The 72,089-nt window shown below is 33.3% G+C and overlaps 2 protein-coding genes across 2 annotated transcripts; both read left to right on the forward strand.

The window, feature by feature from the left end:
• Positions 1-15,301: 15,301 nt before the first annotated feature.
• LOC111637923 (nose resistant to fluoxetine protein 6-like) lies at positions 15,302-39,840 on the forward strand. Its single transcript, XM_023383533.1, has 11 exons — positions 15,302-15,548; positions 21,806-22,056; positions 22,157-22,280; positions 22,977-23,064; positions 26,364-26,458; positions 26,672-26,845; positions 33,659-33,752; positions 33,901-33,987; positions 34,047-34,209; positions 35,324-35,406; positions 39,768-39,840. The coding sequence occupies exons 1-11, from the start codon at positions 15,302-15,304 to the stop codon at positions 39,838-39,840; spliced, it is 1,479 nt and encodes a 492-aa protein (XP_023239301.1).
• Positions 39,841-40,955: 1,115 nt separating this feature from the next.
• On the forward strand, positions 40,956-46,902 carry LOC111637924. Its single transcript, XM_023383534.1, has 4 exons — positions 40,956-41,089; positions 41,175-41,298; positions 46,476-46,662; positions 46,844-46,902. Exons 1-4 carry the CDS (start codon positions 41,007-41,009, stop codon positions 46,900-46,902), a joined length of 453 nt encoding a protein of 150 aa, XP_023239302.1. The 5' UTR covers positions 40,956-41,006.
• Positions 46,903-72,089: the final 25,187 nt, after the last annotated feature.

The following is a 72,089-nucleotide window of genomic DNA, read 5'->3' on the forward strand; positions in this document are numbered from 1 at the left end:
AAGCTTGAGTTCTCGGGTTCGATTCTCGCGTAAAATTTTTTTTTAATTCATAAATACTTATAATGTATTTATTTATTTACTCATTCATTTATTTCTTATTATTTATTTATTTTAATTTAATTTCTACTATTCCAAGTCTAATATTTTTATACTTTTGTTGACAATAACGGCGCATTCTTGACACCTATGTGTCAACTTTCCCATCTAATTGTTATCACTAACGGTGACCGATCTAATTCTCACTAGGAGCGTTTTTTCTATCGGAGTTCTTTTTCACTCACTCTTTAACAGTTCGTTTCTAAATTTCGACACGAATAGACGTATTTGTGTAGTAAAACTTATTTTGAAAAATTATTTTATAATCAAAAAATGTCGTCAAGAGAAGCAAGTTCTTCACGTTGTGACGAAAAAACTGTTGATGATAACTCTTTATACAGTGATGTATCAAAGCAGCATAGTGAAGTAAAATACTAAAGTGCAAAACTCAAATATAACCAAGAAAAACGAATATAATTTATTGAAGCAATATTATATAATTACATATCATTGTCAGATGTACATGATCGTGAATGATACTTATGATAAAAACATTCAAAACAAAAATTCTGTCTACACCAAGAACAACAAATAAATGCTGCTTTTTTAAAAGGTATCATCAACACTTTTTCCTCACAACGTGAAGAACTTGCTTCTCTTGACGACATTTTTCGATTATAAAATAATTTTTCAAAATAAGTTTTACTACACAAATACGTCTATTCGTGTCGAAATTTAGAAACGAACTGTTAAAGAGTGAGTGAAAAAGAACTCCGATAGAAAAAACGCTCCTAGTGAGAATTAGATCGGTCACCGTTAGTGATAACAATTAGATGGGAAAGTTGACACATAGGTGTCAAGAATGCGCCGTTATTGTCAACAAAAGTATAAAAATATTAGACTTGGAATAGTAGAAATTAAATTAAAATAAATAAATAATAAGAAATAAATGAATGAGTAAATAAATAAATACATTATAAGTATTTATGAATTAAAAAAAAAATTTTACGCGAGAATCGAACCCGAGAACTCAAGCTTATGAATCAGACTCGTTACCACTCTGCCACAGGACGCTCGAATAGAAATACGTATAATTTATATATAAAGTGCTAACAAAACTTTAAGTTCGATTTTCTCGATTATATTTGAGTATTGCACTTTAGTATTTTACAGGTAGTACACTCACATCGTGTACTACCTCTACACCAAAGATCATCAAAATCCGTTACCCCAAAGCCGTAGGCTCTCCTTGTTAGATCGTGTTATGCAGCTCACGCCAAAGTATGGAGTTTATTTTTTATAAATTAACTAGCTGCAAGGACCCGCTTCGCTGAGTTTTTATTTGTATGTAATATAGTTTTTTTTATAGGCCTAAAAGACTGTTTTCCTAAGTAATCTAGAACCTAGCTGCAAGGACCCGCTTCGTTGCGCAAAAAGTAACGATAGTAAAGATTAAGATAATTACATTATAGCCGATCTTACCCGTTTTCACAGAATGCAAGAATTAGATACTCCGTTTCCAGTCTAATTAGAGAATTTTTACGTCCAGTCAAACGAACTATTTTCCATTTGATCAATTTTCTGAAACGTTTACAATCGTTCTATAATCGAACCAATATGCAATAACAAATTCGAATTTAAAACAGTTCGAACATTTTTAAAATCGAAATAGATAAAAATATTTATAACAGTGTCTGAAATGTAATCAATTTAATACACCTAAGTACCCAATAAAGACTAAATGTAGTTGAAAACAAAAAAATCGCATCTAAAATAGTACAGTAGAAGCCGTTTTTTCCGGTTAAGCCTTAATGCTCTTTTTCACCCCCTCAGAGGAATTTCTAAAAATCGCTTCTTATTGTGCGTTTCCATGATGTACCCTAACTGTATACCAAATTTCACCTCTCTAGGTCCAGCGGTTTGTTCTGGGCGATGATGAATCTCTCAGTGAATGAGTGAGTCATTCAATCAGTCAGGACAAGCAATTTTATATATTTAGATTAGTAAAAAAATAATGGCCGATGATTAGTAAAAATATTATATTACATTTAATTGTAATATAATATAATTTAATATAAAATTATAACGTTTAACAAAAGTAAATACTTCGATTTTGTTATTGTTCTGTCCAGAGACAATCCGTAAAAATCACAAGTACTGAAGCGCTCGTTCTTAAGTTTTCATGGCAATAGCATCAGAGGACTTTTTTTCTACCGTATTTACATTTTATAGCGGTGGCATATCGCCTTTGTACTTGTGATTTAACGACAGAATAATAACGAAGGCGAAGTATTTACTTTTGTTAAACTTTATATTTTTATATTTATCTCTACACACACACATATATATATATTATATTATATTCACTGAATTACTACCGCGATGATATAGCGCGAAATAGATACGCCATTACGTTATTACTGCCACAGGTTGCACATAGCACTTGCCTGCCCGATGCGGAGCACAAAAATCTGCATACTAAAGAAACTCGTTTAAAAAACGATAACTGGAACAATACTATATACAAGAAATCAGAATTTTTATCTCAATATATAAAATTATTTGGACTGACTGAGTCACTGTCTCATCATCGCCCAGAACAAACGGCTGAACCTAAAGTGGTGAAATTTGGTACACGGTTAGAGAACGTCATGGAAACTCACACTAAGAAGAGATTTTTCGAAATTTTTTGCGGAGGGAAAGAGGGACCATTAGGGCTTAACTGGAACAACTGCTTCCATTGTACTATTTTAGATGCGATTTTTTGTTTTTAACCGCGTTTTAGTAGCGTACGTGATTCAAGTGTACAGTACACTAACAAGTGATTTTTCAAAATTTTCCAGCGGTTATTAGTGAGAAACATATTAAATTAAATGTGGTTTCAGAATGACGGTTTCACAATCCACGAAATTGGGAATCGACGTCAATCGGCACAAGGAAATAATCGTCGAGATCGTGTCGGGAATTCCTCTTCTTTTATTAAAACATTTCAAAACATCTACCAGTTCGAGTACGCGAGTCAACAGTTGATGTTTGCCAATTGCATTCCGCTCGTATTGATATTTTTAAATCACATCAAAACATGTCCTACGTCGGATCCAAAAACATATAAATTCCATTTATTTTATCCTTTTGGCACTCCACACACATCTTACTTTTCCGATCTTCCACGATTTCGGTCATCGACTTTCCTGCCTGCGTCCTGGGAAATCAACAGGAAGCACTGGTGAGAGATGGTTTTACGTTTCGCCCGTTTAATTCAACGGCATCCGTTAACATTTTCGTTTTTTTCAGGAAATGGGAAAAAAAAATAATAATACAGTAGAACCTCGAAAACTCGGCACTCGATAACCCGACACTCCGGATAACTCGGTTACACCTTGGCAGGGCAAAAATACCCTTAGATAATTAATTTTCATTACAGACAACTTTATGCCTCATAAAGTATTTTTCTGAGGTCTGTCTTATCAGGTAAATTACTGTACACAGTGTATTCATTAATGTTCATTTTAATGTAGTAAAGGCTTTATGCCTTTATAAAGGACGCACTTTTCCTTTGTTTAAGGGTATTTGGGCAGTTTATTCTCTGTTGTATTCTCAAGCAAACAATACATACAAGTACAGTACAATATTTTCTGAGGAAACACGCATACTTATCCTTTTTTAACCCCATTCCCGATAACCCGGCATTTTCACAAACTCGGCCACCCTTCGGTCCACATTAGGCAGAGTTTTCGAGGCTCTACTTGTAATAATAATCTACGAAACTGGAACGTTTAATTTTATTCTTTCATTCCAGGATTTTAACTTTAATTTTTGTTGACTGCCGGACGATCGAGACGGCCAGGCCTCAAGGTTGGATGGTCGAAGTGGCCAAGGCGTCTGCCTTCCGCTGTAGGGACCCGGAATCAAATTCGGTTGAATAACACCAGGAATTTACTGTGGACGATCTGTTCCAGATTTGTCGGACCCCCATTCTGAAGAGAGCGCTGAAGGAAAAACACGCCATGACGCGACTGTACGTCTTAAAATTACTTAAGATGCAGACCTAGTACCTGGGTCGAGAGTGGCGGAAAAGTAACATGAAGACCATGTCGATAATATATCAGAAAGTCCGTCATTGCCTGAACGACGACTGTGTCTACCGAAACGGTACGCCATTTTACTAAATATATTTAAACGTTACGCGTCGTTAATCTCGGACCGCGCGATTCCTTTAAATTAAGTAGATCTTCACTCACGTCCATGAGATTTTCAAGCGGAAGAGTTCGTCCTTCAAGCCAGCATTAATCGTTTTCACAACAGACGTTACGATTAAAGCGGAGGAAGCTCCGATTCGGATTTCCAACCGGTGGACAATAACTTTCTCAGCATCTTGGGAAGAGAGTTTTAACTGACTGAAGAGTTTAAGCAGCATTACGAATCGTGGGTCAACCGAGAATTTTTCGAACCAAAATCGCTTGCATCAGCTTCTTAATTATAATTATCTATAAATTGTTTATTAAGTAAATTAAATTGGATTCTTGGCTTATATCGATATATATATATAAATACGTAAAGAGAAGGTTTCCGTATATTTAAAACTTCCTTCCTATTATAATTAGAATCGTCCCGCACGTTACATTTATATATATATTAATATAAAAATTCCGATTTCGTGTATATAGTATTGTTCCGAGTAACGTTTTTTTTAAACGAATTCTTTAGTATGCAGATTTTTGCGCCCTGTATCGGTTCGAATGAGTAAGAGTGATTTTTTTGACATTACGTTATTTTGTAATATTGTTTTTAATTTAATGCCCGATGGCCAATGTCTCGTCGCGACCGTAGGAAAAAGTATGTTGTAAAGTTAAGTGTAAACGTCGCGCTTTTAAAATTACTGTATTAGAATTCTTGTTTTAAGTATTAAAATTTTTATACGGTTTGAATGTTTTATATTCGGTAAATCCCAAATTTTTGTAATACAGTAGAACCTCCATTATCCGGATTTTCGATTATCCGGATTGTTCAAAATAAACAAAAATTTTACGAATTTGCTGATTTGCACTTGGCGAATTACGATACTGTTTATGTACGTGATGGAGTGCATAACATTTTTTGTTTCAACAACGTCTCACCCGGCACAGTGGCCGTAAACTCTTAAATATATTTTACGTAGTAATAAAAATATAACTTGACATNGTGCACAGGATAAATATTATAATATTGAGAATTGATTTGTTTATAAAGTAGCAATATAAATAATATATAAAGGTGACGTTCATCGAATTTTTCGTTCCTATTTTAGAATTCATTACTAAAAGTTAGATACAAACATTGTTATTTTTCGACATAATCATCGTGAAGATTGAGGCATTTGTCTTATATATGGATTAAACTTTTCCATTTTCTTGTCATAAAATGTTGCCGTCAGTCAATTGAGATAGCCTTAACAACGTTGTTTTGAAGATCGTCATTAATTCTTTTGTCTCAAACCACTGCCCCGCTAGCCAGGTTTTCAGTTTAAAAAAGAGGTGGACGTCTTCAACGCCTTTAAACAGCCAGCGTATAGCCCAGATTTAGCGCAGAGCGACTTCCACTTCTTTCCTGAACAAGAAAAGTGGATAGGAAGGCGGAGGTTTGAGAGTAATGACGATCTTCAAAACACCGTTAAGATCCATCTCGAGTCATTGGCGGCAACTTTCTATGACAAGAGAATGGAAACGTCCGTCCACAGATATAACAAATTTCTCAAATCTATGTCAAAAAGTAACCGTGTCTGTACTTAACTTTATGTAATAAATTCATTTTGTTATTTACACTTGTCTTTATTTTCGTGGACCATCGGAGTTTGAAAAACAGCTTACGTATAAAAGTATTTCGGTAAATTCCCGGTGCTCCTTTTAGTGTTTAAAGCAGGATACTCCTATGAGCGCTATGCCCCCATAAAATATATTGGTATTTAATTTTGCCAGAGTCGGGGTCGAGTATTTTCTTACCGACTCCGCAGCCCTGGTAGAGAGTATATATTTTTTATATTATACGAGCGCTAAGGTGGCTTTTCTTTTTCTCTAGACTTATTATACCATCAATAAAGAGGAGGACAAAGTTTAGAAAAACTTTTTATTTTTTTGAGTATGCATTTCCGGAAATTACGTCCCTTTTCAACTTTTGTGTTACAGCTATGTAGGAAAATTTACGTACAGATTAGAAAAATGTATACAGTTTAGCATGAATTTATTGTAATGTAACAAAATTGTAAAAGAACATTATAAGACTTACATGGATTATGAGAAACGCAGGATTTGTTACATTAGATAAAATATGGATAGCGATTATTGATTAACATATAAGCTAAAATAATGATTGAATTGGAAATGATTTACAAAGGGGAAACAAACAACATGGATAAAAAAGTTGTGAACTTACAGCGAACATGACGGCATGGTACATAGTGTTGAAAAAGTACCACAGAATACATGACACAGCGCTGAATTAATATTATAAAATTTGGGAACCGTGATTATGATTACGGTAAGAATAAGAGAAAAAACCTTTGCAACAAGCAGTATGATGAAGTGAAGGTAATGCACCATTAAAATAAAAGAGACATAAAAAACTTGTTTTAATTTACAATAGAGTTTTACGCGATGGACTTGTCCACAAAATATAAGTGGGAGAGTTCACAGGGTGCATCAGAAAAGCCTCGTTTGGAGGTGGGGCACAGATATTGAATGGAATGGTCTTAAGAGAGGAATGTCAAGAAAAAGGAGAGTTTCTGAAAAGTTAGAAAAATTAGACAAGTGAAGGAAGAAGTAAAAGTGAGACATATCAGCACCCAGCTGAGTACCGTTTTAAAACGATGCAAAGAGTTAACGATAACCTGACGTATATTAACACATTATTTAACCACTACCGCCACCTTTTTTTCGGCTTATCTTGGTTAAGTATGGATACCAAGTTTCACGTAGGTTTTGACCAATATTATTATTCATCACACTCTCTTTGTTTTTAAGTATCTCAAGATGTTCATACCATCTCCTTTTTGCGTATGTAATTTTTTTTTTTGACAATTTTTACCGTTTCTTTTATGATTTGGCCACCTTCGTTGTTACAATGAACGGCAAAAGCTAAGTTACAATTGTTATTTAATCTCAGAATTTTGTAACATTACAATAAATTCATGCTAACTTGTATACAGTAATACCTCGACTTACGCTACCCCGACTTACGCGAACTCGGAGTTACGCGATTTTCAAATCTCGTCGATTCGTCTTTTGTTTGAGCGCCACGCAACCCTTGCTTACTCACTCCCCCCAAACTATTGTTCAGCTTACATGTTCGGATGTGTCGCGCGGAATCGACACATAGCTACAATTTATTTTGTGTTATTTATTTCTGTGTTTGTTATATCTACGGAGACTTGAGAGACTTTACTATGTCATCCAAACGAAGTAGAACTAATTCTTCTACATCAAACAAGAAAAGAAAAATTTTATCTTTGGAATGTAAAGTTAACATTGGGTATGTTCGTAAAGTCGAACGAGTTAAACGAGAATGACGTCATCGTTATTCGTATTTCGTTAGACTTTTCGAACGTACCCATTATTAAAGACTTCGATACAAAAATGAAAATTTGTGAATTGGCAAAGAAGTTTGATCTACCGGAATTGTCGGTCAGAACAATTATAAAAGGCAAAGAAAAAATTCTCGAAGCTGTGAAAAATGCTCAATCTTTAAATTCGAGCATCATTCGTAAACGTCACAGTATTATCGCTGAAATGGAAACAATGTTAAAATTATGGCGTAATAATCAAGTAAATGTGAAAAATTGTAAAATAATATAGGCCTAATTTGTTATACATATGTATTATCTAAGATTTTATTAAACATTTTCTCCTAAATTATTGTTTTGTTTAGTCTCCGGCCCCAATTAAAAATTATTTGTATGTATTTATATGCGAAATTATACCCCGACTTACGCGAATTCGACTTACGCGGATACCGCTCGGTCCCACCTATCGCGTAAGTTCGGGGTATTACTGTACATTATGCTAACCTGTACGTAAATTTTTCTATAAAGTTGTAACACAAGAGTTAAAAAAAGTCATAATTCTCCGAAATGCATACTGAAAGATATAAAAGTTTTTCTAAACATTCTCCTCCTTTTTATTGCCTCGCGCTCACTTTAGCGCTCGTATAACTCAACACAGAACTAAACAATAAACGTATCGCATAAAGCATATATTTTAAATGAAATAAATTAAGAAATATGATAAAAGTATTGCAGCAGACATTTATTCTGACATCGTCACAATAAATGTCTGCTCGTTAGTTTTATTATTAATCGCTTTAATTTAACAATCCTGTATTAAAATAAAACAGTGATGCTGTTGAACATCCACACATTCCACTTTTTCCACATTTTTACATTTTGAGTAAACTGATAGAAATTTCAAAATTAGATAAATTTTTTTGAATTTTTTAAATACAGTAATACCCCGAACTTACGCGATAGGTGGGACCGAGCGATAACCGCGTAAGTCGAATTCGCGTAAGTCGGGGTATAATTTCGCAATTTATGTAAAATCCAAGTAGGATGTATATAAGCTAATAAATGTTCTCGTTAATCTTATCTCGTCTTTTGATTCGTTCACGGTTACAAGAAATCACCACATAGAGTCTCTGAAGGCTGTAAGCTGAACAATAGTGTGGGGGGAGTGAGTAATCAAGAGTTGCGTGGCGCCCAAACAAAAGACGAATCGACGGAATTTGAAAATCGCGCAACTCCGAGTTCGCGTAAGTCGGGGTAGCGTAAGTCGAAGTATTACTGTATAATTTTTCGTAATTCATTAATACAACTTACTTTTCATTATCATCTGATTTTATTTAAGCATTTAACGTCACGCGCAATGTTTATCAACAACACAAAACGAACGGAAATTCTTGATTAGGTCAATTAACGTTCGATACAGAAGGAAAAAGTTTAATGTTCGACAGGAAATCAACTCGGTAAGTGCTCGTTTTCTATAAAGTAATTTGCTTAAAAATAAATATTTGTCGAGCTCTTTCAAGTTTGTTTGGTCTTAACACAATTATATTTTCGTAGGAGTATTGAATTCAATTTTATAACTGAATATTGCGGACGTGTTTTATCTTTCAATTTAGTAACATTAAAATAAAAGTAGATATAAAAATTTCTTTTGTCTTTTGAACGAAAAAAATCTCATTTTGTCAAAGATAACGAGTCAAGAGTTTGCTTTCTATAAAAAGTATTGAGTTAACTGCTTGAATCTTCTTGATTATACAGTATCTTTCTTAGATAGGATTAAACTGCGGCGTACTGTGGACCTGTTCGAGCTATACTGTCCAGCAACGTCAGACGTCTTCTGCCCAATTTCTACTTTTTGTATTATACATTCGAAAATAATAACCGACGAAAAGTATAACGGTTTCTCGCCTGACAGACTCGCGAATACTATGAAAGAAATGTGTCTGTGAGATAAATAAAACACTGGAATTGCAAGGGAGAGTCTAAAAGTTCGAAGGAATACTATCCAATCAGAATATACCGGTTTGATCGTAGATGTTGACGTCTCCCGCGCTCCGGAAGGTGTTGAACTGTTACCCAAAGAAAAGGAAAAATTCAATCTTTATTCTTAATTTTTTGTCGCTTCTTTTTATGTTTGTTCAGTAAATGTTCGTTGTCCGATCATAAAAATTTTTCGCGAAAGTATTCGTTATCCGATTTGTTCGCTATCCGAACTGTTCGTTAACCAATCACCCACTATTCTTACATTGCCATTTCATTTGGAAATTCAAATTTTTAGTGATTACATTTATTAATTTTTCATATCTTATACTACAGACCAGCGATTCCCAACCTGTGGTACGCGTACCCCTAGGGGTACGAGATAGGTTGTTTAGGGGTACAGAAAAAGGTTAGTTATTATGGCAGAAAAAATAATATATTATATATCACAAACTAATAGTATTAAAAATTATTAGGTAAAATATGTTCCTTGCAACAATCACAACTTTATTATACATTTTTTCATTTACTTTTTTTTCTTTAATTTAATTAAAGTTACAATATGTAAAATTAACAATACGGGTACTCACTAAATTTCTTAAATGAGGGGTACAATCTAGAGATATGACATGTCACGGGGTACGCTAATGAAAAAAGGTTGGGAACCACTGCTATAGACTATCGGAAGGTCTATGGATAAACTTAAGTGATACTTAGCTTCGATAGCTTCGATGGAGAATTACATACTTTAACGTACAGTACATGCATATATGTATTTATACGCTTATAATTCAAAAAGAATGAGCAACAACAAAATGAGCCTACAGTCCTATGACGCATCCATTCATCAGCATTTTCACACTTTTCTGTGCAGGCACACTTTTGTTTCGAACACACTCGTGCCTTTTCAAGCACAATTCCTCACATTCTCTTTTTGACTAAACACATTCCGTTTTTTCAGATACTTATTCATTTGATTAAACCAAATCTTTCTCGGCTTTCCTCAACCACGATTCCCATCCATCTTTTTCATTTATACTTTCTTCAACTGTTAATCACCTTTTGTTCACTCAATGTGGCCAAATCAACATAGAGTCAATTTACTTACTTCTTACTGGCTTCATTTAGCATTCCTCCAACACTTCTTCATTCTCACATAGTCACTTCTTGTTATTCCACGCACTACTCTCAAATAATTCATTACCCAGTAGCGTAGCAAAGTGGGGGCGGGCTTCCCCTGCCGCCCCCACATTTTCGTTTTTGCGGTAAATCGAACGTATTTTTAGAACCATCTAAAAATTCTCTAATTAGTCTGGAAACAAGGGGACCCAATTCTTGCATTCTGTGAAATCGAACATATTTTTAGACCCATCTAAAAATTCTCTAATTAGTCTGGAAACAAGGGGACCCAATTCTTGCATTCTGTGAAAACGGGTAAGATTGACTGTAACGTAATTATCTTTATCTTAGTTATCGTTACTTTTGCCCGGGCACACCTGCTAGTTGTTAATAAAAAAGTATAAAAGTTCAAAATAAAATTCATATTTTATTGGCTCATGACGCTTGTTGGCCCAGAATTAAGACGTATTAATTCCTGTGTAGTTCTACAGAGCCTGTAGATACGGACCTACAGATTCTGATATATGAAAGGTACAAATAATGATACATGGCCAGGTAATTGATAATAAAATGCTTAAAGCACAGGTTAAAGGTGTTGGTAGCATTAGAAAACAGCTGGAGAGTAAGTACAGTAATACCCCGACTTACGCGAACCCGGAGTTACGCGATTTTCAAATCTCGTCGATTCGTCTTTTGTTTGAGCGCCACGCAACCCTTGATTACTCACTCTCCCCATACTATTGTTCAGCTTACATGTTCGGACGTGTCGCGCGGAATCCACACATAGCTACAATTTATTTCTGTGTTTGTTATATCTATGGAGACTCGAGAGACTCTACTATGTCATCCAAAAGAAGTAGAACTAATTCTTCTGCATCAAACTAGAAAAGAAAAACTTTATCTTTGGAATGTAAAGTTAACATTATTAAAGACTTCGATACAAAAATGAAAATTTGTGAATTGGCAAAAAAGTTTGATCTACCGGAATCGACGATCAGAACAATTATAAAAGTTAAAGAATAAATTCTCGAAGCCGTGAAAAATGCTCAATCTTTAAATTCAAACATCATTCGTGAACATCATAGTACTATCGCTGAGATAGAAACAATGTTAAAATTATGGCGTAATAATCGAGTAAATGTGAAAAATCGTAAAATAATATAGACCTAATTTGTTATATATATGTATTACCTAAGATTTTATTAAACATTTTCTTCTAAATTATTGTTTACTTTAGTCTCCGGCCCCAATTAAAAATTATTTGTATGTATTTATATGCGAAATTATACCCCGACTTAGGGCTGTTTCACACTATGACCGACTGGATCGACTGGCCCGACTCCAAGTCGTGTTGCCATGGCAACAGCAGTCTGCCGACCGACTAGTCGTTTCAGTCGGACAGATTTATCCGTGGCTTTATGATATTCGGCGAGCCGATTATGAAGACAACATAAAAAAAATAATTCTTGGACGGAGATTTCCAAGAAACTAAACGTTGTAGGTACGTGATTGACTAATCTAATAATCTAATAATGACGTGATATATCTAAATGCACGATCGCTTACCATGACGGCCATGTTTTCTGTTTAATTTAAAAAACTTACCATGATTGGCTAGTGTATTGATTTATAACACGCGTTCTGATTGGTACTTATGAGTCGGCCACCGACATTTAATCATACTTAGTGTGAATGCTTTTACTACTAGTCAATCCGATTATAAAATCGGTCGGGTGGGACCAGTCGGTCATAGTGTGAAAGAGCCCTTACGCGGTTACCGCTCGGTCCCACATACGTCCTGCGTCCACATTTATTTTCTTTTGACAAAAAACAAAATTCGATAAAAGACGTGGACTTATGTGTTTTGTAAACATTTAGTAGTCAAGGACATCCAGTTGTTTAATTTTCAAATACTATTTCAGTTTATAACTTCTTTTACTTTAAACGAAGGTTGACGTCATTTATGACGAAAACGATAAGAATATTAAATTAAATTCATCGTTGTACTCATCATCATCAATATTGTGCGACAAAAGCATGTGTTAATGTAATGAGACACTTTATTTAATGAGACACCGGATATTTCTAGCCATTTCGTTCGTTTCCTCACGAACCCCTCAACCTTTAGATCATCGATAAATTAATTCTGTTTTTTCCTTTCTTTCGAAAGATTATTTTTTAAACGCCTAATTACTAATTAAATAAAATTTATCACGATTTATGTCAAGTATAAAAACACAGCATCGACTTTTAAAAAAAAAAATGTAAAATTCGTGTATGGCGCCAAATGACATTTTACTAAAATTTTCTCATCGCCTTTAAGTACTAAAATTTAATGACATCAATCCCCTAATACACAAATTTCCCTGTCAACTTTTAGTAATTATTGTTAAAAAGGAACAGTAGCTATTACGCTTTAAAATAAGTGAACAAAATTGTCCCTCATATACATAGGTTATATATAGAAAACATCAATTTAATTTATTGTTTTTTTACTTCTCTATATGCGCTAGGCTCAAAAGTGAATAAATCTTGAGGGTCATTTTATTTGCCGATTCGATACTTTTCCTCTGTACAACTGCTGTAAAAATAAAAACTAATTTATTGACATAGATCAAGTAAAGTTGGTGAAATTTGTAACAGACATAATTGTAGTGCACAGGATAAATATTATAATATTGAGAATTGATTTGTTTATAAAGTAGCAATATAAATAATATATAAAGGTGACGTTCATCGAATTTTTCGTTCCTATATGTAGAGACTAACCAGCCATTTCTGTTATATATATAAACATATATAACAGATTAAAATACTAAGACAAAGGGTAAAATACTAGAAATTGGTATAACGACGAACAACGTACACTACACGCGGATTGCGTAAAAAAAAACCTGTTACAAAAATCTGATAAACTGTTATGAATATAAAATATAAAAATTTCCTTCATGAAAAACAAGAAGTTTTTATGTATCCGACTTCTTGATAAAAATATAAATTACAAACACCTGTTTTGAATTTTTTGCTTTGGAACCTGTTACATCAATTATTATGGAATTGGAAAATCTCAGACACTTTAACATTAAATAAAACTTTATTTGTGAAACTATTTCTTTATTTATTACGTTTCTGTAATTTTTTTATAATATTTATTTTTATATAATTAATATTATTTATTCATTTTCAGTAAAATATTATTTTTAACTTTTTCGGCGTTTATATAGAACAATGGAAAAGAATGAACGTGGATCAGAAAATGACCTCGTCAAGGTTTTTATATTTTCGAACAGACTTTAAGGCATCGAGAAATGAAAAAGGAAAATTTGGTGTTATTTTTTATAAATTATTGTGTGTTGGGGCGAGAGACGTTATTGTTTATCCAATTATAATTTTATAACTCTTGTCTTTTGGTCGAAAATTTGTGAAAATTTGCGTGGTGAAGAGGTCGTCGCCCGTTTCATCATAAATGTAAATCCCTGTGTCTCTCTGTAGGAATACCGAATACCATCTCCAGTCCATAAGTGATTAACTCCTTCGGTTCATCTCCGTCTCGTCCTCCGCCTAAGGATATTTTATACTCCTGTTCCCGATACACTTTTTTCGATCTGTTCCGAACTCTCGCGTATAAAATACTCTAAAAACGGTCGAACGATCATGTCGTATAAGTGGCTCGATCCAGATTCGATGTATTTATAACAACGCGACATTCCATGAAAACTTTTTCTCTGGCGAACTCTCAAATCTATGTCTAATTGTCTTGCTACCGTTAGTGTGTAGATCTGGTACGAAAAATAAACGGGTATTTGGTTGGTTAACCTAGCATGCGAGTGTTTTGCTTCCAACGCTGTCTCACTCGCCTCCATTCTCGCGCTATATGCGACCGCTTGCGTGACCAACTTTCTAACGATTTCGCTGCCGCGGCTTCCGTGTCGCGTGCGGCACGGTTTGTCGGTCGTGACCCGGTGCGGATTAGTATACATCTTGTGACCGGAGAGTCACACGATGTATACTAATTCATTAAATCAAATGCATATTTAACCGGTAATAAAGTCTTTAAATAAGAAGTGAGAAAAAAACAAAGCTTGAAATTTTTTCTGTTAATAAATCGTAGTATTTAAATTTGAATTTCCTTACCAGGCATTAGGCTGACAGTGTAACTCTCGCCATTTAAAGTAAAATTCACAAAATCTGCTTATTTAATTCCAAGATTTTACTATCTGCACAAACAATTTTTAAGAGAAAAAGAGATAGTGTAGTCTATATTTAGTGTAAAATATCTGTCTAAAAGAGCATTTACTCCAGAGAATTATTTCATTGCGCGGTGATTTATTTTTCGCAAATAACTTTTGAAATAATACCGCGTAGGAATACTTTAATTACAAATGTTTCTTTTAATATTTAAACGACGATCGAGTCACTTCAACACCGGGAATAATTATTATGAAAAATAAAGAATTCTTATATAAGTTCCAGGAAAGTAGTTGACATTGATAAGCCAGTTTTTTGTAATTTAATAATACATTTCATAAGCTTTGTCACGAACGTAAACGCGAGGCCACTTACAAGTTGCTCATCGAGACAGACAAAGCTCCGAAAATGAAATACGAAAGGTTTCTAAATTTCTTCTTACTCTTGATGATATTCCCGTGTTACGCCAAACGCAACGATACAAATCCCGAAGACGTCGATGATTTCCGACAAACGTCGATGATGTTAGAAAATGCGGAGATGCGAATCAAAACGGCTTTGAAGTCTGTCTTAAAGCGGAGTCTTCCTTATCTGATGAGAATTTTCGATGAAGTGAACGTATCTTCACCTTGCACGAAGTCTTCCGTTCTCTTCCTGAAAGACTTGATGAAACTAAAAGATTGGCCTCTTCGAAGTAAGTAATCTTTACTGTATGAAATTATTAGAAATTAAGGATTTCGATACACGTGTATTCCTCGTATAATGCGGAGGAAGGTTCCTTAAAAATCCGGTTCGAGAGTCTCAGACCGTTGTAACTTGCGAAAATTTTTTTTCATCCTCTAATGTAAAAATATGTTTAACTCAAAAATTTACTACCTCAAAACCCCCGGGCTCACATTTACTTTAATATTTACCAGATTAAAAGTAGTTCGTTTAATTGAATTAAACAAACCGAATTTAACTTTTATAATATATTACTGTATTTAAAACATTAAATATGTAAAATATTCGTTAACTACATTTCTTTAAATTGTTACCGAAAGTCGGCAGCAAATCGATGACGCCCACGTCGGGTCTAACATCACTGTGTTTTAAAAGGTGTATGCCATTTACGTTTCGTTTTAGGCGGGAGCGGTTGCGTTTGTAAGTGTGAACTTTTACCTCCCGAACATCACAATCTTAAAAGAATAACACCCGTTTATTTATTTACATTTAGATGTAGATATAGGCTACATAGGATAACGCATAGCATTTCCATTACAGCTTGTATATGGCGTTAGAAAATTGATAGGGATTTACATAGCGTAAGGTATTTAATGCATTTTCTATATGGCAGGAAAAGTAAAATCGAAATCGGACCTGAACCGTGAAAGAGAGAAACAGTTTACATTTCTGCACACGACGATAAATACCTTGACAAACTTGACTGCTGAGTCGAAATTGAAGTCGGACTATCGTAGATCACTCGATGAACGGGTGAAGAAATTCAAGTTTGTTGGGTCGGGCCAAGTAGTGTTCTTATCTGGTATAGTTCGAACGTCCGGTACAAAACAGCTAAGCTTCTGCGAACGGCGGCTGAGGAAGGGATCGGCGATGGGTACGCAAACTCGAATATCTTTTTTGAAGGATTGGATCGGCAAACTCTCGTTGTCGTCCTTGATGTTATTCTTTTATATCGAGAAACCTTCCCCTTGAATTTGATGCCCCATTTAGGCAGTGTTAAGTTTTTCGACCACTAGATGAACTTCGGTCGAAAGTTCATGGTGACACACACATTCGGAAGATGTGTCACGTTTTGAAAGGAAGAGAATCCGGAAAAAGATTGAATCACATTCTTTCATTTTTTATTAAGTGTTGGGAAAAATATTTTTTATATTAATATATAATAAGAGAAATTTAAGCGTTATTCTTTAATAAATGTATATATTTTATTCTTGTTAAATAAAATTTCTATCCAGTCCGAGCTCTCACACAATAATTAGATGTACAGTACATGTACCTTAATAATACATAACAGTTTTTAGTAAAATAAATATAGTAAAGTATAAAAAAAATCAAATCATGTTAAAATGTCTCAATGAATAACATAATAACTCACCCGAATACTTACTTCTGAATATTGCAGTAAAATCCGTGTATACCAAAATCTCACGGTTCAAGTATTTTTTTCCGATTTGGCAAGTTTACTTTTTAGACGGGTTTAAAATGGTTTAAATGCTTTTTTATGTTATGAAAAATGGTAAGAGTGTAATCTAGTTTTTTACCCTCCGGGCTGTTATAAATGAAAAGGAAAAGTACTGCGATTTGTCACAAAACGAGCCTGAATTAATATTTTCACATTTTTCGACACAAGGAACCTTGAAGCGTGAAAAGATGGACAAAGAAAAAACAGGATTTCCGTATACAAGAAATCTTCGTTAATTCGAACTCGGATAGTTCGAAGTCGCAATTATTTCGTCTTTTCGATTTCGATATGGATGTGTGTGTGTTGCAGAAATTTGTTCACTCGTTATGAAGCATAAGATTGCTGTTTCTTTTTGTTTGTATTCTTGCTTAAAAAGAATTAATCCTACGTCTTTATAAAGAGGATTATATAAGTTATTAATTAACATCATTCGTGTTAAATTTTAATGATTATAGATCTAAGGGATAGAAGATGAAAGTAGTCACGTCTCGAGAATGTGGGCCTTAATGAAGGTTTAACACGTCATTAGCATATACAATTTTTAAAAAAAATTCCTACTTATTCTCAAAATTCAGCTTTTGGCCATTTTATAATAATAATTTATATTACAGTAGAGCCTCGATTAGCCGATCCCCGATTAACCGACACCTCGGTTAACCGACCGCCCTAGTAGGCAAATTTCAAATGTCCGCTAGTGATGTGGCGCTACAATATTTGGCTATGTCTTGGCTACTTTATATTATTTTTACGTGTTTTAGCTGGCAACACTCATTCGACCATGAAAGGGAACCAGTATTTAAACGAGGCTTAATTTTCTAATTTTTAACGATAAAATAGCGACGATTATTATTTAAAAAAATTTTTGTTAGGCTTAACATCGATGAAAATGAAACGCGAAGTAGGTTAATAGCGATATACTAATATAGGGGATACCGGGGCAACTTCGGCATGCGGGGCAAGTTTGTCAAGCGCTTTTTTTTAAAAACAAATTAAAAGGAGACTTTGGTTATAAGTTAAGCAGTTGAGTTTTATTGGTGGCTTGTTTTGAGTGTAGTGTTTTTATTGTTCTCCAACAAGCGTAGTTGAATTATCAAGCAAATTTTCATTTTCGTTGAATTCCATATAATATTTTTTTTCCATTTATATTGAATTGGCAGGTTTTGTTATAATTCCATGATAACGAAAGTTACTTTTCCTGTTAGAAGGATGTAACTTCAACTTATTCACGTGGCCAGATCGTGGCTTGGCATTCTGTTCTCGGGGTTGTACTTAATGTTTCGAAATCATGACTAGCGGAGTAAGATCGGCAACATAAAGCCACATTAAAAGCAAAGGATAAAAATCAAACAGATAATAAATGAAAACATGTTTGCATTTGTTATTTATGTATATATGTCTTTGAACTTGCATTTCGTTGTAATAATATTAAATGGGTGTTGGATTTGTATTTCTTTGTTTTAATAGTGAATTCCAACTTATACATTGTTAATAACATAATTTTATATACGTGCCTATCTTGCCCCATTACTGTTGCCCCTATACCAGGGGCAACTTTAATAAAAATAATTAAAATAATTACAACTTTACAAAAAGAGAGAAGTTGCCGATCTTGCCCCTATACCCGGGGCAACTTCGTCAATTTCTCTCTTCTTGTAAAGTTGTAATTATTTTAATTATTTTTATTTCCAAACTGATTTTAACCAGTTCTATAGTAAGGTAACATTCCAATAGACAATATGCATAGCTTTTTTTTCAGTTTACAGCAGTATTTATTACACAAAATTTAAGTAAAGCTTAACATGCCGATCTTGCCTCGGTCTCCCCTACTAATTACATGGGATATAATAATATACTACACTAATAATGATTTTTTTATACTTTTCAATTATCCGACCGACCCAGTCTCCAATTGGGTCGGATAACCGAGGCTCTACTGTAAAAGTTGTTTCGATTTACAAATATCGTAACAGTTGGCTCCTCTTACAGTTTTAAAATCCGGCGGGTAAAGTTACCAACTCATATTTTTAAACCTTAATTTATAAAAAAATATCCAATTTATGAAATAATTATGTTCGGAAGTTTGATTCAGATTTTTCTCTATGACAGTTGTTTCCAATTAGTTTTTCCTGCGTACCACTTCAAGAAAGAGCTCAAACTCGCGTACCTTTTATAGCGTAAATTCATATTAATCCATACTGATATTATAAATTCGAAGATAATCTTGTTTGTCTGTCTGTTACCTTTTCACGTCTAAACCACTGATAAGGTTTTAATAAAATCTGGCACAGAAATAGCTTACATGTTGGAGATGGACATAGGCTACATTTTACTGCGAGAAAATTCGATATAATGCGGGCGAAGCTGTGGGTAGACAGCTAGTGATAAAGAGAATAAGTTTTTTTTTTTTTTACATTAACTGTGACCTTTCGGGTCGGCACCTCTTTGGTACTCTGTCAGGATTGACACCACCGTGTTTATCGGAACACGGAAACCGAGACGGCGATTACGTCACACCATCGCGCGAGCGGTCCCGTACGTGGTCAGACGGATTCGTAATGTCGAATCCAGAGACAACATTGGAAGTGACTCAGATACACTTAACAATTAACAAGGGTTTATTTAAAATAAATTGGATAAAGTGTTGTCGCGGAGAGAGAGAGAGTTCGCATACGGTTCGCGTGGTGATAAATACCTTTGGTAATAGATCTTCCGGTCGAGTCGTGTTGAATCGGAGAACTTATTGGCTTTTTCAGGATGTATCCAGGGGTGAAAAATCCAGTCAAAATGTCCCTTTTTGATTTATCCAGGTTCGATCGTGCACTAACACACACACAAAAAAGGTTATCCTATGGGCAACGATTAAATGGGTAACAATTAAATGTACGATGATTAAATGGACGACGACTTCTTTCCTCTCCGAGGACTAAAGCGGCGACTAACTCTTTTCGGCAGTCTCTGGTGATATTCACGGACGATTTCGGCCGTGCAGATGTTAATAGTTCACGAGAAAGCTTCATGTTGCTGTCGAGAAAATGTAACGGGAGACTTTCTCAGGTAGCTAAGAACAACAATTGTTGCGTAATTCGCGAAATGTTAATATTAAAGACTAGGTCTGATATAGGAATTTCTGCTATCTCACATTACCTTTAAAATACAATTCTAATAAAAATGAAAATAACATAAAATTATTTTATTTTATTTTAATATGACAAATGTGCACGATTTTCTTTGCACAAGTTTGTAAAATCTGGTTGCTTTTTGGTGAGCTTCAGTCTCGAGTCATCTTCGAGTTCAAGTTGGTGACTATGTTTAGTTTTCATATTTGTGATGGCCGAAAATCCGATCTCGCAGAGGTATGTCATGCAAAATGGTAGTAAATATTTTATTTCCGCTTTGCTGTCAAGATAAATGTCTTTTATGTCAGCCCAAAAATTACCCAGTGATTGCTTTGCAAAACAACACTTGAGTTTGTTGTTGCATGAAATGTCTATTAATTCCTCTTGGTCAGAGATGGGAAGGTGGTCGGTGGAGTTATTCGCAAAAGGGTTATTTACCCAGTTCGATTCCGGCGATATTTCTGGGAAATAACTGCGTAACTTCGCCAACAAATTTTGCAAGTGGCATTTTATGACCGATTTTACATCTTCATTTAATGACAAAGAAGTTGTTTCCAAAAAAGTTTCAGATTCAGAAACTGGTTATATTTACATTTGTCTATCAAAGATGTCCAGTGGGATATTTTTTTGATAGTTGATTCAACGTATTCCTGCATAGCGAATATGGTTATATCCTGGCCTTGAAGGCCTAAATTCAACTCGTTTAACTTTGTGAAAATATCTGATCAGTAAACTAATTTTTGCAGCTACAAAGAATCAGTCGCCATCTGTTTGTACTCATCATATTTATACTCGACCAAAAATAACTCCATTTCATATCTCGACTCAAATAATCTCGAAACAACTGTTCCTCTGGACAAGTGAAAAAGTTCTGGCGACCCCTAGGGCCATATTAAAACTATATCAGTGATTTTAAAAGTTATGTATTTAATTTTCTTTCTGTTGAGAGAAATTATTGTTGACCAAAATGAGAATTTAAAAAAGATCAACAATAACTTAAGACACGCATATGATACTTCCCTCTCATAAGAACATTGGGTTCGGAGTGCTGTTGACCTTTTTTTTTATTTAGAATGATAGTCTTTAACTCCCACTTTTCTACTTATTACTTTTTTTACGAGTCATCTCAGCACTTTTTCGGCTATCATTTTCTGGCCCCTCCCTGGAGAAACCCATCATTCAGACCTAAATGTCAATCAAAAAACCAACTGTACTGTATAATAAACAGATACAGCTTTATCGCTGAAATTGTAGTTTTCTTAATATAGTATAGGTCCTACAAACACTTGTCTTTTTCTTTTACCCGCGACTCCCCGTGTAAGGCTTCGCGACCCCCCTGGGGGTCGCGACCCACAGGTTGAAAAACACTGAGTTAGAGTGATTAGATTAGCTAGGTGTATACCATAAAATACGTTGATTTTTTCGACATTTTGATTTGTTGATTAAAGAACTAATTTCTGCAAAAATTTCTTTTTTTATTTTTTATTAACCCTCAATATCGAAATAATTGAAATTAGAAATACGGACCGGGATCGAATTATCTAACTGTAAGTCTCCACGAAAAAATGTAATTTTCTATGTTTCCATTTATTTTTTTCAAACATAATATACATAAAGATAACTTTAATTTTATGTTTTTCCTATTTCCAGTGATTGATTCTTTTGGAAAATTATCGGCAGGAATGTTAGAAATGACACAGTGGATGTCGGGAGATTATGATCAGTGTTTGGACATAGAAATTCCTCAAAATAAAAAAGAGATTACCGATAAAGGAAAGGAACAGGTTCGAGGCAAATACTGTGCCGTGACAATTGGAATGCAAGAATCACTGAAACGTATTGCAAAGTCGATTCATAAGTTGGAAAATAATTCATTGATTAAACTTGTAAAAGAGATTATTGTAAGTATTAAAGTTCAAAGAAAAATTGCGATGGATTAGTATAGTTTAGTGTAATTTGTCAGTGAAATTTATTTATACAACGAATAATTAATTTTTCAAGAAACCAATAAAGCTTGAAGACTTATTTAATATAGACGTTGCCAAAATGAAGATGGGAATACGTTTGGATGTGTGCATTCCGAGTACATGTAGTAATAATGACTTAAAAAACGTTGGGAATTGGAGTAAGTCGTTTGATATTTTGTAATTATATGAAATTCTCTTGTAAATCCGAACACGTCTTAATCAACAGTACGTTGGAACTTAATTCATTCTATTATATTTAGCCGAAAGAATACTAAATCAATCTAACAAAGCATAATAGCTTTGTAAAATTAATACAGTACTTATAAACAGTATGTATTTTAACGTCGATATAAATATGTAATTCAGTATAAAAATTTTTTAAAATTACTACTCAGTAATTTGTAAACTCTTTACCATAAATAGTTCGGATTAGCAAGAGTTAGTTGTATAATATAAAAAAGGAGATTATTTTTATGCTATTTTTTATAAGAAAATAGTAACCGTAATGCGTGGAGTGCCCATCAATGGCAGATTTTGTTAATAACTCGTAAAGAATATTTCAGATGTGTTTAAAGAAAAAAGTTCCAATTGAAATTCCTCCCTTTATAGCAAGGCATCATATTAAAAGATCGTCGTTCTTTATTTAAAATCCTTTCCTCTCTCTCAGTTAAATTTGATTTCGCAAGAATTTAAACTTTATCCTTCGGACATCCAAGAGAGGAAAGAAATGATTTGAACGGAATTTTATCTGATAAATTGAAAATAAGATAAGCGATAAATTAAACCGTTATTTTTAACAATTAATTTTTGTAATTGTTTAAATATTCAATTACGTTTTTTTATTTTATTTTCAGTATTCGGGACACCGGTAGACTTTAAAGTCGAATTTTGTAAAATCAAAGATGAACGTATTAAATATAGTAACGGACAATTGATATCGTTGTAAGTATATTTTTATTAAACTAATTATATTAAATTAGCAGGTAAGCCCGTCGTTGCTCTGGCAAAAAGTAACGATAGCGAAGGTTAAGGTCATTACGTTATAGCCAATCTTACCCGTTTTCACAAAATGCAAGAATTAGGTCCCGCTGTTTCCAAATTAATTAGAAAACTTTCAGATGGGTCTAAAAATATGTTCTATTTTTCCCAAAAACGCAAAAGATCGCATCTGCACCTATAAATCTTGCACGTCGCTTTCTCTTAACACTTCCATTGTTACTTAACACTTTAATTGTTGAAGCCCTAATCCTGTCTCTTTCCCCCGGGAAAATTTCGAAAAATCCCTTCGTAGTGTACATTTTCATGACATACCCTAACTGTGTACCAAATTTAAACTTTCAAATCCTAACCGTTTGAGCTGTGCGCTTATTATTATTATATTGGGTTTAGTGGGTTACTCGGTTCACACTGGGGCTGTGTACTATGCTGGATCAGAGTCAAGGCATAGCAACAAAAACAAAAATTAAGTAAGTGTGTCAGTGTCTGTATTCAGGAATTTTTTAACAATGTGACATGTATTCAATATAGTGGCCTCCTGTAGTGTGATGTATGTATTTATATTTAATTGTAATTTAATGTATTTAATTGTATTTCTATTTAATTGTAATTGTAATATTGTATTTCTATTTAATCTTTCTTTCTTCTTTTTCGATGGTGTTTATATGGAGATTTTAGCTCAATGTAGGCTCTTTCTCCGAGTAGAATTGTGTATGTGTATGATCGCTAGGCGACCGATTAGCCGGCTGTATCGAACAGCCATACGTACGCGCGGGAAATAAATGCCTTCCGGGAGGACTTTTATGGGGAACTGGCCTCCTATTCAGTCGTTATAGGCAAGGAGAAAACCCGGAAAACTCCAAGCAGCCAGCCTGTCCGACCGTGGCGCGATCCCACGACGAACCTCCCAGTCTTTAGGGTCTGGTCACCACTACGATGAGCGGCAACGGAGACCACTCGCCCACTGGTGGGGGGCATTTCTATTTAATTGTAATGTCCTAGGCTTTTGTGTAGTGTGTGTGGTATCACACCTGTACAGGAGAGAATGACAGGTACAATAAGCACTCTATCCATCCTCCACAGATGCCTTATTTCCTGGGCAAGTTTCGTGTACTTGCTGATTTTTTCACTGCATGTGTTCTGTACATTGTGAGTGTTTGAAATTGCTATGTCTATAATGTATGTGATTTTATTGTGTTTGTCAATGAGTGTGATGTCTGGTCAGTTGTGGTAAATTGTTTTATTTTTGATTATAGCTCTGTTGTAGTACATTTTGTGCGTGTTGTTTTCCAATACTGTTTCTGGTATATATTTGTAGTATGGTTCGTGGTTGTCTACCAATTTGTGTTTCTTTGCAAGGTCTTGGTGTATCATATTTGCTACTTGATTGTGTCTATATAAGTAATCTGCGCCAAGAGCTTGCAACCGGAAATGATGTGTTGTATAGTTTCTGGCATGATGTGACATTTTCTGTATGTGTCATTTCTGAGTGTTGTGTTTTTGAGTATGTATTTTCTGTAGTTTTTAGTATTTATGAACTGATCCTGCATGGCAATCATGAATCCTTCAGTCTCACTAAAGAGGCATCCCCGATCTAACGAGCTGTTTGACACAGTTTTGTCAACAAAATCCTGGGCCAGGTAATAAGGATGCCTGCCATGGAGTGCCTTTTGATCCCATGTTTGCTTGATAGTGTCTATGCTTTTTATATGTTGTGTCATGTCTGTATTATGTGAGTGTAAGTTTAATGGTGTGCTATTTGAGTCTACTAGAGTTAGTGCTTTATGCAATTGTTATGTTTCTTGTTTCCTGTAAAAAAACTCTATTATTATTATTATTATTATTATTATTATTATTATTGTCAACCCGTTTCGATTATATATATAAAGAAAAATTGAAAGTATGAAAATATATTTAAATTACAAAAAAAAATGGCAAATTGACGATGCAATATAAAACGTGAATAAATTATAATCTTTTCGTGAAAAACGCAATAATAAATTGACTAAAACATTTTAATTAATTAATCAATAATCTTACGACGAAAACAAGTTTAACAAAGAAAATAGTCAATCAAATTTATTTTATTCTGAGCCACATTAAATGATATTAGAGAGGTTACGGCCGTCGTATTCAGCCAAAAACGTGAACGGCAGACCGTCGAGCGCCATAATCTGGCAATTCTGGACGGTTGACAATGGCATTCGCTACGTCTAGCGTGGCAAGTAGACGATCGGCTTAAACTTGTTCATTTTTTTTTGTGTTTGGGGTTAAAATTATGACCTATTTTATTAAAATAAAATTTACTTAAACATTTACGAATAATATTGTAAATAAATAGACGATTTTAATCCAGAAATTATTTAATTATTCTATTTTCTTTCAAGTGATGAGAAGTGCGTATAGAATTTACATACATATATATATTATCTTTATAATAGTTTATCTTAAGGTAGGTTTGTTTTACCACGGCATGTTCTACTATCAACAGCGTAATACGATTGTAAGTTTCCTAAAAATTAATTTTCCGAGCAGCTTTCGGATTTACATAAGCCACTACTTCCCTAGACAAAAGTATGAAGTAGTCCTATCGTCCGATGGTACGGTAAGAGACACCACGCTAAGGCTAATTAAAAGTAATTACTTAGTGTTATTGAACATCCTATAGATACTTTAAAATAGTTTAATTTGTTTATTTACCCTTGCTGGTAACATTAGTTTTCCGCCATTTTTACAGCAAATTTCCGGTGAGTGAATGGGCGACGTTCAGTGAGTCACATGATATTGTGAACGTCCGCCACAACGATTTTTTCTTGGAGTTAAAACGTAAACTGTGTACTTCTGCTTGCCGTGTAAATGTAACGTTTAAACTTGCGCCGCAACCTCGCTATTAAAGAGAAATTGATTTTCTATTTGAATGCACACTGTTTATCTTGATTTCTGTATTTTAAAAATTCTGTTTTAAATCATAAAGTGCGAGTCAATTATGAAATCCTACCTTTCCTCATCCTTCCAAGCTTTTAATTAAGTGAGAAGTCTTCATTAAGCAAGTATTTAAGACATTTATCAATTATGCAATTTTAATATAGCTCTTGAGTTATTATGATTTTGATATGACAGAAATTATATTTATATTCTTACATTCAAACAGATGTGATTACAATAATAGTTACTTAATTGATTGTTAAATGATGCAAATTATATTTAAGTAAATTGATGTGAAAATATAAATTTCCTTAATTTAGAGTTGTTCTCGGCATGTTTATTGCATGGGTAGCATTGGCAACACTAACAGAAATATTAATGAGACTTCATATTATTCCTATCAAAGCGAGTAAAGGTAAGTTTCTAAAATTATAAAATCGAACTTTTAACATAATTAAGGATTAGAATTTATCTATTATTATTCTAAAGTTAAGGAAAATGATCTTGAATGCTCTTATTTTCGAATATATTATGAATAGTTTAAAAAACTAATTTTAAAACACTGTAAATATATTTTTATTAGTTAACTGCACTTAAAGAATAATTTATTAATGTTCGTTATTTTTAGGTAAATTTTTTGAGTATATTCTCGGAGCTTCTCCTTATAAATCTCTACATAAATTATATTCGATGAATCTCGACGAAAGTACAAAGTCGATGTGCGGTGTAAAATTTCTTCTCGTAAATATTGTGGTGTTGGGACACGTATGCCTGATAGCATTGTTTTTCCCCTCAATAGGAGGTATTGTTTCTTTTAATTTAAGATATTATTTACGGGAGATCGGAGCAACTTCGGCATGCGGGGCAAGTTTGTCAAGCGCTTTTTTTTTAAAAACAAATTAAAAAGAGACTTTGGTTATAGGTTAGGCAGTTGAGTTTTATTGGTGGCTTGTTGAGTGTAGTGTTTTTATTGTTCTCCAACAAGCGTAGTTGAATTATCAAGCAAATTTTCATTTTCGTNCTTCGCTGGGTTTTTATTTGTATGTAATATAGTTTTTTTTATATATATAAAAGACTGTTTTTCTAAGTAATCTAGAATCTAGCTGCAAAAACCCGCTTCGCTGGGCAAAAAGTAACGATAGTGAAGGTTAAGATAAGTACATTATAGCCAATCTTACCCGTTTTCACAGAATTCAAGAATTAGATACTCCGTTTCCAGAGTAATTAGAGACCTGGTCCCGATTCTATTTCTGAACGTCTCCTGTTCACGTTCAGTCAAACGAACTATTTTCAACGTTTCTGGAACGTCTACAATCGTTCTATAATCGAATTTTATGTTCGAATTAAATTCGAACATAAAATTCTATTAAGGCCTATTGTTCGAATTAAATTCGTACAAATTCGAACAAATTCGAACAAAACATTCGAAATAGAAAACCACTTTCAGCCCCATATCTCCCGCACCCTTATAGCTATCGAGACGCAACCCCATAGTGCACGAATTGAGACTTGGGGCTACTACCACATACAAACGCCATTCACGTGCGATGTGTAGTTTTGGGGGAAAAGTGAAATATAGGGACATACACGTCTATTTTTATATATGTATATAGAGATTTATAAATATTTTTTGCTACAGTGTATGCAAAAGCCACCGTAACACAATTTTAATTGTTCTATTGTTCTATAGTTGTGTTTATTTTTATTTTTATTATTGTTTTTTTTGTTTATTTTTATTGTTTTGATGATTTTTATTTTATACATGTTTGTATCTTTTGTTGTTTTTTGGACCCTTGAAAAAGGCCAATAGCCATAGAGTCATTTGGTTAAATAAATAAATGAACATTGTTCAGATAACTTTGAAATTAATGTGTTATATTCATATATTTTGTAAATTCTTATCTCACACCTTATTAATTTATTGACAATTTGCTGCGCATCATACATTTAGATGCACAACAATCACCGAAGAGATTTCTTTATCAAGTTTCAGAAATTTAAGATAATATTTTACTGAATGTTACTCATTTTAGTTACTTTCAATCACTCTGTGTAACACAGAGTGATTGAATATTAACCGTCACCATTTGTCTATATTTATTTCAATTTTCATTTTTTAAAGAATTATTCCATTAAACTCTACAAAAATGAAAACGAAATTTAATGTGAAGATTATAAAATGCTAATAAAAGCAGCTGGGAGGAGATAATATTTAAAAATTATATTTTAAATTATTTACTATTTTAATAGGCAAAACGTAAATAAGAATAGAAATAAGTTTTCTAAGCCATTATGAATGCGAATAACGAGTAAAAGTTTTAGTTTATATGCCCGTACTCGAGAGATGACCCTAGATCTCTGTATATTTTTCATGTTTTTACACTGCACGGAAGAGTTAAATTGAGAAAAATCTCACATGAAGATATCTGTATTAGGCATACAAAAATAGTTTGCACATATTTGCGGATCAATTTTATATATAAAAGTGTTGGAGGTAGAAAGAAGCAATTGACAAATTAGTCAAACAGATTCTTTTTAATCTGTCAAAAATAAGATATTAGCAATTTGTTTTCGATGAAGTTATACTAACGCTAATGCTTTATATGCTCCTTGCCGAATTACTTTGACAGGGTGGTAAAAACAATAGAATTCAATGTTCGACATCGTTGTATAGATAATACGTGACAACTCCTCAGTTGTAGTTTTAGTATGACATTGTAAGATCTGCTTTTAATTGCAGTGAAGTATTCCTTTAAAGGATTAAACTGCAATGAGTACGGTGGTAAGAATTTGTAATTTATGGACTGCTCAGTCGAGTATCACGTAACGATGTCAGAGTGATGAAATTTTAAGTTATCCGTTATTAAAAATAAGCTGGGAAATACGTTCTTCTTATCGTAATAATAATCACTTAGAAAGAACAGAAATAATTTCGAGTTGTACGAACCTTCCACGGCCTTCTGTTTCACAATTCCGGTTAAAACCAGAATAGCTACAGGACTTATATTTCTCCCAGTATTCGATACACGGGAAAATAAATACAGGAGGAATAGAAAGTATTCCATATAAAGTACAAAAGCGATGGTCGCATTTGCGCCTTCCTAATACCCATGATGTCGGTGGGTGTGCACATTTATTTCTACTTTATCTAAAGTATACAGTAATGTACAGAAATGCTGAATTTAGAATATGGGCTATTACCCTTTCGTAACACACTCTCTTATTTAGTAGTCTTGCATCTACTTTTTCCAGTCTTTTCTGGGTGACGTTTGCAATCTTCACGAATCTGTAAATCGAAATTTTGTTTTCTATATTATATGCTTACAGTTTAGACTCTTCTAATTGTCGAAAAAAATATATTTATAAAAAGCACTTTTACTTCTTTGTAACAAATGATGATGGACATAATTAGGTCTTTATTTTTATTCATTAAAAACATAATTTTAGTCTTAGTAAAACTTTTTCTATAATTACTACTGTTTGATGGGAATCTTCAGATGACAAGGACATAAAGCGCTATATTATAGTCTCACTCATTCATTGTTCTTCGAGTTGTATCATCTTTTATTTAACTTGTTTTTTTATTTTTTATTTTTATTTCTCAAGAGACACTGTGGCCAGGTTGGCCTTTTACAGGCATCTTACAGTAAATCAACAAAACAAAAAAAAAAGTAAACAAAAACGGGACGCGAGCTGAGAAAGAAAATGAATTAATTAATTAAGAACAAATATCAATAAGTCTTAAGTTTTATTCCGTTTATTTACACCTTTTGTGAAGATTTCATAACTCGATATGTTACGTAAATCGTTGCACAGACTATTCCAATAGAAGATTAATTGAAAGATCAATGCAGATCTCCCCATCTCTAGTTTGACAATTGGAAGACTATATTCACGAATTATACGAGTATCTCTTGTTGATCCGCGACATTCACCTATACCAATTCCGAGGAAGCCGTTTTCTTTTTTCCCTTTATATATTTGAAGCCCTCCAATAGAATCTGTTTCTTGTAAATTTCACTAATCTCGTCAATATTATCGGTGCGGTAGAGTTCGGATACCGATTCCATGAAGTTAAAATTATAAATTGAACGCGTGTAACGATTTTGTGCCATACGAAGTTTATTAACGGCGTATAGAGATGCGGTTCACCATACAGCGATACCGTATCTTTTTCTAGATTCGATGCGAGTGTGGTACGGCCGTTTCGAGAGTGATGTGCTTAAAAAAGCTTGAATTTTTTTATTTATCCCAGTATACTTTGCGGTGGACCCGAAATTGAACCTCGAGGAACGCGCTTATTTGGCCCGAAAGAGTTGGAGATAATCTGTCCAATTTTCACAAAGTAAATTCTGTTTGACAAGTATCATTTTAACCAGCTTAGAGGACCTCTTAGACTAACAGTTTCCAATCTTTGATTCAAAAGTTCATGATTTAAGCTATCACTACAATTCACTACATTTGGTTGCAATCTAGTTTTGAATTCCTTTCTTTCGTTATTAATGGATTTAATTCTATAGGCATTCAATAGATCTAACTGATTAAAATTATCGTCGACAAACGAAAAAATTTTATATGCTATTTCTGTTAAATTCTCATTCTGAAGTCTCAGCACGCAAACAACCTCCAAGCTCGAGTTGTTTAGATCCTGCTCCAACATGCAGAATTTTTCTTTTCAAGAATTTAATTCTGCCTTCGTACTTTTATTCTCTTCCTTTAGTTCTGTCATTGTTTCGATAGCAGTTACATAGTTTTTCTCTGAAACATTAATTCTCTCTACCATTTAGTCAAACTTATTTGTTAAGAATTCTATCGATTTCTGGATTTCTATGTTTGTTTCTTTTATGTTACTCAACTCCGACTGAATTAGTTTCGCTTCTTGTAAAATTATTTCAGAATTTTTGGTAGTTATACTTAAAGGCGACGTTGGAGTGAAAGTTAGATTATCTGGTGTTCTATCCACGTTCTTATTATAATTATGTGAAGTCATAATAATCCGCTCACACTCACCCAGTTCTCTGTAGTCTTCCAGTTCCCGTGTCCAATTTGCGTTGTTTTTAATGGTTTTCACTAATCTGCAATCTTCACATTTCCAAGTTTTTTTGTAAGACTCGCTGAACTTCTGAAAGTTTGCTGCCTGGATCCCAAAGCAATAGAAGTGAGCAAATTTAGAGCAATTGGAACACGTTAATAAGTCACTTTCCGAAACTTTGTGCTTGCAAAAAGAACAAGCGCTCAAACGACGATTTGCCATAGCTCCACGCCTCCCACTCTCGCACGCAACTTGGCAACTAAAAATATTAAATATCTCGAATCTTCTGTTACACGAAACTTTATACATTTCGCAGTAAAAAATAGAATAATTGTTCGCTGGAGAGACATAATAATTAGGCGAAATCATTCTATGAAATTGTGGATATCGTTTTTTCTAATACTGCAGAATGGGTTGACGGTTAAATCCTTCTTATCATACTTGCAATTTATTCGATGATATTCGTTACGATTTTTTTTGTCATTCGTTCAGTTTGTCAGTTGCTATTTTTTTCCTCCAAATCTTCTGTGAAATCAAACACTTTGCAAATACTTGCAAAGTGTTTCCGTGTTGGTAATACACATATGTCAAATTCTGAAATCTGGTTTATTTATTCTGGTTTAGTCTTCGTTTATTTTTCGTAAGTTTTGTATTTTTTCTTGACTACTTGAATGTATTAGTATACATATATAGTATACATATTTATTTCATAAGCAACATGTAAAGACAGTTTTATCAAGTAAACAATAAATAGCGCCGTAGCGGTTCTATAGTTTGAAACAAAAGAAAATCAGTAATTCTAAAAAATTACACATTTTGAGAGAGAGTTATTTCTATCAAATTGCAAAATCCGCAAGAGTGATGCCGCGAGTACAGCTAGTTAATATACAGTAAAACCTGTATATGGCGACCACCCACGGTTCCTTCAAAAAGTGGTCTTTTAGACAGGTGGTCGTCGAATACAGGTGGTCCTGTAATAACGTATTTCCGTACTTAATTTGCGCACTTTTTAGCCATTTCTACTAAGCAAAACTCGAGGTGAGCAAAAATAAATGAATTTTTTTAACGATAGGGCTATATTGGTATTGTATTTTATTTTTATCGGATAACCCGATATACGGGAGTCGTCATGATATTATAAGACAGATTTAACACCAACATTTAAAGATTAATACAATACTCGCATTTTCTCGATTATAATGCACACTTTCTTTTTTCCGACTTAATTAATTCGACTCGGTTGTTTTCGTTCGCTCGTCAGTTACGTGTATTACGTCATCGATATACAAGCGCGTCCTATCTCTCCATCACTTTGCTTTTGGTTTTCGTTAGTTTAATCTTATTTTAACTTTAAAAATACTGTATTTTTAAATATTTCATATTTTCTTAATTAATTAAGTACAATAAGAAAAATTATTAATTAATAATAAAATGATTTTATTATTTTTTTCTCGATACGATTTCATTGCAATCGCGGAATGGAAAAAGAAAGTAAAACTGATTTTTGCTTTAATGCATTTATTGTTTTTTGAATATTTTTCCTGCGAAAATTACTTGGATATTTATTTTTCTAAAATTATCATGGAAATAAGGTAGGTTGATACAGAAACTATTTATTGCACGTGTACTGTATATGAGCTTAAAAAATAAATAAATAAAAATAGATTTTATCAAACGATGAGATCAGCCGATTAATTGTATCGTGTACAATATTTTAAACCTCAAGGAAAATATTGTAGGTCTACGGTAAAATCAATTTCGTTTTCCCACAGTTAAACTTGGCGACTAATTGCTGTTGTGATAACTTTAATACGATCTTCTAACGACAGCACTTTGCATTTCGGACATTTTTCAACAAACTGAAATGAATTTCCTTTGTTACTAGACTAATTTATTAACACCTGCACCTTATTTCGACGGTGGGAAAAACGTTGTTGAGATGGGTTCTTACAATAGTTTAGACTAGATACATTCGCCAAAGGGGTCGCTTGTTACAGGTGTTGTATGTTGTTTCGGTCCAAAAATCGATGCTCGCGGTCGCGTTACACAGGTGGTCGTTTAATACAGGTAACTTATACGAAGACTCTATGGATAAACTATTCCGTGCCAGAAATTTTTGCCCGTTTTGACAGGTGCCCGTCGAATGCGGGTGGTCGCCTAAGCAGTTTTCACTGCTCACACTCATCCAGTTCTCTGTAGTCTTCCAGTTCCCGTGTCCAATTTGCGTTGTTTTTAATGGTTTTCACTAATCTGCAATCTTCACATTTCCAAGTTTTTTTGTAAGACTCGCTGAACTTCTGAAAGTTTGCTGCCTGGATCCCAAAGCAATAGAAGTGAGCAAATNCCCGCGGTCGCGTTACACAGGTGGTCGTTTAATACAGGTAACTTATACAAATACTCTATGGATAAACTATTCCGTGCCAGAAATTTTTGCCCGTTTTGACAGGTGCCCGTCGAATGCGGGTGGTCGCCTAAGCAGTTTTCACTGTATATTATATTCCAATTAATAAAATTGATATTTCATACAAAACGTTATTTATATTTATCCATTATTAAAAGAATAACAATAATTATATTTTACAGATAAATATTCCAATATCTTCAAACATGTGGATCTTCTTTTATTCGAAGTTATTCTTCAAGGCGTCACTATGATAGAATCATTTTTCTTCTACAGGTGAGATCATTAGAATTTTAACGTTACATATAAATTTAATTTTCGAAGAACATTTACATTTCTATCATAATAATAATAGTAACACATAGATTTTTGGCTAAAATACTTTTGTCTTTAAAATTAATAATGAATAACATTTTTTGGCCAGCGGGTTTATGGTAATGTATCTGAGACAAAAGTCTGGACGAAACTCAGCGAAATACTACATCATGTTTTTAGTCAAGCGAGTTATCAGGTAAAATATTTAACTCTTACTGTCACTGCTTCGTGTATTATATTTTGTTCGTGTTGCAGATATACACTTCCGATATTCTTCGTTTTGGGCTTCGTAATTCTTCTGCCTCTTCTTGGAGAAGGTCCTCATTGGGATTATGTTATTAGTCAGGGAAAACACATAGAAAACAAATGGTGGAAATATATCACTCATATTCATATTTACTCGCTCGCTGGATCGACGGTAAATGTATAAAAGTTAAAGTTTAATTTGTGATTTAAGTCTTAGATATTATGAATGATTATGTCAAAATTTGCATTCACTCAAGCAGTTTTGAACAAACCATTCTATTAGATATATGCTATTTATCGTTAAGCTACAAATGTTTTTAATGTATAACATCTTAGGAAATTTGATGGGTCTGTGAACTTTTCTTCACTATAAACTGTTTTATATAACTATGTTTTGTTTAGGACGTTTTCCATTTGACTATCCTAATGTCAATTGTTTGTTAAAAGAAATGGAACTGACTATAAATTTTACAATTTTAATCAGTGGAAAAATATAGTAGACCTGTAAATGTGGTTTTCTGGTGATACGAAATATGTCCAAAATTCCATTACAATTCGTTTCCTTTAAAGTTAACTATTAAATTTTATTCTTGCAAGTTTCTTTTTAAACAGAAACACCTCTGACAACATCATTTTAATAAATTAAATATTATTATAATTTTTCGGTAAACAATTGTAGTACAGATCAACACCAGGGTATCTCTAGTGGAAATTGCTGTTGCTCTTGCAATTCCTGTGTCTTAGTTACATGTTAATAAAATATGCACTGTTCACGCGTCATAGAAAACAGATAGAATGTAATATTATGTAAAAAGAAAGAAGTATTATTGAACCATCAAGACCGATGGTTTGTTTAATGGTTAGATAAGGATTTTTTTTGGAGCAATTCTCTCGTGATTGCTTTAATCAACGGATTTATTGGTTTATTAATAATTATATTAAACTGTAATGTGCAGAAAAAGAAATTACATGTAAAATCTATTTTTGTCTCATTATTTTTTTATAAGTAGAATGAAAAACGATTAAATGGGAAATCTTATTAACGGAAAATTTAACAACAATAAAAAAATTTTTTGGTGATAGTAATAAGAAAAAATGGTTTTAATAAATAGGGTTTATTGTATAAAGATAGCTGAACATATATTTTTTTTTTATTTCTTAAAGTCTATTAATGCACTTTTGGATATTACTTGTATTTGTGTGCATGATACATTCATAGATAAATCGAATAAAGTATTAGTAGTTTTATTAGTTTTTAATTCGTCTACTTTATAAACAATTTTTAGGAGTTTTTCAACGTAATATGGTTCATCAGTGCGTTGCTGCAACTTTCCATCTTAATGTCACTGTTATTATATATTGTTGACAGGTAAGAATTTGACAATTTATTTTTTATAAATAGATAAAAATATATTTATATTTTTGTAATATGATCTTCTGATGTAATGCTAAATCGATTAGATAAGCTTTAGTAAAGTGTTTCAACTATTTGGGAGTGTTTAATCCATATGGGGTGATTTCTATTGGTCTGTAACGAAAGGTTATATATGTCCGTGATAACAAAGTCCCCTAGGTTCCTGAATTTCATCTGTACAGACTTACAAAATGTATTAATTTACCGAAAATTTTTAAAGTATAACAAGTCCTAATAATAGAAAAGTGTTAGCCGACGTTGTACGTTTTAATTGTATTTGTTTACTATTTACAAACACGACGAACCGAAAATTATTAAAATAATAAAAATAACAGCCGTGAAAATGTGAGGCGGTGTCCACGAACACCTAATTTAATTTTGACAATATTACAGTCAATGACGTGCCATCTATGGAGCTGTGGAAGCACCGCTTACCTTGTATTTTCTAAAATATACATACATTTCTTGCTACATGAGCTCTGGAGAAACGTTTTAGCTGATTGATGCTACACACAAAAATATCGTATAACACTTCCAATAATTGTATTCCTTAGCCACTGGTAAAGAGATATTTGAATAAATGGATTGTTATAAGATTTAAAAATAAAACATATTCAATGTGATATTTATGTACGTTTCTTCACAAACCTATATTAAATTTTAATTTAATTAATTATAATCATATTGACAAATTTTCAGACAAAGTCTATAAGACTTTTATCACGTTTAAATTTTAAATAATATGAAAAACAATTTTTTTCAGTGAGTTTTATTTCAAGTAAACTTTATGGAGAATTTTTTAAAATATTTAAATTACGTCATGAATTGCATTATTTATAATCGTGTCCGCATTATATCGGCGAGTCACTCTTAGACATGTAAATATTATAATTATTTAATGATGATCTAAACAAAAATGTACTAAAAGAATTATATGATTTAATAGAGAGGTTGTGGCCGACGTTTTCAAAGCGAAACGAGTACGTCAAACATTTATCGCCAGCTTTCTGTACGCCTAAAGGTTTGACAATGGCGTAAGTGTAATGTTCCAAAAAAGGACTAATAATAATCCCTGCTACAGCAGCAATAAATTTTAAAAGCACCACTTTTTCTCAGTATTACTTGCGCTATTGTCGTTTTGTCATCTACTCTAAGTAACTAGTAAGCATGAACTAGGTAAAATTTGAAAAGCATGCAGCCTTGAAAATAACTTTTAAACTGACGCTTATAATCAGTATGGGATAAGAAACTAATCTCACGTCTTTATTCGGAGTATTTTTGTAATGGCCAGAGATCACAGCTGTTTTTTTCCTGTTTAAAATTGGCACGTTAAAAGATCCCACTCCGAATCATCTATGTCACTGGTTCCCAATTAGTTTTTCCTGCGTACCACTTCAAGATAGAGTTCAAACTCGCGTACCTTTTATAGCGTAAATTCATATTAATACATACTAATATTATAAATTCGAAGGTAATTCTGTCTGCCTGTCTATCTGTTACTTTTTCACGTCTTAACCGCTGAACAGGTTTTAATAAAAATTAGCACAGAGATAGCTTACATGTAGATGAACACAGGCTACATTTACTGCGAGAAAATATCTTACTCGCACGAGAAAATTCGATATAATGCGGGCGATGCTGTGGGTAGACAGCTAGTGATGAACAAAATAAGTTTTTTTTTTTTATATTTATTACCTTTAAAATACAATTCTAATAATAATGAAAATAACATAAGGTTATTTAATTTTAATGTGACAAATGTGCACGATTTTCTTTGCACAACTTTGTAAAATCTGGTTGCTTTTTGGTCAGCTTCAGTCTAAGTCATCTTCGAGTTGAAGTCGGTGACGATGTTTAGTTTTCATGTGGCCGAAAATCCGCTCTCGCAGAGGTATGTTGTGCAAAATGATAGTAAATATTTTATCGTAGCTTCGCTGCAATATAACAATTTTTGTTTCTTGCGTAAGAATTTCATTTAGGTATTGTCACAAATGCATTTTTTTTGATGAAATTTCGAGAATATTTTTAGTTATAAATGAATTTGTGCATTCGACATCGTGTTGTAAATTGCCGAATTTTTGATGGTCCACTTATTATTTTTTGACTGCTTCATCTTATGCATTTAAATTTTAAATTGACAGATTTTAGATTGCCGCGCGTACCCCTTCATGCAATTTCGCGTACCCCTGGGGGTACGCGTACCACTAATTGGGAACCATTGATCTATGTGGTTCGGAAAAATTTTTGAACGTTTCATCTCTATAACTCGTCAAGAAGCTTCTGGCAAATATCCGAAGGAACATGTTCAGGAACAAATGATGCTGGTGAATAATTGAAAGAATATTGGTATCCGTTAAGTATACCTAACTCTGCCTTTTAAACATAAAAATGTCTTCTTTTAAATCTTAACGTCCTTTTCACATTTCGGTAACTGTCTTTACGGCGGAATCGACTTTCCTTTTTAAGACGTATGAAATTATTTCATAATGGTCTGAAATGGATTCTCTTTGATGTGGTAGAGTTTAGAGAGTGTAATCCCCAAAGTGGCTTAAATTTTTGGGTTTTCGGTTATGAATTCGCGTATAGGTTTTGGTAATACTTAAAATATAAAATTTATCGAATTCGAGTTGCAAAATTTGGCAGCTTCCAAACACTACCAAACTGTCGGTCATATATCGCTGATAAATTACGCTCGGATATTAAACACATTATTAATCTCCTTTAAGTTTTACGTGTGAGATAAGCAGGGAGTCAGCGGTTAATCTCGTCTTGACCACTTTGTCTACACGGGCTAGTAAAGTTTGATCTCGGAGTCGTTCGGATGGCAAGGAGGGCAAAACGAGTGGGATGTGCGTCGGTAAGTCGACAGGTTTCCTAGAATAGACAAAGGACAGGTTTAACAAATAACAGAATAAAGGTTCATTATATAACTAAAGCTAATTTACAGTAGTATACATAAGGAAGTTTCTGATTTAGTGTTTACATGCGGATAACACATAAATCTATCTATAACGGCGATCAAACTAGTCACTATGCCGCGTGAGAGAGTTTACAAAGGTTACTGCACTCAGATATATCTTAATATGCTGTCGGATGACGGTATGCGACGATCATTCCTGACTGTAGAAGCTAGAAGAGTCTTATGTCTTCAACCGGCTTCTCCTCGGACAGGACCGAGACGGCAGACACTGTACTCGGACCTTCATAAGACGACCGCTCTGAGCTTTCTTTCTTTCTCTTCATCTTCGTAGTTGATATGGAGATTATAGCTCAATATTGGCTCTCTCTCCGATTGACGTTTTTTATTGATCGCAATGCGACCGATGAGCCAGCCGTATCCGAACGGCCTAATCGCGCGAGCGGGGAAAGAATGCCTTCCGGGAGGACATTTATGGGGAACTGGCCTCCTATTCAGTCGTTATTGGCAAGGAGAAAACCCGGAAAACTCCAAGCAGCCAGCCTGTCCGATCGCGGCGCGAACCCACGATCGAACTTCCCAGTGTTTAGGGTCTGGTCACCACCGCTATGAGCGGCAACGGAGACCACTCGCCCACTGGTGGGGGGCGACCGCTCTGAGCTTCCCGTAACGATCGTCGTTGGCACTGAGCCAATTGGTCGTTCACTCGTTATGCTGACTAATTAGCAGACGCGCGATGACTTGCCTTTCTTCCTTCCTATCTTGTCGATGTGTAAGAGTCGACATCCGATATATTTCCGTGGGAACTTGCAATAATTTTTTTTTTCATCCTCCAATGTTAAAAATGTTAAACACAAAAATTTACGCCCTCAAATACCTAGGGCTCACATGCGACTTCAGAATGGACACATATTGAGCAGTATCGTTTGCAGCATTACCGCCTCTGTATTGCATGAATGTCTGGTTCATATAGAATGTTTGTTGCTTTCAGTGCCAAGAGCGCAGTAGTGACACGAATTTTCTAAAGAATTGTTTTAGCTTGTTACTAAATCTCATACCAAAGTAGATTTGGTTTAGCAATGACAAATGTTTAGGGATTTGGAAAACCCTAAACATTTGTCAAGATGACATTAAATAATAATACTTTATTTTTTCAATATTTATAAAAATCATAAATACATTCGATATGGCATAAGTCGAAACTCGAATGGCAAGTGGAAATATGTCAAGTTTTGCTTATGACGACTAAAACGAAGTTGAAAAACCACAAAACTACAATTAGAAAAATAAAGTGCTTTATACAGTAAACGCAATGTATCTCTCATGACAATCCATCACTGGTACTTAAATTCGTTTTTCTTCCAAATTCTTCAGCGACTTCCATCGCTTTCTGTTTCAGTATCGGCCCAAAACACGAAGATTCGATGATCGAACTTGCTTTAGCCAACGTACTACAAGGGCATTTTCGATAAATTTTGTACGGCTACTTTCTCTGGCGTTTTCGAAACAGCCGCGACCAAGAACTAAGAATAATAATATGACGATTTTAGTCTCTGTAATCCAAAAATATTCTTGGTAGACAAATCTCACAGCAATCTTATTGGCAAATTAAATTTATTTTGTAAAGACTACATCAAAAATTTTACAAAATAAATTTAATTTGCCAATAAGATTGCTGTGAGATTTGTCTACCAAGAATATTTTTGGATTACAGAGACTAAAATCGTCATATCAACTAATATACAGCAAACCATTTATATATATTTTGAAGAACTAAGATGTTTTTTAATTGCTTCTTTTTTCTTTATATTTCCCACCAATGTTGTTCTTGGAAGGTTTTGCTGTTTTGCAATTTCGGCTTGTTTTATCACATTGAAATTCAGACACAAGTTCGTATTTTTTCTGCAGAGTAATCATTGTTAGCTTTCCCATACATATTTATAACAGAAATGTGAAACACGCGCTACGAAAAGCGTATGAACGACGATGTCGAGTAAAGCATAGTTTTTTAACATTAATTCCTATGAAAGTCAGCCGGGACCATACAAAACTGACTACAGTAGAGCGTCGTTTATCCGAAAGCTGGTTATCCGAAACGTCCGTTATTTGAAAGCATTCCAGTCGGCAAATTAAAATGTTCGCTAGTGCTGTGGCGCTGCAATCTTCGGCTATTTCTCGGGCTACTGAAATATTTTACGTTTTTGATACTAAATTAACTTCTGAAGTATAATTTTTTATTGTTTTTATATTTTTCAATAAATTTATTTTGTTTGTACAAAATAAAATAATAATTTTTAACGATACAATAGTCTTTGTTAGGCTTAACATCGACGAAAATTCAACGCAAAGCTACACGCAACGGAAAGAAATTTCAACATTGGATAAATTAATATATTTTTTAGTACATGATTCGTTATTTGAAAAATAAGTTATTCGAACCACCCCAGTCCCTAATTTATTCGGATGAACGACGCTCTACTGTACTTAACCGACGGTGTCTGGTTATACCTATGACGCCTTATGCGGACTCGACTGTATTATTATTTAACGAATGCTTGATAATTTGAATTTTTTTGCTATGTATTAAATATTATTTTGCAGATGGCCCAGATTTGGAAGACTCGTCATAACTGTATTAATGTTAACAGGAATTATCATGTATATAGTTGATGTAGTTTCGAACAGATATTACGTGATGTTTGGAATACCTGCAGCTTCTGAGTATAAACTTTTAACTTTTTTATTTTTTGATCATGGATGGTTATTACTAAAAGAAACTAATTTATATTTTCGTTTATTATTGTAGGAAAACTTATAAATATGTTGCTTATAACTATCTTAAACCATATTATTCTCATCTTGGTACTTATTGTTTTGGTGCTTTGATTGGAGATATATTAAGAAAGAAGAAAAAGGTCACATTTGGAAAGGTATACTAATATATATATATATACGTATATACACGAGTAATTATTTATTTTGACATGGGTATAACTCCGGCTGTAATTTTAGTCACATTTTAAATGTTTTTAATGCATTTAATTTAAAGAATGTAATATTCAACAAATCATGTAATACTTCAGTTTAGTAGTGGTTGACCCTCGTACATCGTACATTCCCTTTAATAATAGATTTTTGCTCGTCATCTTTCTCACTGTTTTGGAGAAAAAAGTTATGAACTGAAATAACATGACATCCGGTTTATATCGGAAGTAATCATATAGTTAATCGCAGCCAATAACTAAACCTTCTCGAAGTCGAAGATTAATGGAAAAAATCTCGACTTTGAATTAAATATTTTTATGTTAACGATTTTAGTATATAAAATTTTCTGAAATTATTTCGATTCTGTAAATTTTCAGTTATCGAGCCTGTTTTTAAGAATATGCTGACAGGACGATTAATCTTTAATTATGGATGACACTGTAGCCGTCCTTGTTTTTGGAGTGTCAAAAAATACGAAAAAAAGAAAGAAAAAAACAAAAGAAAATAACAATGGAACAAATTATTAAATTGTATTCATTTATGTCGGTGTTGATTGTTTTATGACGGGCACCCTACTTTCTGCATTCGGTAACATCTATAATAATATTATAAAGAGGTAATGTTTGTAAGTAAGTTTGTATCTACTAAACTTCTTATCCGATTTCAAAAATTCTTTCACCAATATTTAGAATGGAACTTCGGGGTGGACATAGGCTGTATATTATTCCGTTAAACATTCATATAAATTAAAATATATAATCGAGGTTAAGGCTTTTATGTCCAACAGATGGCGCTAAGAGTATGACACCCTAAGTTTGCTTTTCTGTGAGGCATTATGCTTTTCTGTGAGGATAAACTAAAGCAGATCATCTTCTATCTATCTATATAGATAAAAATGTAATGTTTGTTTGTTCCTACCGATTCCTTTGAAATTTTCACACAACGCTGCATTCGAATGCGCAAGTGTTTTTATATAATATACATGCTGCAATTTTCCACACTGGGGGAGATGGACAGGATTAAGGCTTATCGTAAAGAACTCTGCTCCTATTATACTATTTTAGATGCGGTTTTTTTTTCGTTTTTGATTGCGTTTTAATAGGGTACGTCAGGAGAATGTACACTAAGAAGGGTTTTTTCGAAAAATTACCCCCCCCGGGAAAGTGTTATACATTTATAATAGATACATTTTGAGCCACAACAACGCGTGGTGGGGGTCTGCTAGTAGTTTATAAATAAAAGAATGAGGACAAGAGGCGCTAAGGGTACTATTGTTTTCAACGGTGAGCTATAGTGTTTATTTATCTCATTCTTGTACGGCGATTTTGTTCAACTCTTTCAAGTTATTAATTCACGTGCTTTTTGTTGAATTTTTCTGAAATTTGGCAAGGTCGTTGCTTTATTATGGAAATTAATGGTATTAAATTTTTGTGATCAAAAGTCGAGCGGGAATAAAGGGAGTAAAGGAAGTCGTTTGTATCTCGCGCTGGGTCGAACCTTACGAAGATTTTACTTGTTATTAGAATTTACAATTTTTTTATAAAACCCATCCCACTTATTAAAATTAAACGTTCTGCCATTTTAAAATACAGTTGTTAAAAATATTAAAAGTTTAATAAAATATCATAACAGATGACACCACCCAATGTTGCCGGGAAAGTTTAGCAACTCGTTGCTGTTACTTAAAATTTGATTTTGCAATTTTAAAATCTTCATTTAAGTATTCATCGAAGACGAAAAAATTGATCTTCTGGAAACGTTACAAAAAAATGAATAATATTCGTAGTTTCTTACGATTGGGAATTTTTATATCTGTATGATTACTATATTTAAAATTTTTAATAAAAAAGTTATAATTAATTCTTATATTTAAATTAATATTTAATATTATTAATAAATGTTAACATCAAAAGTATTATATTAAATGGAATAAATACTGCGTTTACTGAAGTAAGTATTTTCAAATTCCTTCAAAAGAATAAAAGATAATTAGAAAAAACTTCAAAATGTTTCAAAACTCGTTTAACACGAAAACACTATGTAATATGCAATATCTAATATATAATCGAGACGAGTTGATAATGATAATGATGATAATAATAATAAGCGCAGAGCCCGAACGGTTAGGAGTTGAAAATTGAAATTTGGTACACAGTTATGTACACGAGAACGCACACTGAGAAGGGATTTTTCGAAATTCCCCTGCGGGGGAGAAAAACAGGATTAAGATTTAACACTTCCATCAGCAATGGAAGTGTTAGGTAACAATGAAAGTTTTAAATAACAATAGAATTTTTAAGTAACAATGGAATTGTTAAGAGAAAGAGACGTGCAAGACGCAGATACAGATTTTTTCGTTTTTGCGAGAAATCGAACATATTTTTAGACACATCTAAAAATTCTCTAATTAGTCTGGAAACAAGGGGACCCAATTCTTGCATTCTGTGAAATCGAACATATTTTTAGACCCATCTAAAAATTCTCTAATTAGTCTGGAAACAAGGGGACCCAATTCTTGCATTCTGTGAAAACAGGTAAGGTTGACTGTAACGTAATAATCTTAATTTTAGTTATCGTTACTTTTGCCCAAGCAACGCCGGGCCTACCTGCTAGTATACACATAATTAAATAATTAATTTTACAATTACTTTAACAATGAAAAAATTTTGTTCATAATAGCAACATTCAATATACTGTACTGTACTGTACCTGTGTATTTGCGAGGATTTTGATGTAAACAATAATATATATTTGATTTGTAAAATAATTTTTAACCTGTGTAGTCTCTTTTTCCTTTAAAACTTTTGTAATGCGATCGTGTATAAAAATACTGTAATAATTTTCCCGCATTCGTGCAATGTTATATTGTTTTATTCATCCTGCAACGTCCCAAATTTGGCGAATGCTTTCGGTCACGGAAACACAGTGAACTAAGTGACTAATTATTAAGAAGGGTATTACTGGATGCATTCAATTTCTCGAGATAGGGGCGACTGATAACGCCAGATTGCAAATTAATATTGTGATTCCGAGGACATGCCGTTGCCCTCACGGATATATGTTTTGAGTCATTATCTCGTTTATAAATGAAAGAGCTGTCAATGCGATAATACTCAACAGATTGCAACGATAGCATCTAAGTGTAAATTACACTATCCATATTATTAGGTACAGAACACAGTTTTCCGGCTAAAATAGCATTAACACCGAAGATAATGACGACACCCGTACCAAATTTCAATATTATTTGTAGTTCTAGATCAATTTTTAACTTTATCTATATGGTCTACACTGATTTCGCTTATCTGAATAAATCCTATTATGTTTGGTGTTATCTGACGATACACTTTTGTTCCAAACTTCGAAAGTGCAGTCTTTGTAGAGTTTCGTAAGACCGAGAAAATTCGGTTTATGTCATCGGATAAGTTTAGACTTTTTAATCTTAACTGTAGCTTTCAAGGCCTCTGTGTGTAATTGTAGTATTCATATGTACTCTTATGTCATGTTTGAATTTTCTCTTCATCTGTAATGACAAGTCGCAATGTGCATTGTTATCAACCGTACACAGTAACTTTCTATTTGGTACTCAATACCTTCTTAAATTTTGCTAATATGGTAGGTCACTGTTTTTTTAAGAACATCTTCTGATTCTGATTTCTCAATAGATAATCTTTTCTTTAATTATCGAAGATAAATGACTGGGAGTATTCATTATCTTACGACATAGTATTTAACAATGCCATCGTCTCCGATACGTTTAATATTTGTCTCCGTACAATATTTTTTTTTAATGTAAACAAACAGGTTTTATTCACTTTTTTAAATAAAATGTTCTTATTTTGGCATTCTGAACTCGAAAGTTTATTGTTGAAGCTTAATTTATCGATTTTTTTCTCTAAGTTTTATCGTTTAAGACTGAAATGATGAGTGAGGACAAGCTAAAAACCTTTTACTTTAGTTTATCATCTGCAGTCTTAGTAATTTGAAAAACTCTGAATTAAGTTTGCGTTTATCAGAAGTAGAGTGACGGGAGGAACTTTGACCATTACAGTAATTTCGATCAGCCCATATCTAAAAACTTGGCAGCTCATATAACACGTGTTCTTTTTTGCTTGTGTTTTGTTCTTTTGCGGGATGGTTGTGTCATCGGTTTTATGGTGATCTGTATTTAGATGTGATCTTTTAACCCTCGGAAAAGTTGTTTAAACTCTTGTCGCCCTGTTCTCACTAAGAGGGCCCTTTTTTTTAGCATGACTGTTATGGATTCCGCCAGACCCACAATGGGGCGGCCGAGTGGTGAAGGTCGGAGACCGAGATATCCGAACTGACAACCGGGTTGGAATCCGGATAGGGGGACCGGATTTAAACTCGCGTAACCCAGAGCAGTAGGCGGCCAGTTCGACCACTTCGCCATCTGGCTGTCAAACTTGAAAATAATTACAACATAATAAAAGAATTGTTAGACTGGTGTACAAATATTTTATGTTTGGTAAACTTTTACTATAAGAAAAGTATATAATTTTTTTAAGCTAAGGTACAAACTTATTCGTATAATGCTGTAATTTAGATTTTGACAATTTAAAGTAATTCTTTTCACTGAAACTAATTTAAAGCTTAAATTTTGTTAATAAAAATTACAGTTCTGTTGGCAGAATTTTCAAATTATTATTTTGAGCAAAGAATTCTGATGATGTACGTTGCTTGTATATTTTTGTCGTGACTTATTATATTAAATTGTGACGGCTGTTAAATTAACACACCATACACTAATAAACCAAATTTCCATTTCCTCTTTTGAATAGAACAGTAAAAATCTACGAACGAGCTGCATAACTTTCCCGGCTAATATAAGATTTTATTTCAAAATGACTTTTATATTATTAATAATAATAAATAAAATTGTGTTTGGCATCCTATCTGTTACGAGATTTCGATATAAAAATAGCATTGATATTATTTATTTTTACTTAAAATACAAAAAGCTTAATTTTGACAGTAGTGATGAGACAGTTCTCTTTAAATTTTTAAACATTTATTTTCAATTCACAGAAAGTATTATAATCAAAACTAAAAATCTTTTTATGTATTCCGTTTATTAAGAATTTCCCGTTTAAATTTGTAGATTACCGTTTTACTTTGTTGGACCGGATGCATTGTCTTAATGACATTATCAATTTTTGGAGCGCATGGTTATAAGAAAAATATTATGGCCAACGAAAATATAATCATCGCCTTTCAGTGCATTGCTCCATTTGCTTGGACCGTAGGATTAGCTTGGTTGACAGTGGCTTGTGTCACAGGTCACGGAGGTAAGGCAGTTCTCATTATCCAGTGTTTACAATCGATTTTTTTCCATTTAAATATAGTTATCAATAAATACATTTACGGCGTTTTATCTATTTTATTCTGTGTTTAATTTACTATAACTGGTAAAAAGCTAAATTTTTAATTTTATTAATTACGTTTGTTAACTTAGTTTTAAACCTTTAGCTGAAGTAAAATACAATTTGCTAAATGATACATCGCTTATCTACTATTTAAAGAAATAAATACAGTAACTGAATTAATTAAAGTTATTTAGATAATTATTACTTTCATACCGTAAAGTACTGTATATTTATATTGAATCCAATCTATATTATATTATCTAAACAAGTTCATTTACTTTACCGATACAGTTTTCTCGAATATTAAATTAATAGCCTGGAAGTTGTACTTAGTTCAGTTTAATTTTCAAACTGTTCTGACTAAAGTAATCCGATTTTCCTTATTTTCAGAAATTATCCGTATTCGTTTAAACGTTTTTATTTATTTGTCACTCGAAAAAGATTAAATAATCACTTTACCGTAAACTGTTTTTTGTGTACATTTACTTCTTTTTTTTTATTAAAGTCCAACCGTCACGTTATAAAAATTTAATTTTTTTTTTATTTTCAGGAACCGTCAATCGCTTGTTATCTCTTCGTATTTTTGTGGTGTTAAACAGTCTGTATGTTTGGATATATCTGCTTCACGCTCTAATTACATTTTATGTTTTTTGCAGTATGAGAAAGGCTACAGGTGTTTTACAGTTTAATTTGGTAAAGTTGAAAATTTTCATGTTACGGAATAGACTTTCTAATCTGATCTTTAATAATTCGCCAATTGAACTATGCGCTTTCATTTATGTGATAATTTAAGTCATTCTTAAGTCTGGGACATATAGGCATAAAAATTTGTATAAGGGTGAAAAATAGGTACACACAGGCAAACAATATGTACAGTACACAAAAATTAAAAACAGACAAATCAGTACACGCTAATACTGAACGTAGCAATTATTTGTTATTTCCATATTTATTCATAGAATTTTCGGCATATTGCATAATTTTAAAAGTAACTTAGAAAAGAAACAGATAAAAAAATCTTCTTATATTTTATTACATGTATTTCGAAATCGTTTTTGCGACAGACTACAGGTAATTTTTTCAAATTAGTGTGATGCTGTTTTTCAACAAGAAGTTCAGCATTCGCAATCGTTGTAGTCACACTTACTAGAAATTACAAAAGATCAAAAGTGTGCTGTGCACGTGTTTGAAAGGGCTTTTTATATCTTTTTACGAGTCTTCTGGTGGTGATGATTAGTTAGTTCACTTTCGGCCGCAACATTACTTCGTAGAAATGATAACTTGTCTTTTCATTGCTGTTTAAACGAGAGAAACTAACTGTGACATTGCCCGATGTGATTGCTGCATGCTTGATTGCACTGATTCTATTAATGAATATTTATATTCAGCTGTAATTGTGCGAGTTCATCATAAAATTTCTGTAATTTTACTTACTGTTACCCAGTCTAAATTATTTTTCGTAATTTGCTGCAATTGTGCTAGAATCTGGGGAAAGACTGTTCTTATTGTCATACAGAATATATCAACAGTTTTCACCAGCAGCAGATTTTTGCTTTCCAGTTCAGTTTTCTGTCCCCGGTGGTCCCACCGCCACCCGTTGCTGTATCTGAATGAGCGTACAAGCAAGTCCCACCGACTTAAGTGCAATACAACCTTCTACTAGACATTATGAACCATTATCATAAATGTCAATATGTAGATTAGTACTAATTCACTAATATATAGCATACTAATTCACTAATATACGAGTAGTTAAAAATCTATATACAGTGAAACTGATAAAGATCTGATGGATTAACGCTCCTAACAACAGCTAAAACATTTCTGGGAGGCATCCTAACAAGAACAATAAAACCAATTTCAACTGCAAAAAATTACTCTAAATTGTGAAAACTCTCCGAGCTCGAGCTCGAATAAAAATAAAGAAGACGAATGATTCTATGACGCAGATCCCTGTACTATTATTGTGAAATAATAATCAGAACAATTCTTATTGTTTTTGAAAATTTTAATATCTTAAGACACTAAAATGTCTTAAGATTTTTAGGCTTTATCACAGATATATGGAGAGTGTCAATGGCTGAATTCAACGAAGGTCGAGAAAAACGAAATCCTACTCGGATATAATATACAGTAATACCTCGATTTTCGTTTACTTCGGTTATCGTCGATTCCGGATTTTGCCGATTGTTTTCGGACGATTATCGACGAAAACCGAAGTATCACTGTACAGTGTACACCCATGTACCTAGCATCAAATTGCATTAATTCTTTAGCTTCTGTTGACCTATCCTAAAACTCTCCAGTTATAGGCAGAAACAAAATGGTTATAGGCTAAAACGTTTCCACCGAAACTTGTGGAGCGATGAGAAATGGCATCAGGATAATTTTACCTAGATTTTCCTAATTATAAGACTACCCGAAACATTACTCTAAAAGCTTGAAATTAGTCTAGAAAAGGGTAATTACTCTAGAATCGGCAGCACTGGTCAAAAATAAACACAATACAAACTTTACAAGTGTTTGCAATGCGCCCGTTGACAACTTACAAGCTATCCTTCGTATCGTGGTTGCATCAGCTGCTGTTCAGAAGGCGTTATGGATTTTCTTAATCACCAAAACGCGTAGTGGTCAAATCTCATAAAAGCCACGACGCGAATTTCGCTTTGTGGCCGCTTTGAAACGACCACAACGCATTATGTATGTTTTTTCGCTCAATGAGCGATTTCGGTCTTTGAGCCTAACATATATAATCATAAAATACTTGTAAACCTAGATAAAACCTATACGTATATATAACCATACAAAACAACCATTATACACATGTTTATAAACGTATAGGGGAGATCGGGGCAACTTCGGCAAGCGGGGCAAGTTTGTCAAGCGCTTTTTTTAAAAAACAAATTAAAAGGAGACTTTAGTTATAGGTTAGGCAGTTGAGTTTTATTGGTGGCTTGTTGAGTGTAGTGTTTTTATTGTTCTCCAACAAGCGTAGTTGAATTATCAAGCAAATTTTCATTTTCGTTCAATTCCATATAATATTTTTTTTCCATTTATATTGAATTGGCAGGTTTTGTTATAATTCCATGATAACGAAAGTTACTTTTCCTGTTAGAAGGATGTAACTTCAACTTATTCACGTGGCCAGATCGTGGCTTGGCATTCTGTTCTCAGGGTTGTACTTAATGTTTCGAAATCATGACTAGCGGGGTAAGATCGGCAACATAAAGCCACATTAGAAGCAAAGGATAAAAATCAAACAGATGATAAATGAAAACATGTTTGCATTTGTTATTCATGTATATATGTCTTTGAACTTGCATTTCGTTGTAATAATATTAAATGGGTGTTGGATTTGTATTTCTTTGTTTTAATAGTGAATTCCAACTTATACATTGTTAATAACATAATTTTATATACGTGCCTATCTTGCCCCATTACTGTTGCCCCTATACCAGGGGCAACTTTAATAAAAATAATTAAAATAATTACAACTTTACAAAAAGAGAGAAGTTGCCGATCTTGCCCCTATACCCGGGGCAACTTCGTCAATTTCTCTCTTCTTGTAAAGTTGTAATTATTTTAATTATTTTTATTTCCAAACTGATTTTAACCAGTTCTATAGTAAGGTAACATTCCAATAGACAATATGCAAAGCTTTTTTTTCAGTTTACAGCAGTATTTATTACACAAAATTTAAGTAAAGCTTAACATGCCGATCTTGCCCCGATCTCCCCTATATATATATAACCTATATGAAACCTTGTATAACTATACGTACATAACTATAACAATACTCTATGTCTCCATATATATAAACCTCACAATACCATACAACAAAGTATTGTAGAAGCCTCATAAAATTTATGTCAAAGTTAACAAAGTTAATTAAACGTTGGGACCTTATCTCAAACTATGTACTGTACAGTACAATACATCAGTACAATACATCATAAAACAATATAAATCTATGCACCGTATAATCATAAAATAAATATAAATAAAAACCTGAGTTATACACCATTCTTTTAAACTATCCTACGTATTAACACCCCCTTTAACACATTGTATTACATACTTGGTAATACCATAATTATGTACCATTATTGTTGTTTGGTATTGAGCCATATCACCTTCCTGCTCATCCCATTGGGAAACAGAGTACTTTGCTACTGAGGTTTAATTTAGTAATTCTGTATTATTATATTTCATGTTTATCACATTACCAAGACCTAAATATACTTGAGGTTTTTTTGTTAGAATTTTGAAATGCATACCCAATAGTTCACCTATAATTTCGGTATACACATACCTTTGCCAACTCTCGACACTAACTACTTTTTATCCTACTCTCATATATCTTTTTATAGTTAAGCTCGCAATCCTTTGGTACTCACACCTAGTATTATCCAAGCACACTTTAGAATCCCTTCTCTTCTTATACATTTGCTGGTTTTGGCTTTCTATCTTATCACAACACAACTTAGGAGCTATTTGTCTTATTTCTTTTTCTAAGAATTGCACTTACCGTAGCATTCCGGATACTACACCGTATATGGGTGCAGTACTGGATAGAACTGTACTCTCTTCCAATACATCAAAGATTTTTAAAGATAAATTTTGAACTAGATTATTCCTAAATCTGCGCCAATTTTCACTATTAAAAAATCAAAAGTAAATGTACGCTTGAAAAATCAAGTATGCTACCACCTCATACTTATACATAATCAGTTTATGCTCACTAGTGGTTTGATTAATTAACAAACTTGCAATTGTTTATGACTACATCATGCGCAGTTAGTCAAATCAATATAAGAGCAACCTCTACTAGATACAAAGGTTAAACCTGCCTCTGAAACATTTATGACCACCAAAATTCACTTAGCTATGGTTTTTAAAACCCGACCGAGAAACCTCTTTTGTCGGTAGTCTCACACCAGTGAATAGCTTTAGCATTAGTATCCATTTTTATAATAACGCTCTTGCCATGCAGCTTCCACAGAAAACACGACAGTTTGCTCAGCCGTTATAAATATCAACAAAAAGTGGAAACTATAAACTAGTTACATACACAATATAATTGAATTGTTTTATGTTAGATTTTAATGCAAAAACGTCTCTGTAATCGAAAAAATTATGGTAGACCGCAATTTTCGGTTAGAATTATGAATTTATTGTCAAATTGAACATTTTTACATATGCATTTCAGACTGGTATAATATAATTCAACGCCTCCTCAGTGCTGTTTTGAAAAACAATAAAAATTAATAAAATATAAAATCCAAAAGAATTTAAAAATCAAAACAAATATATTATCAAAAATATTATAACTATCACTTACTATTTTCAAGTATATAAATTAAAAGAAGAAAAAGAGGGTATACCTCTTTTTTACCCAGACTTATATCTAAATGTAGATTTTAAAGCCGTATTAACATACATTGGAAGATATACATAATTTAAGAACAATATCTTTAAAAACGAACAATGAACTTACATTACATAAGAACAAATTTTCCTAAAAACCATGAGTAGTTATTGTATATTCTCAAAGAGTTCTATAAGTGTTAAATGTTCATATAACAAGAATACAATACAGTCGACCCCCTATAACACGGTAGTTACGTTCCGTTCTTTATGAATCCATTTTGTACGAGTCCGTGACAATCACAGCTTGGCACTTATGCACTTTACGGACTACGGCTGTTTGAAAGGTTTTCTTCCATAAAATTAATAATCCTATACTAATTCGACTCAACATTTCCAAAATACGTATATATTTTGGGGAATAATCCGTATAAGCTATGCTATAAACAAAAATTGTAGGATTACTTACCGAGTGTGCAGCGTTCGACGTCGCCATTGCTTAATCTTGTTTTCATCGCGGAGCGGCGCACCAAACGGTGGCCGCGATTTCTGATAAGTTATTTTTCTGCGAAAAATTCGTTGAACTTTGGAGACATCATTAATATAAATAATTTTTATGGCAGTTGACTAAAAAATGTTTCTTTCACAAGAAATGTATAAAATTAGTGCTGTATTAGAGTTACGGTACCTAATTTACATACTGTACAGACGATAGTAAACTCAACTTACTAGCCTAAACTCTCTGTAGCGTAGCGCTGAACGGCGGAAAGTAGTTCGGCTGCCCGATGAAGTTTTACCGAATTATAGCAGTTTTTCTCGCCGTCATATAGGAATCCAAACTATAGGAACCCGTGTTATAGGGAGGACGACTGTAATGCTAGTAAATAAATAAAATACAAAAATATATAAAAAACATTTTTGACAATTGTTAGCGTAGATTAATAAAGATGTATTAAACTTACATTATTTTTCTACTGTTAAAATACATTTATAAATAAAGGTATGGAGAAAAAGAACCTGCATATCACAAAAACCAATCAATCAACATACTGTGTTTTAAACCATTTATATTATTGTTATTACTATATATATAAATAGACATGTATGTCCCTATATTTCACTTTTCCGCCAAAACTACACATCGCACGTAAATGGTGTTTGTATGTGGTAGTGGCCGCATGTCTCCATTCGTGCACCAGGGGGGTTGCGTCTCTATAGCTATAAGGGTGCTGGTGATATGAGGCTGAAAGTGATTGTAAGTAGATTTCTATTTCGAATGTTTTGTTCGAAATAGTTCGAATTTGTTCGAAATAAATCCGAACATAAAATTCGAATATTGGTTCGATTATAGAACGATTGTAAAAGTTGAAAAAAGTTCGTTTGACTAAACGTAAAAATTCGCTAATTAGTCTGGAAACGGGGAACCTAATTCTTGCATTCTCTGAAAACGGGCAAGATTGGCTATAATGTAATTATCTTAATCTTAACTATCGTTACTTTTTGCCCACAAATAAAAACCCAGCGATGCGTGTCCTTGCATCTAGTATAACTATAAATATTATGTGAAATCTTATTGGTCATAGACGGGGCCAAGCAGATCTTATCTTTTTTAAGGCTATTAGTGCAGTTTTCAAAAATGTTTTTTAATACGGAAATACTTTATTTGTAGTTTCATGTTTATACTTTGAATACCTGTTTTTCAAAAATTTGTTTTTCACAGAGTAAGTTTAAATTTTGTGTAATTATTCAGTATAAATTTTTTATCCAGTTCTTATAACTTAATTTCATTATTGTGATTATCAGATGTATGTTTTTTAACTCCATAATATATGGCTTCTTTTTCATATACTCAGGGATGTAAGAATGGTAATTCATAGTTTTATCAACGTTACACGATTTTTTATAAGTTATAAAGTCAAATATATCCGGGTTATTCATTATAGTAATATCCAGGTAATTAATTTGTTTATTTTCTTTATTTTCAATATCAAACTAAATGTTACTATTTATATTATTGAACTAGCTGCAAGGACCCGCTTCGCTGGGTTTTTATTTGTGGGCAAAAAGTAACGATAGTGAATATTAAGATAATTACATTATAGCCAATCTTACTCGTTTTCACAGAATGCAAGAATTAGGTCCCCCGTTTTTAGACTAATTAGACACCTGGTCCCGATTCTATTTCTGAACGTCTCCTGTTTACGTCCAGTCAAACGAACAATTTTCAACGTTTCTGGAACGTTTACGATCGTTCTATAATAGAACCAATATTCGAATTTTATGTTCGAATTAAATTAAATTCGAACAAATTCGAACATAACATTCGAAATAGAAAACCACTTTCAACCACTTTCAGCCCTATATTTCCCGCACTCTTATAGCTATCGAGACGCAACCTTCATAGTGCACGAATGGAGACTTGGTGCTACTACCACATACAAACACCATTCACGTGCTATGTGTAGTTTTCGCGGAAAAGTGAAATATAGGGACACACACGTTCATGTATATATATATATATATATATATATATACATGAACGTGTGTGTCCCTATATTTCACTTTTCCGCGAAAACTACACATAGCACGNGATAATCATCAACATATTTTATTATTAATTTAACTTCCTTGATATTATTTATTTGTTTATCAATATTAATCATTGCTGATTCTGCTAATTTTGGCCCTATCTTCGACCCCATATTAATACCATCAATCTGTGTATAGAACTTATCGCCAACTTCAAAATAGGTTTTACTATATGCATATTGTATTAAATCTATTAAAGTTTTATGTATATTAAATTCAACTAAACTGCATTTTATCATCTTTAAATTTGTACTGGAGCACATAGTTTTTATATTTAAACTCATCAATCTATCAGTATTATCTTTTTTTAATTTTGTAATCTATTAATAACAATTTCAACATTTTTTACACTTTAGATTGAATTATCTATGTATTGTAACTGCTGTTTTATGTAATGTTCTGAATTATAAAAGATGGAACATTTGAAATCTACGATAGGTCTAAATTTGTGAGTTTTTAATCTTATATTAAATTTTTGGGTTCTATCATTTTTGAAATAAAGAATATAATTTTTGTCTTTATTACTAACGTTATTATTTAGATAACTTTTTAAATCAGTTTTGTTAATTGTTTTTTTATTTCCTCGTACGGGTTATTTTTTAATTGAATATAATTATCATTATTGATTTGTTTGATGGTTTTTTATTTGATTATTATTGTCTGTTATTACTAATTGTTTAACCTTGTCAGCTTTTATTATTGTAAGATCATTCCTCTTAAGAAACCCTGTAACATATATTATGCTAGTTTTATATTTTCTAACTTGATGCTCATTGTTTATGAAAAAGTATAAAAAATTTATGATAACAATTCAATTTTTGTTGGTCCATGACACTTGTTGGCCCAGAACTTATGTCATATTAATTCCTGTGTAGATGTACAGAGTCTGATATATCAGAGGTACAAAAAATGATACATGGTCTGGTAATTGATAATAAACTGCTTAAAGCACAGGTTAAAAATGTGGGTGACATTAAAAAACAGCTGGAGAATAAGTGTCTAAAGTCAAAATTTGTCTTATTAGGTCAAGAATTGCCTAGTTTTTCTTAGCCGTTTTGACATTACTTATTACATATTGCACTTCACCGAATATGGGAAGATTGTCTCTAGCCACTTTAGATAAGCTAGTTCTTTTTTTAATACTTATTCTCCAGCTGTTATCTAATGTCACCCACGTTTTTAACCTGTGTTTTAAGCAGTTTATTATCAATTACCAGGCCTTGTATCATTTTCGTACCTCTGACTGATCATTATTACAGTACCCTAATCATCACTCAAAGCCATAGCTTTGAGTGATGATTAGAATATTAAGCCCACCGCTACAACCAGGCAGATGTGCTTAATACTTATATTGGGGGAGTCTAGTTTAGCAATATAGTTTTGAATATTTTCAAAATTTTTTTCACTTATCCCAATGTATACTTTAATTGAGCGGAAAAACATTGCAATTTTTGTTGATCAATTAAAATACTTCTTTTATGTTCTTTCGATTACACTTTTGAGAAGTTTTTCATAACTGATTGCATATATTTTTTTACAGTGGATGATATATTCGTTTGTTATGTTCTTGTCACTGATTGCTGCTCTGTTCTTTTTTGTATTCTTCGAATCCCCATTGAGCAGTCTTCTGTCCAACGTGCTAAGAAATAGAACATCGCAAGAAACAGTAACTTCAGATCAAAACATTACGGAAATGAAGACAGGCAAAAATTCAAAAATTTTTGTTGTATGATAAACGTTGCAAATTATATATAGATTATATATGTTGATAATATAAGACTCTGTCAATTAAATAACTGTAAGTATATTTAGTATGATTTATTATGATAATGTCATATGTCTCGCAAGTGGCATAAAGTTCATCTTCACCTTTATTGCTGTATTTGTATACTTATATGATTTCTTCTTGTAAATTTGCTTCATACTACTTACACATTAGTAATCTTTTTATAATTTTTCTGCCACAACGAACAAAAACCTTGTAAATTCGGGTATCGCAAGTGTGAACTAAGTACCGTTCAGTGATATGCCAAAATTGTTTAAGCGTAGAAATTTTTAACTGTAAATAAATGTAATTTTTAAGCAAAATGTATATTATTGAGAACCTCCTAACAAGATATATTAGAAGAAAAGCCGAATGTAGAAGAGCGTATATCCGAAACGTGTATTGGCCCAGAAGAAATTTTTGAATATAGAGTGATGTCAATATATAGTGTCTACCTAAGCATTTAACTGTGACAGAAAAAAACAATTGTTTATCATGTTAATATATAAGAAACAAATAAAGAAATAGTTATACTTGATATATAAAACAGTGATAATTGAGGTATTTATTCTATATGATGTATACAGTTATTACGTGATGTGGCTATCGGGAAATTCTAAAAAGCAGTGTTTGTCTGCTACCGTAAAATTTCCCGCTGCTTTAATAATGTAATCCTTATCAAGCTGCAGTATTTTTTATACCATAAGCGTAAATGAAAGTGTGCCTGCACAGGAAGGTGTGAGAAAGTTGATGAATGGATGCATTGGTAACACTGTAGTCTCATTTTGCCTGTTGCTCATTTTTTGGATTATAAGCGTGAAAATATAAGTGTATATACTGTACGTTAAAGTATGTAATTCTCCATCGAAGCTAAGTATCACTTAAGTTTATCCATCGAACTTCTGATACTCTATAGGATAAGATATGAAAAGTTAACAAATATAATCCTAAACATATGAATTTCCAAATGAAATGTCAATGTAATAATAGTGGGTGATTGGTTAACGAACAGTTCCGATAGCGAACAAATCGGATAACGAACATTTTCGCGAAAGGTTTTTATGATTGGCAACGAACACATGTTGGGATAACGAACATTTACTGAACAAACATAAAAAGAAGCGACGGAAAATTACTAATACAGATTACTTTTCTCTTGTCTTCGGGTAACAGTTCAAAACCTTTCGGAAAGCGGGAGACGTCAACATCGAAGATCAATCTGGTATATTCTGATTGGATAGTGTTCCTCGGAACTTTGAGAGACTCCCTCGCAATTCCCGTCTTTTATTTTTTTCACAGACACAATATTTTCCTAGTATTCGCTAGTCTATCAGACGGGCAAACGTTAAGCTTCGCGTCGGTTTATATTTTCGAAAGTATAATAACAAAAGTAGAGATTGGGCAGATGTCTGACGTTGCTGGGCAGTATAGCTCGAATAGGTTTACAGTAGGCGGTAGTTCAATCTTATCTAAGAAAGATATTGTATAATCAAGAAGACTCAATCAATTAACTCAATACTTTTTAAAGGGGGCAAACACTTGACTCGTTTTCTTTGATAAAATGAGATTTACACACTAAAAGTAAAAAATTTTTAGTTAAAAAAACAAGTATAATTATACTCTTTCTATTTCCGTCTATATGTTCCAGTATTCGAATGGGTGATGTTATGAAAATAGAAAAATGAATAATAAGATTGGCGATTTAAAAAACAGGTAAAGAAATTTATAACTTACGTAGGAAATTTAAGATTTTAAGAAAAATATAATAGAGATAAAAATATAAAAAATAATGTTCATGATCAATATTTTTTAAATAAACATATTAAACTAACAGAAAAATTCGATTACCCTACTGAAGTGGAAAAAGAACGGATTAAAAAATCAATAATTAATCTTACAAATGTTGAAAAACCAGTCCATTATTTAAGATTTTTTTTCGGTACAAGTATGAATCTTCCAATGAATTTTAAGAACTTACCAATAATGGCAGAAATAGAACATGAAATAAGGAAACTTCCAGCAAGTAAAAAGGAACAAGAGAAACTAAGAACAGCCATAAGTAAAGATTTGGTTAAATTTAAAGGTAAAAATAAAAATAGTGGTTATATAATAGTTAAAAATGCTGTTAAAATAGTTAATATAATGAAAAGATTAATTAAATTTTTAATACAAAACATATTTCTTTAGTTATGGCGGATAAATAAAAAAGTTGGTGATTATAAAAAAAGAATTATTATCTATAAAAATTAGAAATAATTTCATCAGATGATTATGAATTGTTATCAGGGAATCCTATTGAAATAATTAAAAACAATCTTACTTAATTATTAAGAAAAATATAAGAGTGAAATTTCAGCCAATCAAGTTGAGAATATTTTGGATTTTAATAACGTAAGAGAACCTAAGTTAAATGTAAGAATTAAAACACATAAACCTGGTAACACTCGCAGGCATCTTGTGGATTTCAGAAGAACTATTTTATATAATTTGAAATGTTTTTTTGAAAAAAAATTCAGATTATGCATTATGAGTCTCGATATAAAGTCTATGTATCCGTCGATCACTCCAGAAATGATAATAGAAAGTCTCAAAATATATAACGTTCCTGAATATATAATGGAACTTATAAAATTTGTATTTAATAATAATTACTTTAAAATTTCTACAGAGTATTATAGGCAGAAGAAAGGTATTTCCATGGGATCGGTCATAGAACCAAAACTGGCTGATATCTATATGAATAAAATATGTAAAAGAATTTCGAGTTTAACAGGTATTAAATATTAGGCAAGATACGTAGATGACATAATAATAGTTTATGATTCTCAAATAGTTTCATCTAAATACATTGAGAAAGATATTGAATCGAACAAGTCAGCATAAAAATATAAATACTGAAGTAAAACAATTGTTTAAAAGATTTCTGTTAAATGATTATCCAAAGTATATTCTTTGTAAGTGGTATAACTTATATTTAAAATGTAGATTTAATGTTAAAAATAACATAGAAGATATTTCTTAAGTAAGGTTTCCTTATGTTACTAATATTTTTGAAAAATATAAACCGATATTTAAAGAATTTTCTATATGCACAGTTGCGAATCAAAAGAATAAGATGTCAATTATTACAAACATTATTAATCAATTAATCAAACATTATTAGTATAATAAATAGTGAAAATTCGCCAGAGACCAATTTAATATTGCCGGTATAGTATACAGAATGTCATGTACAGTACATGTGGAAGTCCAAATTATTACATTGGAGAAGCCGAAAGAAGATTGGAGTTGAGAATAAAGGAACATGAGGCAGCCATTAGACTGAGAAGAATGGAATCATCATGGATTTTACATTGCAGAGAATTTAACTGTAATATAAGTATAAAAAATACTAAAATATTGTATAAAATAGAAAATAATTTAGAAAGAAAAATTGTAGAACATTTTTGTATCGCCTAACATGCAAATGTACTTAATTTGAATGATGGAATGATTGTTGACGCATGCTGGGAACGATTGTTGTGTATAAAGCGTAACCAGCGATTGATATCTTGATGTATCTCTTACTGTAAATGCTCGAACTATGGTAAATCCTAAGATTTTTCAGTAAAACCTAAGATTTACCAAATCTTTGTGGTAAAAGTCCGAAGTGTTCTGTGATCATCGTTAATTTCGAACTTTTATTAGCATTTACTCGGTATATCTTAGGTTTTACCTCAGAGATATGGTAAATGTTGAAAACATAGTCACCGCTTCCCGCACCCCACCGCACCGCCGCCTTCGCTCGCCGCATTCCATCGTTTGACACGTTAGAACGCGCACGTTAATTCTAATCTTGTTTGAGATTTCTCTGTCTAAAAGTTATTTATGGATCAAGATGAGTGTGAAACGGCGATTTTATGAAATAACGGACGAGCTCGTTGCAAGCAAGTAAGATAATAACATTTATCTCAATAGGGACAAATACGTAAAATGTTTGGAGGAAGTAAAAGCTGCAAAGAACATGAAAATGAAACAAGCTGTTCATTACAGGCGTATAGAGCGTTACGAAATTTTGCCTATAGGCGGCAAAGAAAAACTAATTGCGCCTATGAAGGAGGAGGATGGAGAAATAAGGTATTACATTTGTTACGAGGACATAGTCAACATTCTCGAGGAAACGCATATTGCTGTTGGCTACGGTGAAAGACACGGATACTTAAGGAATGTAATCGCAAGTATAAAAATGTAACAGTTGACGCTACTATGACATATTTGAAGCTATGTCAACCTTGCCAAAAGAAACAGAAGACTTTGAAAAAGGGCATTGTCGTCAGACCTATACTTCACAGTGAAATGAACTCACGCTGTCAGGTTGATCTAATAGATTTATTAACTACCCCAGATGGAAATTATAAATTTATTTTAGTTTACCAAGACAATCTTACCAAATATGTGATCTTTCGTGCGCTTCAAACTAAACGTTCCGTAGAAGTTGCACACCATCTTTTAGATATTTTCATTACTTTTGGAGCGCCGAGCATCCTTCATTCCGATAATGGTCGAGAATTCTCTAACCAAGTTATTGAGAGTTTATGCTCCATGTGGCCGAACGTAAAAATCGTACATAGAAAGACAAGACATAGCCAAAGTCAAGGATCAGTGGAGCGTACTAATCAAGACATAGAAAATATGTTCAGTACGTGGATGGAAACCAATCAGTTATCAAAGTGGTCAGATGGTTTAAGATTTATTCAGGCAATGAAAAATAGAGCGTATCACGAGGGAATCAAATGTTCCTCCTACGAAGCAATGTTTGGTTGTCCAATGGAAATGGGCCTTGCAACTTCAGCAATCCCTAGTGATATGATTAAAGTTATAAAATCTGAACAAGATTTAGAGAAGTTGTTGCATTTGCATGACAATATTGAACAAAATAATGACGTCGAAAATGCAATCGAACAGGACAAGGAAGAAAGCATTGTTGAAAATGAGTCAGAAGGGGATATAGACAATAGCACTGTCAACGCTAAAACACAAGATGAAATAATTATTACTGAGAAGATGAAAGAGAAGCAAATTACCGATGATTCCAATGTAACGGTTCAGAGAGATGCCGATTCAGAGACAGAAAACACGATTGAGTCTCAGGAAGTTCTTGTAACAATAGAGCTAATATCGAAAAAGTTAGAATCTGTAGTGACAATAAGAAACAACGCAAAATTGAGTTTGGAGAAACGAGCTGAAAAATGAAAGCTACGTCTGTTGATAAATATCCAAATGTGAAAATTGGCCAAAATGTAAGACTGAAAGTGCCCGAAATTGACAAAACTAAAACCTACTCGAAAAGCGTTATTGCAGTTGTAATAGATATAAAGGATAACGAGTTTTACCAACTAGGTACCAAAATTGGAAAACTAAAGCAGCTTTATACACAAAATCAATTTACATCATTCCCTGAAGACTTTATCAAGATAGAAGAAGTTGTTAAAGATAAAAAAGTGAGTCTTCGAGAAGTTGTCGCAAAATTGTCTTTGACCGTCAGGACAAGGTTTCAAGAAATGCAACTGCCTAAAAAAATGCGTAACGAAGAAATGCGCTTGCAAGTCATCAGGATTACTTTGTAATTCTAAATGCCATGACAGCTCTCCATGTTGTAGCAAGTAGAATCCTTTTTTTTTACTTTTATTAAATGACAATGAATACCAAATGATTAGAAAAAATACTGTGATTACTGATTAGCTTAGCCAACGTAAGCTATTATATTATTTTGGACAACATAATTTAATTTTTTGTTATGTTAAAAAGTATTTTTAAACTGTTTCACTAGTTATTAATAAATAGGTCTTAGTAAGTTGACTGTTTATAATAATTGCAATAAATGCTTTTGAAAATAAAACTGAGTATTTTAATAACCAACATTTACTAATCGTCTTTAGTAAAACCTAGCATGTACCAAATTCTAATGGTAAAAGCCCGGAAAATCATCTCACTTTATAAAAATCCTTACATTTACCAACTCATGTTGGTAAATTTGAACATTTACGAGTAAAACCTGGGATTTACCAATATACGGGCTTATACAGTAACATATCCACTGAGGAGGCTTGATGGCGAAATGCATTTGAATCGTATTAATAAAATAATGGTTGTTCCTTGCCATTTATTTGTCGTATTTTTGGCTCATAGAATCCTCGAAGTCGGAAATAGAAAGAGTATAACTTTAATTGTTTTTTAACTAAATTTTTTTTACTTTTAGTGTGTTAATATTTATATCGATCCCCTTGGTTTTTAGTAATTGAAAATGAGATTTCTTTCATTCAAAAAACAAAAAATTATTATATATACAAGTATAAAAACACAGCATCGAATTGCGCGACTTTTTCAACAAAAAACTGTCGCGTATTATTGATATTTTATTGAAATTGTTTCAACGCTAATGATTATAAAACGGAAAATCATAATTTTGAAAAGGGGAAAAGGAATTTTATACAAAATTGCAAAAGCTAATAACCAGTAAATTTTTTCAAGATGTCCGACCCCGCTGAAGATGTAATAAGTGGCTTTCTATACAGTCGCTCCCCCTATAAGACGGTAGATACGTTCCGTTCCTTATGAATCAATTTTGTAGAAATCACAGGCAATCACAGCTCGACACGTATGAAGTTTACGGACTATGGCTGTTTGAAAGGTTTTCTTTCATAAAATTTATCGATTCCAGACTAATCCGACTCAACATTTCCAAAATACGTATATCTTTTTTCAAATAATCCGTATAAACTACGCTAAAAACAAAAAATTGTAGGATTACTTACCGAGTGTGAACCATTCGACATCGTTGTTGCTGAACCTTGTTTTCGTCGCGGAACAGCGCAGTAAACCGCGGCCGCGATTTCTGGTGTTATTTTTCTGCGAAAACTTCGCTGAACTTTGGAGACATAATGAATATAAATAATTTTAATCGCCGTTGAATAAGAAATGTTTTTTTCACAAGAAACGTATAAAATTAGTGCTGTATTAGACTTACGGTAATTAATTTACATACAGTACAAACAATAATAAACTCAACTTACTAGCCTGAACTATCCGTAGCGTGGCGCTAGACGGCAGAAAGTAGTTCGGCTGCCCGATGACGTTTTACGTAATTATAGGAGTTTTTACCGTAGTTTACGGATACCGCCACATTTTTTTCGCCGTCTTATAGGAATCGTAATTATAGTAACTCGTCTTATAGGGGGATCTACTGCACTTCTCACCCATTCAATCTTTAACTACTAAAATTTAATCAGATCAATCCTCCTAATACACAAACCTCCCTGCCAAATTTTAGAAACTATCGGTAAAACAGGAAATTGAGCTATTATGCTTCAAATTTTTCCCCATTCATCCTCAAATCCTAATGGGCAGGATCATAAAAATAATTTCGGACAGTCGACTCGAACTCCATTGATTGAGGAAAATAACGAGAAAAATCTAAAACACGTTATTATCAATGAGTCTGTTCAAATATGACTAAAGAATCAAGTCTTGCTCAGTATTTAATTTTACTCGGTAAAAGAACATTCCAACAATATCTGGAATGACAGAGCTGATTTCTTAGTGAATAAAGCGCCCAGTAAGACCGCAAATTATGCTTATATTGCGAAACCACCATTTTGAATCAAAAATCAGCTAAAAATAGAATCAATCAAAATATGGTAGGCAGAGTAGGATTCCAGCAACACTAAAAGGCTGACTCATATGTTACTCCCGAATGTTCCTGACAGAAGTATCAATGGCGGTACCAAAGCTGTAAAAGGGAAATTGCATGAAGAAATTCAAGTTGCAGGAAAAACAATTTGTCGTGAATTTGCAACAAATCTTAGTGCATCACAGAGTTGTTAGAACACTTCATACGATTGAAATAATCGTAAAAAATTATTGTGTCCGCACGCAGTTTGCTTTTTTACTTATGAAAAAATACTGAATTAAGTATAATTTTGTCTCACGAAGGTTTCATTTCATTTATAAAATTGTTACTTATTTATACCTTTAAGAACATTTTTAAACTTTTTCTTGGACGGTTCTAAGCCCGGCTGTGAAAGGAGGAAGGTGGTCATTCTGGCAAGATTATCAGAACCAGGAAACTAAGGAAACTAGCAAAGAAACCGCATGAATTTCGAACGAATCCCGATTGCAGCTGATGCTACTATATCCGGGACAGCTGATGCGCCAGCACTATGGTCCCAGGACATTATTGATAGATTGGATATGGGCCACAGACAGAGACTATATATCACCCCAAAAATTGAACTGAACATTGCTGCATGGAACGTCAGAACAGGAAGGAACCATGTTGGCCAGAAAGAAATTATTGCAAGTGAACTTGCTAAATGCAATATTTCGATTGCAGCTCTATCAGAACTAAAACTTACTTGATCTGGAACAATGACCATACAACCACCGAATAGCGATAAGACAATGACGCTTTACTATTCTGGAGGTGACAGTCGAGAGGCAGGTGTTGGGTTCACGGTGGATGGGCGAGCTGGGCGCAGTGTTATCGCCTTCTAGGTAATAACAAACGGTTTAGCAGTTCTTACGGTACACAGCACCATTATGGCCCACATTGTGAGCGCCTATGCACCAACTGAAACTAGTCATGACACAGCCAAGGATGACTTCTACAACCAACTGCCGTATATGGTGGACATGATCCCACAGACTGAGCTGATTATCCTGACCAGCGTCTTTATGCCCACACTGGTATGGACAGAAGCGGATGGCAGACAACAATGGTCAAATTTGGATATGGTGAAATGAATGATAATGGACGGCGTCTCTAATCCTTTGCCACCTCTAACAGTTTGATCATTAAAAACACCTGTTTTCAACATACACTTAAACACCAGCTCACATGGAGAAATCCATTTGGCAAGTATTCTGCTGTACTCAATTATTTTCTAATCATCCTTCCTAATCCATCTGGCGAGTATTCTGCTGAGCTGCAAAATGTTCGATCCATGAGAGGACCCGATTGTGGCTCAGACCACTACCTGGTTAGTCCCAAAATCCAGCTTAAACTACAACGTGCTAAGCGGACCTTGCATTCACTACCTCAACCAGACTGAAAACAACTTATGGTCGCAACATGCAGACAAGAATTTCAGATCGCCTTGTCAAACCGCTTCCCCATACTGGACACATCTGATGACATAAATGGGGAGGAAAGACGGATTTCAGAGGTGATACAAGCCCCTGTGCCACCATTCCGCCGGCGAACTCAGCCTTGGATATCTGACGACTGCCTCGACTTGGTGGCCAAAGAAAAGCAAACGAAGTTGACAAACAATGGACAATATCGCCAACTTAATCATGATGTTCGACAGAAAATGAAGATCGATCGAGAGCAGTACTGGAACAAAGTGGCAGCTGACCTGGAAGCAGCAGCGTTCAAACATGAGTACCGTATCCTCTACAGCACTCTCAGAAAGCTGAGCGGAAAGTCCAAAGTAACAAATGATACCATAAAGAAAGCAGATGAACACATTCATAAAATCGTAGACAGAACGACTGCGACGTTAGAAGGAGTTCTTTAATAATCTGTACAATCATGATGTTTCTCAGGTAGTGTTAGCAGACCCACCACCGATTGACCAGCCCACAACACCTATGTCAGACGCAGAGCTTACAATTGCAGAAGTGAAGGTAGCCATTGGATCGCTGAAGATTGGCAAAGCTACTGGACTGGATCTGATCATTACAGAAGCAATCAAGGCTGGTGGTGACATCCTGCACCATCGTGTTTATCTACTCATTAAAACAATATGGCACACAAAGCAAATACCAGCCATTTGGAAGAAAGCTGTCATCGTGCCAATCTACAAGAAAGGCGATAGCCGGGATTGCAGTAATTATCGCGGTATCAGTCTCCTTTCCATCGTCGGTAAAATATTTATGAAGATTAAGGTTACAAAAACACCGTGATGAAACCAGCCGAGAAGAACAGGCTGGGTTTCGTCCTGTTCGTGGTTGCTGCGATCAAATCTTTGCCCTACGTCATCTTATAGAAGAAAGGACCAGATGCAGCAAACGGACTGTTGTTCTGTTCATCGATTTCAAATCTGCATTCGACTGTGTGCACAGGCCTGCGCTATAGAAAGCACTTGAGAATGAGCATGAGAAATTCCATGTTCACTATTCAAAACAATGACACAATAAGTTATAAACATTATTGTGTTGTTTGCGAATCGAACATGTGTAGAACATTGTATGCTAATGTATTTATTTGATAACCGACACTCGCCAGTGACTGTGTGGTATAATTCTTAGTTTCTTCGGAAGCGGCTCTTTTATTGTCGGCATAAATAAAATCAATTTTTATAATGACGGTTTGGATTTAATAAAAGAAAGTTTAAACATAACTTTTCTGTATTATAAATTCAATAATGTAAATATAATAAATTAATACTAGATATACAGTAGAACCTCGATTGTCCAGACTAATTGGGTATGAAGGCAGTCCGGATAAGGAAAATTTGGATAATCGAAACAAATACTTCAATTTGATTTTTAATGATAATACAACACGTTTTCTTTTCGATGACATATCAGTAATATTAAAAATAAATACTGTATTTAAATCGTGATCAAATTTTCAAGAAACAGAAGTTTTATTGAATTTGGACTACTACGAACCAACGCTAACACACTACCTATTGTTTAAAAGGCCTTCTGGCAGCTCAAAAATACGGATTTTATAAAATAAAAAGCAGTCGAAACTGCATTTTTATGACTAAAAATGTGACAAACTATTTATCGTTTTATGACGAGTAAAATTTTCTCGTCGCGTTCTCGGCTTTTTGAGTAATGCGTAACTTTCGAAACGCGAGGCGTAGGTTGTGGCCCACGTTGCCCATGCCTTACGCTGCTTTTGGTTATAGGAATGATGTAATTTGAGTATAAATTATTTATAAATACGTATGTCAACTTATATTTTTATTACGACGTAAAACATATTTAAAAGTTCACGACCATTGCGTGAGACGTTGTTGAAACAAAAAAAGTTATGCGTTCCATCACGTACATAAACAGTGTCGTAATTCGCCAAGTGCAAATCAGAAAATTCGTAAAATTTTTGTTTATTTTGAACAATCCGGATAATCGAAAATACGGATAATAGAGGTCCGGATAATCGAGGTTCTATTGTATATGTAACAGCTGGATTGTTAATTTAGCTGCTTTAAAATGGGTTCAACCATTTGATTAAATAATGCCATTTTATAAAATGGTTAACTAAAGTTCAGCCATTTTACAAACAAGCTAAACTAAATCTCATCGAATTGAATGACATTTCATGTTCTGCAATACAACTGGTGTTAGGCGCTTTACAATGTGGCTTTGCATAAACCACCAGATTGTCGTATTTCCTTCAGATTCTTACCACTTGAAGTACCAACAGACATTCATCAATATGGCATCATCTAGTATGTCTGTTCCACTAGAAATAGTAAATATTACAACAAATAATGAAAGCATGCAAAATGTGCCTGAATATAATAGGTTTAAAGATAATATCAACAAACAACTAATGAGGTTCTAAGGAAAATGACATGGAAATTTAAAAAAATGTGGAGTTTGAGGACTTGATGTTGTAGACACCACTGTGGGCACCACTTGTGGGTCTGCGAGGTAATAAGGTGTCGACCTTTCAGTCAAAGGTAAACCCGCTCGCTTTTCTCGTGATCTGTCAGGATGACACGAGAAAGCCCTTTTCGTATGGATTAGTGGTTTGCAGGACGCAAAGAGACACGCAGAGACCGTAAATCCACAATTAACGCGTTTATTTGTTACTAAAACATGCATACAGATACGAGGAGAACATAGTCCAACTGTAGACAAGTTGCACACTCGATGGAGTATCTTTCCAAATTTCGTCGATCCTGTGGAGGAGGAAGTGGCGGCTGGGCTCACGATATGCACAAATTTTTAATTAGTCTGGATATAGGGGGACATAGTCCTTGCATTTTTTGAAAACAGGTAAAATTGACTATAATGTAATAATCTTAATTTACGCTATCGTTACTTTTTGCAGGAGCAACGCAGGGCCTATCTGCTAGTAAATCTTAAAATGTTATTATATAATATTTTAGAATTTATTAAAACATATAACATATATTAAATATTTAACAATATAATAATAATAATAAATAATTATATAAATATATAAATTTATTTTCATATATTTATTAAAATATATTTAGCGGTTCATTTCTTTAGGTTCAGCTATTTGCTCTGGGCGATGATAAATCAGTGACTCAGTCAGTCAGAACAAGTAATTTTATATATTTATAAGTATATAAAATTAGGGAGAGTGGGAGAGGAATAACATTAAGGCTTAACCGGATGAACGGCTTCTACTGTACTACTTAAGATGGGATTTTTTGTTTTCAACTACGTTTAGTTTTCATTAAGTACTTAGGTGTATTGCATTAATAACATTTCAGACATTGATAAAAATATATTTATATATTTCGAGTCTTTGACCAAATTCAATCACTTTTTCCAAGATGCTGAAAAAGTTATTGTCCACCGATTGGAAATTCGGATCGGAGCTTGGCGAGTTTTACCTTTAGCGCTCTCTTTAGAATGGAGGCCGACTCGAACACCACCAACATCTTAAACAAAAAATAAGGTTGCGCCATTAAATCCGGCATTTCGTACTAAATTAATAGGGAGACCGCCCGCTTCTCTCATTATCCTAAATGCTTCCATTTGGTAAGTCTGTCAAAAACACTCAACAGGTTAACGCAGGAAAAGAGATTTTTCGAACAGTACGGACGTTGTTCTCCCAATTCCTGAAAAAACAGGAAACGTTAACGGACGCCGTAGAATTAAACGAGCGAGATTTAAAACCATCTCCAACCAGCATTTCGGCCGTCACTTCCGGTTGTTCTTCCACGACGCAGGCGGGAAAGTCGATAACCGAAATCGTGAAAGATTGAAAAAAAATTGTTTGCCGAGTTCCGAAGAGATAAAATCAATGGGATTTACATAATTCTGGCTCCGACGTAAGACATGATGTTTAGGTTTAAAAATTTCAATACGAGTGAAATGCAAATGGCAAACAATAATGTTGGCTCATGTACTCCAACTGGTTTTAATAAAAGCACGGAATTCTCGACACAGTCTTGACGATCATTTCTTTGTGCCGATTGACGTTGATCTCGAATTTCATAGATTGTAAAACCGTCATTCGGAAACCATATTTAATTTAATATTTTTCCCACTAATAACCGCTGGAAAATTTTTAACAATCACTTATTAGTGTACACTTCAATCGCCTACTCTACTAAAACGCAGTTAAAAACAAATACTCGCATCTAAAATAGTACAGTAGAAGTAGTTCTTCCGGTTAAGCCTTAATGATCTTTCTTTCCCCCCGCGGAAGAATTTCGAAAAATCTCTTCTTAGTGTGAGTTTCCATGACGTTTTCTAACTGTGTACCAAATTTCACTTCTTTAGATTCAGCGGTTTGTTCTGGGCGATTACTCACTCAGTCAGTCAGTCAGGCAGGCCAAGTAATTTTATATATTGAGATAAAAATTAATTTCTTGTATATAGTATTGTTTCATTTATCGTTTTTTAAACGAATTTCTTTAGTATGCAGATTTTTGCGCTCCGCATTGGGCAAGCAAGTGCTATGTGCAACCTGTGGCAGTAATGGCGTAATGGCGTATCTATTTCGCGCTATATCATCGCGGTAGTAATTCAGTGAATATAATATATATTCATCGAATTATGATATATGTGTGTGTAGAGATAAATATAAAAATATAACGTTTAACAAAAGTAAATACTTCGCCTTCGTTATTATCCTGTGTTAAATCACAAGTACAAAGACGATATGCCACCGCTATAAAATGTAAATATGATAGAAAAGAAAACGTCCTTTGATGCTATTGCCATGAAAACTAAAGAACGAGCGCTTCCGTACTTGTGATTTTTACGGATTGTCTCTGGACAAAATAATAACAAAAGCGAAGTATTTACTTTCGTTAATCGTTATATTTTTATACTTATTTCTACAATTAAATATAATCCCATCGGCCATTATCTTTTACTTATTTTTACTAAAAATAATATATATATATATCAAAATTATATCTGTCTATGTAAAAATTATATATAGTAAATTATTTTGATGACAGTTTTGCTAATAGATGATGCTATGTGCGACTCAGAAAATCAAATATACAAAAACAAAAAATCTATTTATATCTATATCTATAGCTATATATATATATATAAATGGACGTGCGTGTCCATATATTTCACTTTTCCGCAAAAACTACACATCGCACATGAATGCTGTTTGTATGTGGTAGTAGCTCCAAGTTTCCATTCGTGCAATATGGTGGTTGCGTCTCGATAGCTATAAGGGTGGAGGAGATATGGGCTTGACAGTGGTTGAAAGTGGAAGATTTTCTATTTCGATTTTTAAAATTTTTGAATTTGAATTCGAATTCGAATTGGTTCGATTATAGAACGATTGTAAACGTTCCAGAAAATTGATCAGATTAAAAATAGTTCGTTTGACTGGACGTAAAATTTCTCTAATTAGGCTAGGACTCCACTTCCGTAAAAACGGCGTAAAAACCCCTCGCCGTAAAAGCTTTTAATCACGTGACCTATTTGCGTTTGCGCTCGGATTACGGTGGAGGTCCGGCTAGCGCGAAGTTTTTACGGGAACGGTGCTGCCCCAAGTGTCAAAGGAAATACTTCTTCGCACGTGAATTGGTAGAAACGAAAGACGGTTGTATACGTGATGTATCGATATAAAGACAATGATTATATTTTACGAGTTTTTTCTGTACTATAATTACAAATGTAGTAAAAATAATATCTTTACTTTCATATACTAAGTTTTATTATCGTATTATTAAGATAATATACAGCACTTATAAGCTTAGCATTTTTATTATATACTCCTCTAAATTGAAGGATTTCCTTTGGTATTCATTATTATAATCGGGTTACCTCTTGTCGTAGATACACGAATACTTTCGGATGTTTTCGATAAATCTTTCCGGATTTATTCTAGAGTAGCCACGAGGGAACGTACACATAATCTCGTTTTCCGCCATTTTAGCTCCGTGTCGCGATGACCTAGATTTCACTGACTTCTGATTGGTGGAAGTTACCTCTTTACGGCCGTATTCGCGTCGAAAGTTGAACATAGCTCAACTCGCTTTTACGCTGGTTTTACGGCCTGCTCAAGCGTAAGATATCAGAGTCACGTGATTAAAAGCTTTTACGGCGAGGGGTTTTTACGCCGTTTTTACGGTAGTGGAGTCCTAGCCTTTGTCTGGAAACGGGAGACCTAATTCTTGCATTCTGTGAAAACGGGTAAGATTGGCTATAATGTAATTATCTTAATCTTCACTATCGTTACTTTTTTCCCAGCGAAGCGGGTCCTTGCTGCAAGGTTCTAGATTACTTAGAAAAACAGTCTTTTATATAGGCCTATAAAAAAACTATATTACCTACAAATAAAAACCCAGCGAAGCGGGTCTTTGCAGCTAGTTAATTTATAAAAAATAAAATCGATACTTTGGGGTGAGCTGTATGACACGTTTTAAGTTAGATATATTTGAACGTAATTACAGAG

Source organism: Centruroides sculpturatus, unplaced genomic scaffold, assembly GCF_000671375.1.
Source record: "Centruroides sculpturatus isolate CEXI.00-Female unplaced genomic scaffold, Cexi_2.0 scaffold994, whole genome shotgun sequence".
In the NCBI taxonomy this organism is placed as follows: Eukaryota; Metazoa; Arthropoda; class Arachnida; order Scorpiones; family Buthidae; genus Centruroides; species Centruroides sculpturatus.

What these genes read in the sequence shown, in the direction of transcription:
- LOC111637924 (XM_023383534.1), top strand. Translation starts at nt 41,007, where the DNA reads ATGTTAACAGGAATTATCATGTATATAGTTGATGTAGTTTCGAACAGA. An exon ending in AAAAGGTCACATTTGGAAAG is followed by an intron (nt 41,299 to 46,475) that starts GTATACTAATAT and finishes TTAAATTTGTAG; the next exon opens with ATTACCGTTTTACTTTGTTG. An exon ending in TTGTGTCACAGGTCACGGAG is followed by an intron (nt 46,663 to 46,843) that starts GTAAGGCAGTTC and finishes TTAAACCTTTAG; the next exon opens with CTGAAGTAAAATACAATTTG.
- LOC111637923 (XM_023383533.1), top strand. Translation starts at nt 15,302, where the DNA reads ATGATATTCCCGTGTTACGCCAAACGCAACGATACAAATCCCGAAGAC. An exon ending in GTTTTTCCCCTCAATAGGAG is followed by an intron (nt 26,846 to 33,658) that starts GTATTGTTTCTT and finishes TATATTTTACAG; the next exon opens with ATAAATATTCCAATATCTTC. An exon ending in TTAGTCAAGCGAGTTATCAG is followed by an intron (nt 33,988 to 34,046) that starts GTAAAATATTTA and finishes TTCGTGTTGCAG; the next exon opens with ATATACACTTCCGATATTCT.